Here is a 72,089-nt window from a genome sequence, read left to right on the forward strand (position 1 = left end):
TCATAACTTAACTGAAGAGATCAAACACCACTTGTTGTGTGATTAAAGAAGAAGGGTGGTGCCTGGCTGGCTCAGTCAGTTAAGTGTTTGAATCTTGGTTTCAGCTCAGGTCATGATATCAACGTCCTGGGATCGAGTCCTGTGTCAGGCTCTATGCTCAGCATAGAGTCTGCTTGTCCCTCTCCCTCTGCTCCACCCACTGCTTGCACTCTCTCTCTCAAATAAATAAATAAAATCTTTCAGAAGAAGAGGAGGAGGAAGAGGATGAAGGAGGAGAGGGGAGGGGGAAGAAGAAATAGGTAGACATTCTTGCTAGTGAATGAGGCTCTGCAGTCTGGGAATCTTTTCTTTCCCAAAAGGTTCTTTCTAGCCATTCATTCACTTATTCATTCATTTATTCTATAAAGATACATCGAGCACCTACCATTAGGTTAAACCATGCAAAATTGATGATATTAGGTCATTTTCACCTACAAAAATGCTAAGTTCATATGGTTCAATCTAATTCTATGTCCAGGGACTATGAAACCTACCTTTGGACTTCTGCTTATAAATGGGAGTTGAGAGCTTTTGATACCTAAAGTTTCTTTTAACCCTGATTTCTCTTAGATCGTATTATCCCTTGTAACTTCAGGAGATTGGCCTTAATTTCCTAGAGCAGATGGTTCCTACTGTCAAGACTTAGAACAGCACTGAACAAATAAGAGAGTAGGATATACCTGAGGATCCCACTGTCAGTTTTTTGGTAGTTACTGTCCTTGATTCTTCTGAGTTTCAAAAACTCTTCAAAGAACAGACACCCAGGACTTTCTTTGTCCAACTTCAGAGAGAATAACAATACTAGCAAAATCTGAGCAAGCTGCTGCATGCCACCCTACTTCCCACACGACCACAGAGTAGAGAGCCTGGAAATGGCACATATAAGTAATAACTTGGAAATTATCCAGAAGAGATTTAAACAAATATAGTATTCACTGAGGTGATAGGAGTCTATCTCTTAGAAGGAAGGTGGCTTTACCTCTCTGAACAAAGACTTTAGTGAATCTGAGAATAACAGAGAGATCCTGCCCAATTCACCAAGAAAAGCTACTAACCACAGCACTACATCCTCTTTCACTTCCATAGTTTAAGGCATGGTTGGAAAGACGTGAGATGTTGCTCCCCAACACTCTTCTTAATCCATTAATGTGGAATAATTCTGGTTCCTGGATGTTCCAGTATTACAGTTTCAAAGAATGGTGGAGGGCTGGTATCAAAACCAAGGGCAGACTCCATTGTATCTAGGCCCCTGCTATAGAATCTCTTCTGTGAGCATAATAATGGTGTTTGGGTGTCTGCATCACGCCGAGCCTGTTGCTTTAGTTGGTAGAACTTGTATTGTGTCCAGCTATATACTCCACAGTTGAGAAGACCCTGGGATGATGCTGTTAGAGCCTGAGGAGATGAAGTGATGGAACCCATCCTTCAGGTTTTCAGAGATCCAGGGAATTGTCCCCATTCCCCTTATTTATAAAGAACTGTTATATTTGTTTTATCTCAAACAGCAAAATCTGGTGTCAGTTTTTCATATTTTTCTAGCTCTTTTTTTTACTATGCTCAATTAGCCAAAATATAGTACATCATTAGTTTTTGATATAGTGTTCAACAATTCATTAGTTGCATATAACAACCAGTTCTCAACATGACACATGCCATCCTTAATACCCATCACCCGGTTACCCCATCCCCCCACCCCCTTCCTTTGTTCTGTAACCCTCAGTTTGTTTCACGGTCCCGACTCTCATGGTTTGTCAACCTCTCTGATTTCATCCCATTCTAGCTCTTCCTGAACTCACTCTTTGCACCGTACCTTGTTATGGATGACTGAGGGTCGGTCATACTTCTTGGCACATACATAACGAAAATGAATGGATTTCAATCCCCTTTCTTATTTCCCCCATTTCCCAGGTCAGGCTTGAGGAATATGCCCTATCAGTATAATCAGATAACCCCCAAAAAAGCTTCATAAGTCTAATAAAAGAGGAAAAGAGAGAACTGTTCTATTTCTGTATTCCTCTCTCCTCGTTTACCTGGAATAGCTAATTTACCCCATTCAATTCGCTTTGGGTGGGAGAGAATTATGTCACTATCAGTGTTTCATAAAAACATTATCTGGTAGATTTTGGTTTTTTGTTACCCATCCTTAAAAACACACCAATAAAATGAAGTTAACCAGAGATACATGTGCTCTGGAACGCATGGCAGCACTTTCACAGAAGTATCTACTTCATCTGTGAGGAAAACTTCACACTTTTCATAACTGAATATAAATAATACATTTTCTTTTTTTGCAACACAGAAATAAATATGCTAAGGGAAAAAACTGTGCTTACTGAGTAATGTCAGTGTAAGAGAACAGGATAAGAGAGTGTAAAAATGGATACTGAAGGTGTTACCTGGAGAACACAGAGGGCCATGTGAATCTTCATGTCCTGTGGCTTGGTCAACTTTATGATCACCAGAATGACAGCTGTGAAAACACGAAGTATAAATTTTCTTGCCAGCCCTACCTGTCTGAGCATAAAATTCCCCAGTATAGGGACACCTGGGTGGCTCAGTCGGTTAAGCATCTGCCTTCAGCTCAGGCCATGATCCCAGGGTCCTGGGACTGAGTCCTGCATGGGGCTCCCTTTGCTTGCCACTCCCACTGCTTATGCTCTCTCTCTCTAATAAAATCTTTACAAAAATCCCCCAGTATACATGCCTACGCACCATGAGAAATAAGGGTACAGGCATAATGAAGACTAGGAATGAGATTAACCAGTAACATGAACCACTGGGCCTCCAGTCTCCAACTTCCATTCCTCGCTGACTAAACTTTGCAGGTTACAGTTTAGCAATGTTGGTTAAGATACACTATGGGGGGATGCCTGGGTGGCTCAGTTGGTTAAGCAGCTGCCTTCGGCTCAGGTCATGATCCTAGCGTCCTGGGATCAAGTCCCACATCGGGCTCCTTGCTTGGCAGGGAGCCTGCTTCTCCCTCTGCCTCTGCCTGCCACTCTGTCTGCCTGTGCTCGCTCTCGCTTCTCTCTCTATGACAAATAAATAAATAAAATCTTTAAAAAAAAAAAAAAAGATACACTATGGGGAGATAAGTTACACTTCTTGGTGCTTCAGAATTCACCAAGATCTTTCATAAGCACTATCCAATCTGATCTTCACTATATTTTGTGTACTAGGAGGGACAGGTAGTATCTCTGAACTCTATCAGAATGTTTCCTCTCTTAGGTTGCATCTCATGTCTAATTACCTTAATTTCTAAAACACAGGAAGAAAAAGAAGAAAGTGGGACCAACATAGATTTTACAGTTGGACGGGAATTTTACAAGTTGCAGTCATTCTTCTTGGTGAGACCACTTTGCTTCATCAGAACCCAATAGGTGTCCTCATTATTACCCAGCTCTTCCTTTTAAGATACCCACCTGGGCCCCAGCAGCAAAAGAAGGCCACCGGGTAGAAGCGTACTCGCTGCTCCACAATGTGAATCACTGCCCACTGTTCACTCCCCAGGAAGCCAGTTTTTTTCACAAACTTTTTATAAAGGGTCTGGGCTTGGATGAGTAAGACCTAAACAGGGGTACATCAGTGAGTAGTTCGCCTGAGGCTTGGTAAAACTTCCTAGCTCTAGCTTCCTATTGTTGTAGGGGGATCACTTCTCTCAGGATCTGACAGCAGGAAAACTCGTTCTCCTGTCTTTACCATCTAAGACTGGATTTTTCTGAAAGAAAATCATCTTCAGAGTGAACTTTTTTAGCGCAGGGGAAATGGATAGATATTAGCCAAACCTGTGGTTACTGTGTTCAATACATAAACTTTACATCAACTCACAGGCTCCCCGCTCCCCCAGCAACTGAGGCTAATCACGGTATATATAGGAAGTTAAAGCTAAGATCTAACCAGGCCCTCTTTTAAAATGCTTTACTAGAGCCTGTGTTAGAAAGTATTCTGTGCTTAATACCCTTAAAATAAATACATCAGCACCATGGCTGAGCTGAAATTCTCAACTCAAAGCAAAATAAAGTTTTAGGAAGTCTCTTCTTGACCTTAGATGGAAAAGGGGACTGTTTTCCCCTTCCATCTGGGGCTCTCTATATAAGCTAATGAAACAAATATAAATCAGTTCAGAACTCCAATATGCTTTCTGTGGGGAGTAAATTAGGTAATAATCTTGGTAACAAATCTGACAAATCTAAAATTCTCCCTAATCATCCAGACCCACTCTCTAAGTTAATAAGCCAATTATTTAATTAAGTTTAGCCATGTAATTTCATTTCCCCACAGACACAGGAATCAAAAGGAGGCTTTTACTTATTTGGGAATATTAATGTCTAGTAGAATCAGTTCTGAAGATTGCATTATTTAAAAAAGCAATCAAGAATTCCCAGGGTAGCAGCACCTGGGTGGCTCAGGTCATGGTCCCAGGGTCCTGCTCTACAGGAAGCCTGCTTCTCCCCTTCCCACTCCCCACCAACTCCCCACCCCCACTCCCCCTGCCTGATCTCCTCTCTCGATGTCTCTTTCTTTCTGTCAAATAAATAAATAAATTCTTAAAAAAAAAAAAAAAGAATCCCCAGGGTACCAGGCTATGGGATACCTGCCTCTCTTGTCAATTAGTTCTAAGTGAAGATCATCAAAATCACCTTAATATAAACTATTCATTTCGCCCTCTTTACAAAGTTGCTGATTTGAGCTAAGCTATCTCCACAATTTAGGAAATTCTCCATAATTTTATTTTGTTCACAAGTGCCAGCTGCACTAGCAAAAATTCCCTCATTATTTGGAAAATAATCAAATTAAATCACAGCACATTTCCAATGTTCTAGAGCATTATACTTGACATATACTATACAGTATACTTGACATATACTAATTTTCTGGTCTGGTCTTCCATGAGGATCCACAGGAACATATATTAATTAGTCCTAGAGTAAGCACAATTCTCACATAATGACTAGAGACTCTTTCCCCCCCAATCATTTAATCTTGGGAAGTCCAAATACTGAGGTAGTAATTAAACTGTCAATTATCTCTTAGCTACTTTCTTAGTTCTAAGACTTTAGGAAATGCCTCTTCATCCCATTTTTCCCAGTCCCTGGGAATAACGTCCCATCCCTCCCAATCCCCTCTCTTTCCATAAGAGCAGATGGCACCATACCACAATGGTGAGGAGGCTGAGGAGAAAGCTGGTCAGGAAAATGGTGATCCCATAAAAATAAAGTGTGCTACAGACGGATGTGTTGGCAGAAGGCAGTTCAGCCATGGCTGATGGTGGTGAGAACATCAGAATACACCTAGGAGGAGAATCAATGGACAGGACCACTATTACAGATATGACACTAGAGAGATACACATTTGGTAAAACAAAATTTATTAAGTATGCAATTTTACTTACCATTCTGCTAACCCTGGCCCATAATACCTTATTCCTTCTTTATAGATACATTATCTTCCAGTCACTTCACATTATATTCCTCGTTATGCATTTTTTGCCTTGATTATACCTTGTTCTATAGACTCTACCAAGGTTCCATACAACCTTGTTCCAAATACAAGCAACTTGGCCAGAATGTATGTAGAAAGTCTTTTCCATCTCTATATATAGAAAAGAAAAGGTACAGTCTACCACAGAAATGATAGATTTGGTCCTTGCTTACCTGTGGCTCTGGCTGAAGTTGTGGAAACATTCACTAACATTGCCCAGACAGAATACGGGTATCATTAACAGAAGAGGTATCAGGCTGGGAGGGAAAAAAAAAAACATCACCCTAATAGTCCGGCATTTTTATGGCCTTTCCCCATCACAAAATACTCTGTTCTTCTCCCAACTCCATCACCCCTCCACTTTCCACAAATACATATATATTATATATAATACATTATATATATAATACATTATATATAACATATAAATATATTATATAATAGAATATATATTCATATATATATGAAATTATATATATATAATTTCAAGAAAAATGCCTCAAAAGCCTTATGTATAGGGGTGCCTGGGTAGCTCAGTGGGTTAAAGCCTCTGCATTTGGGTCAGGTCATGATCTCAGGGTCCTGGGATCGAGCCCCACATCGGGCTCTCTGTTCATCAGGGAACCTGCTTCCCCCTCTCTCTTGCCTACCTCTCTGCCTACTTGTGATCTCTCTGTCAAAAAAAAAAAAAACAAACCTTATGTATACTTTTTGTCCAATTGATGGGTAAGTGGAGTGGAGAATGCATTTCATACCTAAATTAATGAGCCCTACAATAGTGTCAGAGAGTCTTTGGGTGTGGATCAAAGTGAAAGGAAAAAACCTAACAGGGAGTTGTGTGCTAACTTTCCATGGCCACCAGGAATAACTTAATTTTCATCACCCCATTTCTAGGAGCTTTTTCAAAGCATACACTTAAATAACCAATTATTAATCCAGCTAAATACAGCCAGCTCCCTATAAGAGGGAAAGATCCAGAAATAAAAGTTATAAACTCTAATGTCAACTCTGACATGACTACTACATTAGGTGAGATCCAGACTCTTCTGAGGGTAAATAGTTCCAAGACTCTCACCCAGTGTTATAAAGGTGGATGAGATCTTGAAAGCTATCTGTTATAAAACTCTTTATGATATAAAACGGAATTAGAAGTCCAAAGACTTAAAGCGAAATATTTGTTGAAGATCACACAGAGTTAATGGCAGAATTAAGGTTAAAATCCGAATCTAAAATTGCTTGCCTATTCTACCTGGGAATATGGTTCCAATGATCATATGTTTGTTGCTTCCAACTCAGTAAGGCTCTGTGAGGACCTAGGAGTGATAGACTCTATGGAAATGAAGGGCACTGTCCTATTTGTTCTCACCTAGACCACAGAATAATGAGTTTACACCTTGCTAGAAAGGAAAGCATACCTTACCTTGACAAAATGATGGCTATTTGACCAACGTGACAAGTATAATCTATAACCTGTGAAAAAAATAAATATGAGTAAAGTCTTAGAATACTGTCAATCATAATAAAATAAATATCAGGTCATTACTTATCACTTGTACGAACAAAAATTCCCAAGAGCCTGCTTCTGTGAAGCAATATTTGCTACAAAACTCAATTAAATAGATAGTTCCTTAGCACTGGAGACCAGAGAATTTTATCTCTATTACTATAATCTAAAAAGTACAACAGCAACAATAGCCACAAGGAAAGCCTGTGGGAAGTAGCTTAATATAAGACTTGGATACCACAACAAATTCATTAAAAAAGAAAGGTAAATATGAAATCATACAGTACTCCTCCATCTTCTAATAACAATTCAATCCTATTCTCTTTTAGATCCAGGGAGGTGTGGACTTTTCAGACCTTAAGGGTGGAGCAGAAGTCTATGTATAAAATGACCAGCAGAAAGCTTAATAGGCCAGGATTAGCATAAAGGAGGGAGGTCAAATAAGCCCTTTGGATATAACATCTATTAGACTCTAGAAGAAAGAAGATTCCAAACACCCCCAGTTGTGTTAGACAATGAAAAATAATTTATAGAAGAATGTTATCTACCCACTGGAAGTTTATGATAAAAGAATTTGAATAGAACACCTTAAAGTGAGAATAGACTAGAAAACAGCTTTTTTCTGTTCTGAGGTAAGAGATCCTATTATACTCTAGAATGGCATTGTTAGGGGCACCTGGGTGGCTCGTGGGTTAAGGCCTCTGCCTTCAGCTCATGGTCATGATCTCGGGGTTCTGGGATTGAGCCCCGCATCGGGCTCTCTGCTCAGCAGGGAGTCTACTTCCCCCTTCCTTCTCTGGCTACCTGTGATCTCTGTCAAATAAATAAATAAATAAATCTTTAGAATGGCATTGTTAAAAATCAATAAGCATTAAGTGAGCAGTTAATCAATAATCAGAGATAGGTAATTGATTTGCCCTAAAAACTATGGATCAGAAAGAGTAAATGATTTCAAGTAAAACAGTCACTGTTGACTTTAAGTAAAATGAGAAAAGTAAAATCAATCTTGGGTGACCTCTCCTACCTGTGTCCCTTCTTCCCTTTTTATTCTATCCTCTACCCATCAGGCTAAACTGTTTTTAATTCTTGTTCTTACCTTACTGTCAATGAATATCTGATTAAAAAAAAAAAACTTACTGATAATAGTACCATTTATTCATTCAACAAATTTTTATTGAGTTTCATCATGCATATGATAGTATACCACTTTCATTAAGTCTAGAACTGATCTGTAGGCTCTAGAGAAAGGTATGTGGGTAAGTTCTCCAGATTAATTTACTCCATGATGCTCTTAAACAAAAAATCCCCTTCAAAAAAACCAAAACAGGGGTGTCTGGTTGGCTCAGTTGGTGAAGCATGCAACTCTTGACCTCGGGGTTGTAGGTTCAAGCCCCATGTTGGCCACACAGATCACTTAAAGATAAACTCTTTTTATTTTATTTTATTTTTTTTAAAAGATGAGATTTTTTCTTTTTTTAAAGATTTTATTTATTTATCTGACAGAGAGAGATCACAAGTAGGCAGAGAGGCAGGCGGAGAGAGAGGAGGAAGCAGGCTCCCTGCTGAGCAGAGAGCGCGATGCGGGGGCTCGATCCCAGGACCCTGAGATCATGACCTGAGCCGAAGGCAGAGGCTTAACCCACTGAGCCACCCAGGCGCCCCGATAAACTCTTTTTAAAAACCACAATAGAATGGATACTATAGAAATAAGAAAACTGGAATATTTAGTAAGATTTATACAATAAGATAAAATATATAATGACAGCCAAAGAAATGAAAATTGCTAACATCATAAAAATGTTTTTTTTTTTAAAAACGACTTTATTTATTTATTTGAGAGAGAGTGAGAGAGCATGAGCAGGAAGAAGGGGAAGAGAGAGTAGGGAGCCTGAGGTGGGGCTCAATCCCAGGACCCCAGGATCAAGACCTGAGCCGAAGGCAGACACAACCAACCGAGCCACCAAGCCGCCCCACAAATGTTTTCTACCAAGATCACTTAGTGATATACCAAAAGAATCAGGAATAAGAAACTGATTGTACTATACAATGGAATACTATTTAGCACTAAAAAAAGAATGAATGACTTACATATGCCATAATGGATAAACTTCAAAAGCTTATAAATGAAATCAATCAGACACAAGAGAATATATATTGGATAATTCCATCTATATGAAATGTCCAGAAAAGGAAAATCTACAGAATCAGAAATTAGATTAGCAGTTCCCTAGTACAGGGGGTGGGTAGGAAATTAACAATAAATGGGCATGAAGAATTCGATTAGGGTGAAGAAAATATTTTGGAACTGATTTATGATATTATTTTACAAGATAGTAAGTCTTCTTTAGAAACCACTGGATTGTAACTTAAAATAAATGAATTATGTGATAAGTAAAATATGTATGCACACACAAAAAATCCACATGCACTTGGTGTTCTCCTCTCTTTTATAAATGTCATACTAGACAGTGCCCCAAACTCTCTTTGAACCAAAGAAGGGAAGACAACTATTCCCTGGATCCACCTTGTTTTCTGATTACCACACATGAGCCCCTCTGCCCTTCTACAAACCAGCATCTCTGTTATCCACACATATTGAAGAAATATAGCAGAGCAAAACAGACATTCTCCCTTTCCAACGCCTGGAGCCCAAATCCCATGTGAGCATACTGAGCACCTTCCCTGACTCTACCCAAGATCTTATTCTTTACACTAGCAACAATGATGGATTGGCATGGGGCTAAGAAGGATGGAACCAGGCAGTAATGACAGTACTGCAAATAATGTTTCCTATAATCAAAACCTTTTTATTTTTTTGATGGCAAGAGAGAAGAGGAAATCTTTTCAACAGAATGGAAACTCTGTGAGAACATGACTTCTCTTTTATTAAGCTCCATGAATTCACCAACTCAGTCCTGAGTGCTTGCACTGTTTATCAAGGATATATGGATTTGTTTCAGCATACTGTTTTTTTTTCCATTGAGGCATTTTATTTGTACATATGTATTAAACCCCTAGAAAAAGAATTCCAGGGGCACCTGAGTGGCTCAGTGGGTTAAGCCTCTGCCTTTGACTCAGGTCATGATCTCAGGGTCCTGGGATTGAGCCCCGCATCAGGCTCTCTGCTCAGCAGGGTGTCTGCTTCCCTTCTCTCTCTCTGCCTGCCTCTCTGCCTACTTGTGATCTCTCTCTCTGTCAAATAAATAAATAAAATATTCTAAAAAAAAAAAAGAAAGAAAAAGAATTCCAGGATTTTCCCTCCTGTGTGTTTTCATCTTGCTTATTCATGGTCCATGATATCAGCTGAGGTTGTCAGTACAATGAAGGCAAACTGGTGGGGAGGAAGCAGGTTATTCTGCCATTTTTCTATATCTTTCAGTTGTACATTAAATCGGGACCAATCATTCCACACTTGTTTAACCTGCCCCTGAGGTTCACAAAAATTTTCCCCACTCTGTGATCATCAATGATTTCAAATTCGCCAATGTAATCATGCTTCATCATCACAGTGAGAAACCAGATGATGACTTTGGAGCACAGCCTAATAAGAACCTGGATTTTGTCTCTCTTTTCCGCATTTTTAATGCTCTGGAGAGCATGTGCCAGGACATTCATGCACATCATTATGGTGGCACTAAACAAAGAGGAAAGAAGGCGGGAGGGGTGAGCCCACGGAATTATGGGTAGCATACCTTTTTTTAAAAAGATTTTATTTATTTATTTATTTGGCAGAGAGAGAGAGATATCACAAGTAGGCAGAGCAGCAGGCAGAGAGAGGGGGAGGAAGCAGGCTCTGCACAGAGCATAGAGCCCCTCTATCCCAGGAACCTGAGATCACGACTGGAGCTGAAGGCAGAGGCTCAACCCACTGAGCCACCCAGGCACCCCAGGTAGCATACTGTTCTTAACTATCAACTCTGAATAAAACTTACCAGTGGAAATGTGCTTTGTCCATTCTGGTTGTGTCTCATCCTCAACTCTTTGTACAGATACCAGATGTAATTGACGGTGTAAAGAAATGAGGAAATGTAGAATATCTAGGTGAGAATAAAAAAAAAACCTCATAACTGTTACAGTCTGACTTCTTTCAATTTATTACATTATTTTCTACTATAAGAATCCTACCTAATGGTCTATTAGTAATGTACCATCTAATATCCATAACGTGCAAAACTGGGCCATGTCTGGGAATTCTACCCAGGCCTACCTATTTTATGTCTTGGATTCCTTATTTTATCCTTTTGACTATTTAGAGAAATCACAGCATTAGCCACCTTTTCTCACCCAGCTGTTCTACATTTATGAAGATATCCTAGAGTATTTTTCTATTTTATTTTTTAATTGGAAAGACTGTAAAGATTTCCATTTCTAATAATTTGAATTATTTGAACCAGTTTCCCATTTTAAAAAACTAAACATAGGGGGCGCCTGGGTGGCTCAGTGGGTTGGGGCCTCTGCCTTCGGCTCAGGTCATGATCCCAGGGCCGTGGGATTGAGCCCCGCATCGGGCTCTCTGCTCAGCGGGGAGCCTGCTTTCACCTCTCTCTCTGTGCCTGCCTCTCTGCCTACTTGTGATAAATAAATAAAATCTTAAAAAAAAAAAACTAAACACAGTAGATGAAATATTTTTTAGATCCTTAAAAGGATCAAAGAACTGACAAGATAGCAAGGAATAAGCAGGACAAAATCCCAGAGAAAAAAATTTCTGCTTCCATCTTTGATGAAATAATAGAAACAGAATTTGCCCTTCAGCCTTAAAAACTAAAAATTGGGGAAAATATATGGAACATCCTGTTTTCAAATATTAGGGTAACCATCAGTCCAGAACAGTAATCCCTGAAAGAAGAAGAACAAGCAAATGACCCAACTCACTGGCAGGAAAAAGTGAGTGCCGTGAAGGAGAAACCACCAGACGGGCTGTCTTGGTGAGTGAGGAGGCAGAGTTCAGCGTTTGGAGAGGCCAAAGCAGCTATAATATATGAAGTAGATTATCAAAGAAGAGGTAGCTACATAGGTGTAATGCTCTGGAGATTTGCAGTGGTACCCTCAAGTCCTTGATAAGTACTGATCTATGCATGTGAGACAAAAAAACCATGAAGACCAGGAACAGAACAACCACAGAGGTATAGGTGAAACAATCTCCAAAGCAATAGTTTGTGTTTCCATCACTCAGAGTTGAAAGATGTCCTAATACATAGGCAGGAAATGAAGGAATTACAGCATAATAAGGTAGAATCATAAGAAGAGTATTGCCTCACTAATGGGACAAAATTAGCTGTACACGGAAGACTGCCTGAATCAAAGTTTAAAAGTATGTCTTAGAAAAATAAGCAAGTCTTTTTTTTTTTTTTTTAAAGATTTTATTTATTTATTTGACAGACAGAGATCACAAGTAGGCAGAGAGGCAGGCAGAGAGAGAGGGGGAAGCAGGCTCCCTGCGGAGCAGAGAAGCCCGATGCGGGGCTCAATCTCAGGACCCTGGGATCATGACCTGAGCTGAAGGCAGAGGCTTTAACCCACTGAGCCACCCAGGTGCCCCAGAAAAATAAGCAAGTCTTGAAAGCATCATATAGATTCAGAGTTCACTACATCCAAGACAAAAAAAAAAATACATACATATATATATGTATGTGTATACACACACACACACACATATATAGCAGATTTCACAATGTATATATACATTGTAAAATCTGCAATGTCTGGCATCTAACAGAAACTCAATCAGTAAAATTGGTAACCATTTAAACTAAGATCAAGAAAGAACTAGAGTTAGGGTACCTGGGTGCCTTAGTTAAGCATCTGCCTTTGGCTCTGGTCATGATCTCAAGATCCTGGGATTGAGCCCAGTGTCCAGCTCCCTGCTCAGCGGGGAGTCTGCTTCTACCTCTCCCTCTGCTCCTCAGCCCACTCATGCTCTTTCTACCTCTCCCTCTCAAACAAATAATATAAAAGAAAAGAAAGAGAAGAGAAGAGAAAAGAGAAAAGAACCACAGTAAAATTAGGGGTTGCCTGGGTGGCTCAGTCTTAAGCGAGTTCCTTCAGCTTAGGTCATGATCCTGAAGTCCTGGGATCAAGCCCCAAATCCACATTGGGATCCCCACGCAGAAGGAAGCCTGCTTCTCCCTCTCCCATTCCCCCCTGCTTGTGTTCCCTCTCTGTCTCTCTCTGTCAAATAAATAAATAAATAAAATCTTTTTTAAAAAAAAGAAATCATGAAAGTACTGCATAGTGCTTTCAGGGAAAAAAAGGAGGCTATACTACACAGCCTATTTTGTTTTTGTTTTTAACTTTATTTATTTATTTGAGAGAGTGAACAAGAGATAGCACACAGCAGAGGGAGGGGCAGATGGAGAGGAAGAAGCAAACTTCCCTGCTGAGGAGGGTACCCAACAACATAGGGCTCAATCCTAGGACTCTGGGATCATGACCTGAGCCAAAGACAGACACTTAACCAACTGAGCCACCCAGGTGCCGCTATGCAGATTGTTTTTATGAACAAAGAATTAAGCTGATTATAAAACCTCTATAGAAATACTATCAAAAACAAAGAAAGAAAACTACAGAGCAATATATACTTCATGAATAGATACAAAACACTACCAACTGAATACATCAATAAATAAAAAGAAATACATAACTAACAGTATAATTAATCTGAAGAATGAAGGACAGATTGACATTCAAAGTCAATTAATGAATCCATAATAAGCTACGACTTCAAACCTACTAGGATGGATATATTAAAAAGACAATAATAACAAGTATCGGCAAGGATACAGTCATTGGAACTCTCATACACTACTGATCAGAATATAAGACAGTGTAATTGCTTTGGAAAACTGGCAGTACCTCAAAAGGTTCAAAACAGAGTTATACCATATGACCCAGAAGATGCACTCTTAGGTATATACCCCAGAGAAATGAAAACATGTCCACCCAAAAACTTGCACACAAACATTCAGATCAGCATTATTTATAACAGCCAAAAAGTGGAAACAACTCAAATGCCCATCACTTGTTGAAGGAATAAATAAAGAGCTATAACCATTTAAAGAATATTATCCCCCAATAAAAAGGAATGAAATCCTGATACATGCCACAACATGATGAACCTTGAAAACACTGTTCTAAGTGAAAGAAGCCAGTCACAAAGGACCATATATTGTATTATTCCATTTATATGAAATGCATGATCCCATTTAAATGAAACGTCCAGAATAGGCAAAATTATAAAGACAACAAGTACAGTAGTGGTTACTGAGGGTTGGGAGGAGAAGACTGGATAGTGATGAATAGGAAGTTTGGGGTTTGAGGTAATGAAAATATTCTATACATCAAAACTAATGTCGTGCTATATGCTGGCTAATTGAACATAATAAAAATTTTTTAATATTCTAAAATTGATTGTGATGATGGTTGCCATTGGCTTGTACACTTTAAATGTGTGAATTAGGGGGTCCTGGGGAGCTCATCGGTTAAGCCTTTGCCTTCAGCTCAGGTCATGATCTCAGGGTCCTGGGATCAAGCCCTGTGTCAGGCTCTCCGCTCAGTGGGGAGCCTGCTTCCCCCTCTCTCCCTGCCTGCCTCTCTGCCAACTTGTGATCTCTCTGTGTGTCAAATAAATAAATAAATAATAAAATAAAATCTTAAAAAATAAATAAATAAATGTGTGAATTATATATCAATAAAGCTGTTGTTAAAAGTAAATGCTAAACCACCCCTAGAACCCACCACTTGGTCCTGGTGAATAATCCTTTTAATGTACTTTTGGATCCTATTGGCTAGTATCTTGGAAAGAATTCTTGCATCCACGTTCATCATGAAAACTGGTTTGTAATTCTCCTTTTTGGTGGGGTCTTTGGGTTTTGGGGTCAGGATAATGCTGGCCTCATAGAACAAGTTTGGAAGTTTACCTTTCATTTATTTTTTTGAAACAGTTTCAGAGGAATAGGTATTAATTCTTCTTTAAATGGTTGGTAGGGGAGCTCCTGTGTGGCTCAGTCAGTTAAGTGTCCACCTTTGGCTCAGGTCATGATGCCAGAGTCCTGGAATCGAGTCCCATGTCATTGGGCTCCCTGCTCAGCAGGGGAGTCTGCTTCTTCCTCTCCTTCTGCTCTTCCCCCTGCTCGTGCTCTCTCTTGTTCACTCACTCTCTCTTAAATAAATAAATAAAATCTTTAAAAAAAATGCTTGGTAGAATTCCACTGGGAGTCCATCCAAAGTGGACTCTTGTTTGTTGGGAGATTTTTGTATTAGTGCTTCAATTTCTTTGCTGGTTATGAGTCTGTTCAGGTTCTATTTCTGTTCTATTTCTTCCTGTTTCAGATTTGGTAGTTTATATGTTTCTAGGAATGCATCCATTTCTTCCAGATTGCCTAATGTGTTGCCATATAATTGCTCATAATATTCTTTTGTAGTTGTTTGTATTTCTTCGGTGCTGGTTGTGATTTCTCAACCATCATTTTGTTGTGGTTTCTCAACCATCATTTTGTTGTGGTTTCTCCTCATCATTTTGTTTATTTGGGCCCTTTCTCTTTTCTTTTTGCTAAGTCTTACTAGGGGTTTATCGATCTTATTAATTTTTTTTGAAGAACCGGCTCCTAGTTTCCTTGTGATATGTTCTACTGGTTTTTCCATTCCCATATTTCCATTTCCAATTTCTCTATCATTGATTTCTGCTCTAATTTTCATTATTGCTCTTCTCCTGCTGGATGCAGCCTTTATTTGCTGTTCTTTTTCTAGCTCCTTTAGATGCAAGATTAGGTTATGTATTTGAGACTTTTCTTAATTCTTGAGAAAGGTCTGTACTGCTGTAGACTTCCCTCTTAGGACCGTCTTTGGTGCATCCCAAAGGTTCTGAACTGTTGTGTTTTCATTTTCATTTATTTCCATGTATTTTTTTTAACTCTTCTTTAATTTCCTAGTTGGCCCATTCATTCTTTAGCAGGATGCTTATTAACCTCCATGTAATTGTGATCCTTTCAAAGTTTTTGTGAATGAATTCAAGTTTTAAAGCATTGTGGTCTGAGAATATCATGGTATAATCTCAATCTTTCTGTATGTTGAGACGTGATCTGTGACCCAGCATGTGACCTATTCTGGAGAATATTCCATGTGCACCCAAGAAGAATGTCTATTCTGTTCTCTAGGATGAAATGCTCTGAATGTATCTATTAAATCCATCTGGTCCAGTGTGTCAGTCAAAGCCCTTGTTTCAATGTGATACACCATATCAATAAAAGAAAGGAACAAGAACCATATTATCCTTTCAGTAGATGCAGAAAAAGCATTTAACAAAATATAGCATCCTTTTTTGATTAAAAACTCTCTGCTATATAGGGCTAGAAAAAACATACCCCAATATCATCATCATCATAAAAACTATATGAAAAACCCACAGCAAATATCATCCTTGATAAGGAAAAACTGAGAGCTTTTCTCTTAAGGTCGGGAACAGAACAGGGATGTCCACTCTCACCACTGTTGTTCAACACAGTACTGGGAGTCTTGGCCTCAACAATCAGACAACAAAAAGAAACAAAATCCATCTAAATAGGCAAAGAAGAAGTCAAACTTTTACTCTTCATAGATGACATGATACTCTATAAAGAAAACCTAAAAGAGGGCGCCTGGGTGGCTCAGTGGTTTGAGCCTCTGCCTTCGGCTCAGGTCATGATCTTGGGATCCTGGGATGGAGCCCCACATCGGGCTCTCTGCTCAGCGGGGAGCCTGCTTTCCACTCTGTCTCTGCCTGCCTCTCTGCCTACTTGTGATCTCTGTCTGTCAAATAAATAAATAAAATCTTTAAAAAAAAAAAAAAGAAAAAAGAAAACCTAAAAGACTCTACCCAAAAACGGCTGGAACTGATACAGGAATTCAGCAAAGTCACAGAATATAAAATCTATGCACAGAAAAGTCAGTTGCATTTGTATACACTAACAATGAAACAGAAGAAAGAGAAATCAAAGAATAGATACCATTTACAATTGCACCAAAAACCACAAGATACCTAGAAATAAACCTAATCAAAGAGGTAAAGGATCTATACTCTGAAAATATAGAACGCTTATGAAAGAAACTAAAGAAGACAAAGAAATGGAAAAACATTCCATGCTCATGGATTGGAAAAACAAATATTGTTAAAAAGTCTATGCTGCCCAAAACAATCTACACATTCAATGCAATTCCTATCAAAATGCCGTCAACATTTTTCACAGAGCTGGAACAAATAATCCTAAAATTTTTATGGAACCAGAAACGACCATTAATAGCCAGAAGAATCTTGAAAAAGAAAACCAGAGCTGGAGGCATTGCAATTCCAGACTTCAAACTATATTACAAAGCTGTAATCATCAAGACAATATGGTACAGGCACAAAAACAGACACACAGATCAATGGAACAGAATAGAGAATCCAGAAATGGACCCTCAACTGTATGGTCAACTAATCTTTGACAAAGCAGTAAAGAATAGCCAATGGAAAAAAGACAGTCTCTTCAACAAATGATGGTGAAAAAACTGGACAGCCACATGCAGAAGAATGAAACCAGACCACTTTCTTAAACCATACACAAAAATAGGGGCGCCTGGGTGGCTCAGTGGGTTAAGCCTCTGCCTTCAGCTCAGGTCCTGATCTTGGGTTCCTGGGACCGAGCCCCACATTGGGCTCTCTGCTCAACAGGGAGCCTGCTTCCTCCCTCTCTCTGCCTGCCTCTCTGCCTACTTGTGATCTCTCTCTCTGTCAAATAAATAAAATCTTAAAAAAAACACACACACACACAAAAACAGACTCAAAATGGAAGAAAGACCTAAATATGAGACAGGAATCCATCAAAATCCTAGAGGAGAACACAGGCAGCAACCTCTTTGTCCTCAGCCACAGCAACTTCTTGCTAGACACAGCTCCAAAGGCAAGAGGAACAAAAGCAAAATGAACTACTGGGACTTCATCAAAATAAAAAGTTTTGCACAGCAAAGGAAACAGTCAACAAAACTGAAAGGCAACCTACAGAATGGGAGAAGATATTTGCAAATGTCTTATCACATAAAGGGCTAGTAACCAAAGTATATAAAGAACTTTCAAACTTAACATCCAACAAAACAAAAAAATCCTGTCAAGAAATGGGCAAAAAAGGGCACCTGGGTGTCTCAGTGGGTTAAAGCCTCTGCCTTCAGCTCAGGTCATGATTTCGGAGTCCTGGGATCGAGCCTCACATTGGGCTCTCTGCTTAGCAGGGAACCTGCTTCCTCCTCTCCCTCTCTCTGCCTGCCTCTCTAAATACTTGTGATCTCTGTCTGTCAAATAAATAAATAAAATCTTAAAAAAAAAAACCTTAAAAAAATGGGCAGAAAACATGAATAGATATTTCTCCAAAGAAGACACAGAAATGGCTAACAGACAAATGAAAAAAATGTTCAATGTCACTCAGCATCAGGAAAATACAAATCAAAACCACAATGAGATACCACCTCACACCAGTCAGAATGGCTAAAATTAACAACTCGGGAAACAAGAGATGTTTGCAAGGATGTGGAGGAAGGGGAACCCTCTAACACTGTTGGTGGGAATACAAACTGGTACAGCCACTCTGGAGAAAAGTATGGAGGTTCCTCAAAAAGTTAAACACAGAGCTACCCTATGACCCAGCAATTGCACTCCCGGGTATTTATCCAATGGATATGCAGTCATCTGAAGAGACACATGACCCCCAGTGCTCAGAGCAGCAATGCTCACAATACCCAAACTATGGAAGAGCCCAGATGTCCATCAACAGATGAAAGAATAAAAATGTATATGTGTATACATATACAATGGAATATTACTAATCCATCAAAAAGAATTAAATCTTACCATCTGCAATGATGTGGATGGAAATGGAGGGAATTATGATAAGCAAAATAAGTCAATCAAAGAAAAACAATTATCATATGACTTCACTCGTATGTGGAAATTAAGAAACAAAACAGAAGACCATAGGGGAATGGAGGGAATAAGATGAAATCAGAGAGAGTGACAAACCATAATAGACTCTTAACTAGAAGAAACAAACTAAGGGTTACTGGAGGGGAGGTGGGTAGAGGGTTGGGGTAACTGGGTGAAGGCACTAAGGAAGGCACTTAATGGAATGAGCACTGGGTGTTATATGCAACTGATGAATCACTAAATTCTACCTCTGAAACAGTAATACACTATATGTTAATTGAATTTAAATAAAATTAAACAAATGAATGTAATAGGATTCTATACATTACAATTGGTCATGACATCCCAATAACTAAATAGTTGTTGGATTAGTTTTATCCCTACATAGCTTGCTCAATATTTTTTATGTTGATTGCTGACACCATTATATACTCATGATTTTTAAACTCCCATGTTTTTCTAAGAGTTTCATTGTTTCAGCTCTGAAATTTTAAGCCTCTAATCCACTTTGAGTTAATATTTGTGAATTGTGTAATGTAAATTCAGCCTTTTGCATGTAGATATCCAGTTGACCAAACACAATTTATTGAAAAGGCTATACTTTCCCCGCTGAACTATTTTAGCCACTATGTCAAAAGTTGATTGTTCAAAATGTTAGGGTTTATTTCTGGGCTCTCAGCTCTATTCCATTGACATATATGTCAATCTTTATGCTAGTACCACACTGTCTTGATTAATGAAACTTTGTAGTAAGTTTCAAAATCAGGAAGTGTGAGTAGTCTGACTCTGTTCTTTTTCAAGATCGTTTTGGCCACTCTGGGTCCTTTGTATTTCCACATAAATTTTGGATCAACTCATCAATTTCTGCAAAAAAAAGGCAGTTGGAACTTTCATAGGAATTGTGATAAAACTGTAGGTCACTTGGGGATCATCTTGTTGTCATCTTAAAAATATTGTCTTATACAACTATCATATGATCTCCCTGATATGAGGAAGTGGAGATGCAATGTGAGGGGTTTGGGGGGTAGGAAAAGAAAAAATGAAATAAGATGGGATTGGGAGGGAGACAAACCATCAGAGACTCTTAATCTCACAAAACAAACTGAGGGTTGCTGGGGGGAGGGGGGTCAGGAGAGGGTGAGGGGTTATGGACATTGGGGAGGGTATGTGCTATGGTGAGGGCTGTGAAGTGTGTAAACCTGGCGATTCACAGACCTGTACCCCTGGGGCTAAAAATACATTATATGTTTATAAAAAAAAAAAAACCACTTAGAAAACAAAACAAAACAAAAAAAATATTGTCTTATATGGGCACCTAGCTGGCTGGGTTGGTTAGGTAAATTAACTCTTGATTTGGCTCAGGTCATGATCACAGGATCCTGGGATCGAGCCCCAGGTCAGGCTCCCTGTTCAGTGGGGAGTCTACTTGTCTCCCTCTCCCTCTACCCCTACTCAGCTTGTGCTCTCTCTCTCTCTCTCTCAAATAAATCTACAAAAAAAAATTGTCTTGTGAGGCATGCATGGCTGGCTCAGAGAGTAGAACATGCAACCCTTGATCTAGGGGGTGTGAGTTCAAGCCCCACATTGGACTTAGAACTTACCTTGATAAAAAAAGAAAAAAATACTGTTTTTGATTCATCAACATAGAATTCCTTTCCATTTACTTAGACTTTATTTGTCAACAATATTTTATAGTTTCTAGCATACTATTTTTTTTAAAGATTTTATTTATTTATTTGACAGAGATCACAAGTAGGCAGAGAGAGAGAAGGAAGCAGGTTCCCTGTGGAGCAGAGAGCGCGATGCGGGGCTCAATCCCAGGATGCTGGGATCATGACCTGAGCCAAAGGCAGAGGCTTTAACTCACTGAGCCACCCAGGCACCCCCAGGATCATTACTTTTAAAGCATGGATACTTCTCCACTATTTGCATGTACCATTATTTATTTAATCATTCTTTAACTGATAGTTATTTGAGTTCTAACCTCCTATTATTACAAAAAATGATGTATGAGTAACATTTTTGCCCAGTCATGCAAATATTTCCAAAGAATAAATTTCTGGGGGCGCCTGGGTGGCTCAGTGGGTTAATGCCTCTGCCTTCGGCTCAGGTCATGATCCCGGGGTCCTGGGATCGAGCCCCGCATCGGGCTCTCTGCTCAGTGGGGAGCCTGCTTCCCTTCCTCTCTCTCTGCCTGCCTCTCTGCCTACTTGTGATCTCTCTCTGTCAAATAAATAAATAAAAATCTTTAAAAAAAAAAAAGAATAAATTTCTGGAAGTAAAACCACCATATGAAAATTATTTTTTGAGAGATATCACAAAATTGCGTATAAAATATTTTTACCAATTGATATTACCAGCAAATATTCCTGTTTTCTTCATATTCTCATCAGTTTGTATTATGTCTTCTAAAATCTTACAATCTTATTTTTTTTAAGATTTTATTTATTTGATAGAGAGAGACACAATGAAAGAGGGAACACAAGCAGGGGGAGTGGGAGAGGAAGAAGCAGGCTTCTTGCCAAGCAGGGAGCCCGATGTGGGGCTCAATCCCAGGACCCTGGGATCATGACCTGAGCAGAAGGCAGACACTTGACATCTGAGCCACCCAGGTGCCATGCCATCTTATTATTATTTTAATTCATACTTTAATTATTAGAAGGATTGAGCATCTTTTCATTTATTGGACTTTTTATTTCTTCTGGAAACTTCCCATTTACATATTCTGTGGGTCAAATTAATCTCTTGCAAAGCCCACCCAGCTCAACCAAACAATCAAACATACATGGTTATTATAAGCCACTGACCTCTATATAGTCACTGACCTCTCAAAAATGACAGCTTAAGTAGGAGGGAACACAATCACACTGTCATTATCAAGGTATAACAGCCACCTTGGCTTATGTCCCAGATAGGCAGTCCATGAATTTAGCTTCAGTCCATGAAATGCTACAGTCCATGAATTTAGCTTCTAAGATCTCTGTAAGGAACATGCCTAATTTTAAGATTCATTGTATCCAGAGAAGCTAAAGGTATCATTCCAAACAGGTATTAATGCTTTATTTACAACCTTCCTAGTTTGGGTATATTTCATTTATCAGGGGTCATTTTTACTGTAAAAAATGTTGGGGGCGCCTGGTGGCTCAGTCGTTAAGCGTCTGCCTTCGGCTCAGGTCTATCCCAGCCTCCTGGGATGGAGCCGCACATCAGGCTCTCTGCTCGGCGGGAAACCTTCTTCTCCCTCTCCCACTCCCCGTGCTTGTATTCCCTCTCTCATTGTCTCTCTCTGTGTCAAATACATGAAATCTTAAAAAAAGAAAAAAAGAAATGTTGCCTGCTAAAAAAAGAAAAAAAGAAATGTTCCAACCTAGCTGATTTCCAGAAGAATAGTAGGCATAGCTTGTTCTATTGTGCCTTACTTTACTGCTCTTTACAGATACTGCATTTTTTACAAATAGGTTTGTGGAAACCCTATATCAACCAAGTCTACTGGCACCATTTTCCCAACAGCATTTGTGTACTTCATGTCTCTCTGTTACATTCCAGTAATTCTCAAACTATTTCAAACTTTTTCATTATACTATATTTGTTATGGTGATCTTTGATCTTTAATGTTACTATTGTAATGGTTTGGGACCCCCAAAACCATACCCATACAAGACAATGAACTTAATCGATAAATACTGTGTGTGTCCTGACTCCTGTAGCAACTGGCCATTCCTCCATCTCTCCTTTTCCTCAGTCCTCCCTATTCTCTGAAACATAACAATATTGAAATTAAGCATCGTAATAATCTGCAATGGCTTCTATAATTGTTTAACCAAAAGGAAGAGTAGCATGTTTCTCAGATTATTACTTTTTAAAGATTTTATTTATTTATTTGACACAGAGAGAGAGATCACAAGTAGACAGAGAGGCAGGCAGAGACAGAGGGGGAAGCAGGCTCCCTGCTAAGCAGAGAGCCCAATGCAGGGCTCAATCCCAGGACCCTGAGATCATGACCTGAACCGAAGGCAGAAGCTTAACCCACTGAGCCACCCAGGCACCCCCTCAGATTATTTTTTTTTTAAGATTTTACTTATTTTAGAGAGAGACAGTGAGAGAGAGCGCAAGTGGGGAGGAGAGAAAGAAGCAGGCTCCCCACTGAGTTCAGCGCCAGAATCCCGGGACCATGACCTCTGCGGAAGGCAGATGCTGAACAAATTGAGCCACCGAGGCACCCCTGTTTCTTACTTTATTTTTTATTTTTAAAGATTTTATTTATTTATTTATTTGACAGAGAGAGAGAGAGAGAGAGAGAGAGAGAGAGAGAGACAACACAAGCAGGGGAGTGGGAGAGGGAAAAGCAGGCTCCCTGATGAGAAGGAAGCCTGATGTAGGGCTTGATCCCAGGACCCTGGGATGGTGACCTGAGCAGAAGGGAGACGCTTAATGACTGAGCAACCCAGGCACCAGTTTTTCACTTTAAACTAAAAGCTAGAAATGGTTAAGCTTAGTGAGGAAGGCATGTCAAAAGCCAAGACAGGCCAAAAGCTTGGCCTCTTATATCAGTTAGCAAAGTTGTGAGTGCAAAAAAAAAGTTCTTAAAGGAAATTAGAAAAGCTATTCCAATGAACACAAAAATGATAAGTGAAACAACCTTACTGCTGATAGAGCTTCAGTGATCTAAATAGAAGATTAAACTAACCACAATAATGCCTTAAGCCAAAACCTAATCTAGAGCAAGGCCCTAACTCTTCAATTCTATGAAGACTGAGAGAAGTGAGGATGCTATAGCAGGACACTCTGAAGCTAGCAGAAGTTGGTTCATGAGATTTAAGAAAAGAAGCCATCCCCATAACATAAAAGTACAAGGTAAAGCAGTAAGTGTTGATGCAGAAGCTGTGGCAAGTTACTGATAAGATCTAGCTATGATAATTAATCGTGGCTACACGAAACAACAGATTTTCAATATAGATGAAGCAGCCTTTTATTGAAAGAAGATGCTGTCTAGCACTTTCCTAGTTAGAGAGGAGAGTCAAGTCAATGCTTGGCTTTAAAGCTTCAAAAGACAGGCTAACTTTCAGGGGCATCTGGGTGGCTTAGTTGGTTAAGCATCTGCCTCTTGCTCGGGTCATGATCCCAGGGTCCTGGGACTGAGGCCCATGTCAGGCTCTCTGCTCACTGGGCAACTTGCTCCTACCTCTTCCTCTGCCCCTCTCCCTTCACATACCTTCCCACCCACCACGTCCCAGCTCATGCTCTCTCACTCACGCCCTCTCAAATAAATAAATAAAATCTTCGATTAAAAAGCGGGGGGGGGGGGCTGCCTGGGAGGCTCACTCAGTTAAGCCTCTGCCTTCGGCTCAGGTCATGATCTCAGGGTCCTGGTACTGAGTGAGCCCTGCACTGGGCTCTCTGCTCGGTGGGGAGCCTGTTTCCCCCCTCTCTGTCTGCCTCTCTGCCTACTTATGATCTCTCTCTCTGTCAAATAAATAAAAAAAATATTAACAAAAGTAAAATAAAATAAAAGGACTGGCTAACTTTCTTGTTAGGGGCTAATGCAACTGTTGACTTTAAGTTGAAGCCAAATGCTCATTTACTTTCAGAAAAAAATCTAGGACCCTTAAGAATCATGCTAAGTCTACTCTGCCTGTGCTCTAGAAATGAAAAAAAAAAAAAAAAAAAGAGAAAGAAAGAAAAAAAAAAAGAAGCCTGCCTGAATGACAGCACATCTGTTTACAACATGGTTTACTCAATAATTTTAACCCACTGTTGAGAACTGCTGCTCAGAAAAAAAGATTCCTTTCAAAATATTACTGCTCATTGACAATGTACTGGGTCACCCAAGAGCTCTGATAGAAATACACAATGAGACCAATATTGTTTTCCTGCCTGCTAACACAATATCCATTCTGCATCCCATGGGATCAAGGAGTAATTTAGACTTTCAAATTTTATTATTTAATACATTTCATAAGGCTGTAACTGTCACAGATAGTAATGTCTCTGACTGATCTAGGTAAAGTAAATTGAAAATCTCTGGAAAACATTCATCATTCTAGTAACATTAAGAACATTTGTGATTCTTTGGAAGAGGTCAAAATATTGGGGTTTGGGGAGGGATAGGGTGGCCGTGAGATGGACGCTGGGGAGGGTATGTGCTGTGGTGAGTGCTGTAAATTGTGTAAGACTGAGGATTCACAGACCTGTACCCCTGAGGCAAATAATACGTTATATGTTAATAAAATAATATTTTTAAAAATCAACATTAACAGGAGTTTGCAAGAAGCTGATTCTAACCCACATGTATGACTTTGAGGTATTTAAAACTTCGGTGGAGGAAGTACTTCAGATGTGGTGGAAATCGTGAGAGAACTAGAAGTGGAGCCTGAAGATGTGACTAAATTTCTGCAATCTCATGATCAGACTTTAAAGGATGTGTGCTCCGAAGTATAGGATAATGACTGCCACACTGTAAACAAGAAGTTTTCATCAAATAACTCTGTGTTCCTTTACCCAAGGCCATAGGCAGATGCAAGTTTAGATTTTAGGAAAAAATCTTAAAGAAAGATCCCTAAAACCTTCCCACCATTACTATGACAAACATATGAGAGAAGTGATGATCTATAGTAGGGAGTGGTGTCCTTTAAATTACATAGCTATTCAACACTGGCAGTTTTAAGAAGCAATAGGTATCCATTATATACAATGGAATATGATTCACCCACAAAAAAGAATGAAATCTTCCATTTGCAACAACATGGATGGATCTAGAGAATATTATGCTAAGTGATATAGAGAAAGAAAAATACCATATGATTTCACTCATATGTGGAATTTAAGAAACAAAACAAAAGAGCAAAGAGAGAGAAAGAGAGAGACACCAAGAAACAGACTTTTAATTAGAGAATTGATGGTTACCAGAGGGGAGGGAGTTGGGGGCTTGGGTAAAATAAATGATGGGGATTAAGGACTACACCTGTCATGATGAGCACCAGGTGATGTATGGAAGTGTTGAATCACTATATAGTATACCTGAAACTAATATAACACTGTATGTTAACTAACTGGAATTAAAATTAAAACTTTAAAAAAAGGTAATTTCATTTAAGCCCAGTAGAGGGAACCAGGATGTCATCATATCTGACTGATTCCTCTCCCCGCCCCCCCCGCCGCCCACCCCACTAGATATGTAAACATTCTAAATTTGACACTTCTCACAGGTTTCAGATTTAAAAATCTGTAAAATCCTGAGAGCATCGTTGTTAACAACCTTGATGATTATGACTAATATTAACATTCTTCAATATCAAAAAGGGGTGACTAATGATAAATTTATCATCCTTTGGGGCACCTGGGCTGCTGAGATGGTTAAGCATTTGCCTTTGGCTCAGAGCATGATCTCCAGATCCTGGGATCAAGCCCCATGTCAGGCTCCCAGATTGGTGGGGAGTCTGCTTCTCTCCCTCTCCCTCTGCTTCTTCCACTGCTTGTGCTCTTTCTCTCTCTCTCTCGCTCTCAAATAAATAAATAAAATCTTTTAAAAAATAAAATAAATTTATCATCCTAACTACTTGTAGTCTTTTGAGACACTCACAACTCATCAAATCCATTATCTTTATTCTCCTAAAATCCCAGTGAGGCAAACAGTTACAGAATGACTACCATGTATAAAGAAGGACTTATAATAGAGAAGATGAGTAAGAACCATATATTCAACCTTATATTTGTAAGATGCCTTATAACTTAAAAGTACTTTTACATATGTACTGACATATGATCTTATTTTTGTGATAAAAGAACAAAACGAGTACTTTAACATGACTTAAGGTCTGTTAAGCAGCAGAAGCAAGCTCACTTCTATTATTAAATTAGTAAAAAACCAATGTAAGAACTTATTTGCCTCAAATATCCTCTACACCAATCTAAAACAGATCCAAAAGATAACTCCAGAATCTCAATTTTCAACCAGACCTTTTTTTGTTTTTTTTTAATTGAATCCTGAAACTAAACAAGATCTTAATAGCTTATTTAGTTCACTCATGTACAAAATGAAGATACCTAAATTTAAAATGTGGTTTTCTACTTTTAATTGTCTTGAAAAGACAGCAGCTCAAACTTACCATAGAAAATAGAAATATAGTACAATCTAGTATAAAAATACTCTCAGATGGGATTTTTGAGCAAATCCATACTTGTCTCTGTAGACAAGAACACATTCTCTGAGCAACAGAAAATAAGGTAAGAGAATTCCACTCTAAAGTAGACTCTAGATGTCCCAAAACACTTAACAGTTTGGGTAAAGATACTTCTGTTACATGGACCTAGTATACAAGGGGTTTTTGCTATTGTTGTTAGAAGTATTTACCCTTAACAAAGGCGAGTGGTCATGACACAAATCTGTTCTGTCACAGATCAGAAATGGTGCCATGGCATTAATCAGATGTTGGTTAGTACACCATGGCTAAAAGAGATAGCTAGCTAAAGTGGGCTAGCATCAGAAATCTACCCATAGAAAAGGGCTTAGGGCCTTTAAGCATGAAATTAAATCCAGAGAAGTCAGCTATCAATTAGCAAAAGTTTATTTGAGGTCCTATTATATTTAAACCAGACCCTAAAAATCACAATAATAGTGTCACACAAACCACCAGCCACTGTAAAATTTAGGCCTTGGAGTTAGGCAGGCTAAGCCCAAAAGGTCAGAGAGGCAGTGAGAATGTATTAACAAGCAAATATCATGAAGTAAAATCTAGATAAGAGGATATTTTTAATAGACTGCTTTTTACCAGACAAATTCAGAAGGTAACAGATCAGTAAATATGGGGAGGAAACAAAAGGCTTGCAGGTGAATTCTGTCCCTAAGAAGATCAGCAGATATCCTATTTTACCTCCAAAAATAACAAGAACAGCAATAATTCACACTAGGAGCAAGTACTTTGCATTTTTACCAAATTTAATCTTCATGACAACCCTAAGAATCCCATCATTATTCATATCTTACAAGGGAAACTAAGACTTAGAAAAATATCTTGCTTAAAAATCATACAGCTAATAGGTACCAGAGCTGGGATTTAAACCCAGATCTGTTTGACTCCAAACTCTATGCTTTAACTCCAAGCCACGATTTTCATGTTGTCTGCAATCCAAACTGGTATCTCTAAAGTATGTGACCAGCATATTCTTCTAGGAAATGAAACATGGTTCATTCACTAAGAAAAGGTGACTGCTGACACTTCAACCCATGTCAAAATAAACACTAGAATAGCCAAAAGTAAATAGAGAAGCAGACTGGGATAGTGTCTGGCACTGTCATTTTCCCTTATCTTATTTCTCTATCACAGTTATCTCTGATCAACAAAAATACTAGCACAGCAATAATCCTAGACCCTTTTAGAAAAAGCAAGGAATTTGGTCCTGATCCCAAGATTAATCAGGGGGACAATCATATACAAATTAATCTTCTTGGTATAGATCTCATCATCTAACAGAATTAAAAATTCTCAGCATCTTAGACTATGGATCAGATTCCATCTTTCAGACCCAAATGCTATACGCCAGACAAAACCTTCAGATTCCAATGTTATGGTGGCATGGTAACATCTATTTACTGGTTGGCTGAGTTTACTAAAAAGAGAGCACTTGGAAAATCTCACATCTTAATTTATTAATCAAAGAATGAAATTATTTCTGATGGCCTAGTTCTCAAACTCACTTTGCTTCTCAGATAAGTTCCAGAACAAATGACTAGCTCTTGGTAAATGATTTCTTCCGTTCCAGTTCACTGAAGACACATAAAAGCACCAGAGCTGCAGTGAGCCAGTGTTCATCCCTGACCAGCTCTGGGTCTCCTACAAAACTCTTTTCATTATCTAAATCAGGCAAGAACTCAGTAACTCCAACACATAATAAAGTAATAACATAAGAGGTGAATAAGCCTGATTCTAATTTGCATCCCAAACCCACCCCAATAGAGGAGGAAAAGCTCAAAACAAAACAAAAATCCACATGTCCTGAAGCTTTAACATCTGAAACCTGGAAAGAGATATGAAGGCCTATATAGTGCAGTAATTTCCAAATGCTAGTTCAAAAATTAGTGGTGATCCCTGACTAAAGAGGCATTGGTCTAAGAAATATTGAGAAAAAGATAGGAATGTAATTAAATTTTTCATATAGCTAAATCTACTAATTTCAAGAGTCCATGTTCTTGGGGCACCTGGGTGGCTCAGTGGGTTAAAGCCTCTGCCTTCGGCTCAGGTCATGATCCCAGGATTCTGGGATCGAGCCCCGCATCCCATCCAGCTCTCTGCTCAGCGGGGAGCCTGCTTCCCCCTTTCTCTCTGCCTACTTGTGATCTCTCTCTCTGTCAAATAAATAAATAAAATCTTTTAAAAAATAAAATAGAAATAAAGAGTCCATGTTCTAGTCCGAGACTATATTTCGCCTAGTTTTTTAGTATGAATTGTTATTCCTTTTATGAAATTAGGTAGTATTTGTTTAAAAGTATTCCTAATTTAGCAAAATAGCAATAGTATGAAAACTCACATTTTTCTCTTTAGTTTTACTCATTTGTGAAACCCTGAAGTCCAGGAATCTGTGAACCACTTATCTGGTGTATCACCTGGAAATCCATTTCACATGGATGAAAATTACACATACATTTGACAGGGAAACACCAAACTGACCCTAATGATTTATTCCTGCATAATACTCCTCAAGATTTCTACCCATACTATTTTCCTACTACTGCTTAAGCCCATTTTCTTTCATTCTGCTTCAGTGGAATTAATTAATAACTACTAAATATGTTCTAAAAATCTTGGCACTTGTTTTCAAAAAATTTTTTTCTCAAAGGATCTCGCTTGGGGCCCCTGGGTGGCTCAGTGGGTTAAAGCCTCTGCCTTAAGGGCTCAGGTCATGATCCCAGAGTCCTGGGACAGGCTCTCTGCTCAGCCAGGAGCCTGCTTCCCACTCTCTCTCTGCCTACTTGTGATCTCTGTCAAAGAAATAAATAAAAAAATCTTAAAAAAAATTTTTTTTAAATAAATAAATAAAAGGATCTCACTGTTCAAAGAATGAAACTAGAAATTTAAATTAAGGAACCTGAATATCTTGTTTGTTTAGATCAGGTGACAAGTCCTTTCCTTACTATGACTCTTGGAAAATCTAGGACCTCTCATCTGCTTGTGCAAATAAGGAGTGCCCCACCTCCACCCACTCCTAGTGTTTTTCTCAAGAACAAATTACAAAGGAACGAGAGACATTAATCTCAACTGGTTGAACTGTGAAAGTTAGGGGTAGGAAAGGGAGGTGAACTTTTACTTTTCATTTGTAAACCCCAGGTATGCAAAAACATGTGTTTTAATTTTTATCAAGAACATGTATTAATTTTATAAATTATAACAAATCTTTATGTAGAAAAGCTAAAAAATAAAAATTTTCCATTTTTAAGGAAAGATGTATTTTTCAGTCTCCAGGTCTCTAAAGAGTTATTGAACTTGGAACCAGGATTCTCCAGTAACACAGAGAGACATAAAAGAGCCAATTTGGGTTTGCTCTTATGACATAATAAATACATGTAGTTCCTGACACAGCGCTCCTAAAACCCTTGGAATTTTCTGAGTGATGAGAATGATAGGGGTATCTCACACAGAGCTCCTAAATCCCTTGAAATTTCCTGCGTCATAGGAGCACCTTTCGTTCTAATGAGATACTTGGTGGGCTCCTGGATAGCTGGTTACCAGAAAGATCAAACCGTGACTTGAGACTTAGAACTTTCAGCCCTACATCCCCAGAGTGAGGAGAGAGGCTAGAGACTGAATTAATAATTGATCATGCCTACAAGATGAAGCCTCCATAAAAAACTCTAAACTACAAGATTTGGAAAGCTTCTGGGCTGGTAAACACATCCAACTCCACAGGGACAGAAGCTCCTGAATTCAGGACCCTTTTGGACTTAAGTATCCGTTTATCTGGCTATTCATCTGTATCCTTAATTATATCCAACTAGCAATAATGATTGTCGTAAAAATCAAATGACTTCCTCAAAATCATACGGAGTCTCAACAGCAAAACAATGCAGTAATAATTGTCATTTCTGATACCCCTGCTAATGGAAACATCTTCTGATGGATGTACAAAATAAACAGAGACAGAGGATAGATGTCCACATACACAGTTCATAGTTATGGCAGCTTGATGTTGAGCATATTCCTGGGGAAAGAGCTCGGTGGTCGCTGGCTGAGGAACGCACTGCCTCTATAATGGCTTGCTGCAAAACAAACACTGGATGCTATTTTTGTTTTTGCCTTTTTCCACAAAAGCCAAAATCCTCCTTGGATTTCTTTTGGTTTGTAAGGACAGGTATTCATGGAGGTCTTTCTTTCTTTTTTTTTTTTTTAATTTTATTTATTTATTTGAGAGAGAGAGAGAGAGACAGTGAGAGAGGGAACACAAGCAGGGGGAGTGAGAGGGAGAAGCAGACTTTCCAGCAGAGCAAGGAGCCTGATGTGGGGGCTTGATCCCAGCATCCTGGGATCATGAACTGAGCCCAAGGCAGACACTTAACAACTGAGCCACCCAGGTGCCCCTCATGTAGGTCTTTCTTAAAAGCAAAGAGGTATAACACAAACTATTGACAAGTCAGGGATACCTATGTCTCATTCTCTCCTAAAGTTGAATAAATGGACCAACTGACTATTCAAATGAATTGTGTGTTTCAATATAAAGAAAAGGCCCAAGTTAAATAGCATTTTTTTTCCTCCAAGCCGACAGAGTTGATCAGGAGGGAAGACAACAGGGAATATTAAAACATTAATCTGAAACAGTCTAGACATTTTTCTACTCTAAAGAATAACTTAAATATTTATTGAGAATTATTTAAATAATATATTCCCCTAAAAGCTTCAAGTTAACCCTGAATATCCAAACAATTAAGTTTTTTAGTGGCACCTGGGTGGCTCAGTGGGTTAAGCCTCTGCCTTCAGCTCAGGTCATGATTTCAGGGTCCTGGGATCGAGCCCCGCATCAGGCTCTCTGCTCAGCAGGGAGTCTGCTTCCCCCTCTGCCTCTCTGCCTACTTGTGATTTCTCTCTCTGTCAAATAAATAAATAAAATCTTAAAAAATAACAACAACAACAACAAAAAAAAACGCTGAAGTTCTTTGAGCATATTCTTAGACCCAAGCTTTACTTATGAATTTCTATGGCTAAGATGGAATAACAAGAACTCAATTCACCTTTCTGGCAAACAAACAAAAAAGACAGTCAAAACATTTCAAACGAGTTTCAAGACACAAGACATCAAATAACAAAATCAGTGATCTCTGAAACATGGAAACATGAGATGAGCCACAGAACTACCTCAGCTTTCTCTCTTTTTTTTTTTTTTAAGATCTATTTATTTATTTGAGAGAGAGAGAGAGAGCATGCCCATGAGGGAGGGCAGGACAAAGGGGTAAAGAGAGAATCTCAAGCAGACTCCCAACACTGAGCACAGAGCCAGATGTGGGGCTTGATCTCACAGCCCTGAGATCATGACCTGAGCCAAATTAAGAGTTGGCCACTTAACCAACAGAGCCACCCAGGCATCCCTACCTCAGCTTACTTTTTTAAAATTTTATTTTATTTATTTATTTGAGAGAGAAAGTGAGAGAGAGAGAGAGAGAGCACAAGAGGGGGTAGGGACAGAGGGAGAAGCAGACTCACCACTGAGGAGGGAGCCCAATGCAGGACTTGATCCCAAGACTCCGGGATCATGACCTGAGCCAAAGGTCACTCAATCAACTGAGCCACCCAGGCATCCTCAGCTTATTTTATAATATATATATACACACACACACACACACACACACACACACACACATAAATTTTTATATAACATATATAAAACATATATAAACATATATAAGAACATATATATAAATAATAATATATGTACACACATATAAATTTTTATATATAAACATAAAAATTTATATATATAAACATATAAAAATTTATATATGTGTGTGTATATATTATGTATGTTTATTTATTTATTTTGGTCAGAGAGAGAGAGAGAGGACAAACAGGGAGAGCAGCAGGCAGAGGGAGAAGACGACTCCGGGCTGAGCAGGGAGCCTGATGCGGGACTCAATCCCAGCATCCTGAGATCATGACCTGAGCCAAAGGCAGACATTTAACCAACTGAGCCACCCAGGCATACCTCAGCTTACTTTCTAAAGAGTTCCCATGCTATAGTACAGGAAGACAAAACTAAGGGAGGGCTTGGCAAACTCTGAGTTGAGGAATTAGAAATGAGAATCCAGGAAGACTAAGGCTGCTAGAGTTCATAGAACAGAGTGCTGGAGAGGAAAGAGATGCTCAGAGCACCCTGGATATTCGCAGGTCTTCCTTGAGTATTCAGCGAAGTACTGATTGATGCATGTGTGTCAGGGAACTATCCAAAGCTGAAAGAACTATCTAAAAGTATTACAGAATAGTATCTAGAGTTCACATAGGCCCAAAAGTAGTTCCTACCACCAAGATATCAAAAAACTGGTAATTCAACAGGACATAAGGTAGAGTACTCAGGAAGGTCTTGGCTCAGTTGTGAGAAATAATTAGCCTGAGACAGAGCATCACTCCAGAACTAACTAAAAAAATCATAAAAGGAAGATCTGAGAGATTCAAACTATTTCTAAGTAAATTATCTGCATCTAAGGATAAAATACAAGAATGGTTGTAGGTATACAGAAATATCTAGTACACCCCAAATATAAAATTCACAGTGCCTGACATCCAATAAAAGATGCAAAGAGGGAGTAAAACATGATCCATACAGAGAAGAATAATCAATCAACTGAAACTACCCAAAACTGAAACAAATATTAGAATTAACAGTAAAAGACAATAAAATAGTTATTATATTCTATCTCATATTTTTAATAAGTAGAAACATGGAAGGTATTTTTAAAGACCTTATTTGAGCTGTTAAAGATAAAAACTACAATGGAGGAAGTAAAAATATATACAGATTAGACACTACAGAAGAAATGACTAATGAATCTGAAAGTATAACAAAGGAAAATACTCAAAATGAAAAACAAAGCCAAAAAACAAAAACAAAGAATCCAAAAACTGAAAAAGCATGAGTGAACTATGGGAAAGCTTCAAGTACCATTATATATAGGTAATAGGATGCCTGAAAGGAGTGCAAGTAGTGGGGAAAAGGGAAACAGACAACATATTTGAAAGAAATAATGAACAAAAGCTTTCCAAATTTGATGAAGACTATAAACTCATAGATACAAAAGCTCAATTAATCCTAAGGAAAAGAAATACAAAGAAAATGACACCAAGGCCCATCATAATAAAATTATTCATTTTTAAAAAGATTTTATTTATTTATTTGTCAGAGAGAGAGCTCACATGCACAAGCAGGGGGAGCAGCAGATAGAGGGAGAAGCAGGCTCCTTGCTGAGCAAAGAGTCTGATGTGGGACTGGATTCTAGGACTCTGGGATCATGACCTGAGCTGAAGGCAGATGCTTAACCAGCTGAGCCATCCAGGTGTCCCAAATTATTCATTTTTAAGACAAAATCTTAAAAGCAGCCAGAGGAAAAAAGATGCAGAGAGGAACAAAGATATAGTATCAGATTTCTTAAAGGAAACAGTTCAAGCAAAAAGACAGTGAAGAGATATGTTAAAGTACCAAAATTTTCTCAATCCACAAATCTATACCCAGCAAATATACTCTCAAAAACAAAGGCAAAATAGACATTTTCAAACACACAAAAGCAGACCCACAACATAAGAAATGTTAAAGAGTATGCCTCAGGCAGAAGAAAAATGGTATCACACAAAAATCTGAATTTACCCAAAAGAATGAAAAACATTGGGACTAATAAGTATAAAAGATTTTTTTATTATTTAAATCTCTGTAATGATAATTAACTGAGAAAATATAAAAATATATTGTGAGCTTTACAGTATACATATAAGAAATACATGGCAATAAGCATAAAGGCCAGGAGAGGAGAAATGAAAGTATTACATTGTAAGATTGTCACCCTACATGTGAAGAGATATGATTATTACTTCAACTATGATAAGTTAAAATGTATACTATGAACCCTGTAACATAACCACTAAAGTAACACAACAAAGGGTTTTAGCTAATAAGCCAACAAGGGAGATAAAAGGTAATAATAAAAATAGTATATTAGGGGCACCTGGGTGGTTCAGTAGGTTAAGCCTCTGCCTTCAGCTCAGGTCATGATCTCAGGGTCCTGGGATCGAGCCCCATGTCAGGCTCCCTGCTTGGCGGGAAGCCTGCTTCCCCTGCTCTCTCTGACTGCCTCTCTGCCTACTTGTGATCTCTCTCTCTCTCTCTCTCTGTCAAATAAATAAATAAAATCTTTAAATATATATATATCCAAAAAGGGAGAAAAAGGAAGAAAAGGGAAAAAAAGAGCAAAACAGAAAACAAAGGGCAAAATGATAGATTCAAATAAAACAGTACAATCAAATTAAGTGTAAGTGGCCTAAAAACCACAATTAAAAGGCAGAGATTGTTGGACTGGATAAAATACTAAGACCTAAATACATGCTGGTTACAAGAAATGCATTTTAAATAAAAATATACAAATAATTTAAATTTACAAGAGATAAGAAGATATACCATGCTAACAATAAATGAAAGTGAAATAACAAAACAGTAACAAAAGGTGAAATGGCTATTTAAATATCAGAAACAAAGTAAATTACAGAGCAAAGAAAATTACCAAGGATAAAGGTCATTTCATCATGGCAACTAGTTCATCTAAACAAAAGAATATAAAAATCTTAAATTTGTATACTCCTTGGGAGAGAACTTAAGAATACATGAAGCAAGAACTAATAGAACTAAAATGAAAAATAGATAAACCCACAATTATTATCAGTTATTATCAATTATCAATTATTATCACTATCTTTCACTAATGAATACAATAGGTAGACAGAAAAACAGCAAGAATCTAATAGACTTGAAGGTCACTATCAATCAACCTGACATAATCAACAAGTATAGAACATTCCATCCAGTGACAGTAGAGTACATCCTAAAATCCACACATAACCTTAAGGGACCCTGAGATTGTTTTGGCTAAAACAATCTTTTTCTTCTTTTCTAAAAATTTAAATTAAATTAATTAACATCTAATGTATTGTTTCAAGGGCACAGGTCTGTGATTCATCAGTCTTATACGATACCTGGTGTCATTACAACACATACCCCATCCCTCCACCTCACTCCCCTCCAGCAACCCTGAATTTATTCCCTAAGATTAAGAGTTTTTTATGGTTTGTCTTCCTCTCTGGTTTCATCTTGTTTCATTCTTCCCTCTCTTCCCCTATGAACCTCTGTCTTTTTTCTTTTTTTTTTTTTTAAGATTTTATTTATTTATTTGACAGAGAGAAATCACAAGTAGGCAGAGAGGCAGGCAGAGAGAGAGAGGAGGAAGCAGGCTCCCTGCTGAGCAGAAAGCCCGATGTGGGGCTCGAACCCAGGACCTGGGATCATGACCTGAGCCGAAGGCAGCGGCTTAACCCACTGAGCCACCCAGGCGCCCCCTCTGTTTTGTTTCTTAAATTCCATATATCAGTGAGATCATATAATTGTCTTTCTCTGATTGACTTATTTCACTTAGTATAATACCCTCTAGTTCCATCCACTTTGTTGCAAATGGCAAGATTTTTTTTTTGATGCCTAAAATAATCTTTAAAAAGATTTAAAAATAATCTTTAAAAAGAACAAAGTTGGAGGACTCCCACTTCCCAGTTTCAAAACTTAGTACAAAATAACAGTAATTGAAACAGTGTGATACTGCCTTAAAGACAGACAAATAGAAATAACAGATAGAATAGAGAGCCTGGAATAAAATGTCACATGTAAGTCATATGATTTTAAACAAGAGTGGCAAGACCATTTAGTGAGGAAAGGACAGTCTTTTTAGCAAATGGTATTTAAAATACTGAATATCGGGCACCTGGGTGACTCAGTGGGTTAAGCCTCTGCCTTCAGCTCAAGTCATAATCCCAGGGTCCTGGGATCAAGCCCCTTATCAGGCTCCCTGCTCGGTGGGGAGCCTGCTTCTCCCTCTCTCACTCCCCCTGCTTGTGCTCCTTCTCTTGCTGTGTCTCTTTCTTTCTGTCAAATAAATAAATAAATATTAAAAAAAAAATAAAATACTGAATATCCACATGCACATGAATGAAGCTGGACCCTTACACTATATACAAAAATTAGTTTAAAATAGATCAAAGACTTAAACCTAAGAGGTAAAACTATAAAACTCCTAGCAGAAGACATAGGGGAAAAGCTTCATGACCCTGGGCTTGGCAATGATTTCCTGAATACAAAATCAAAAGCACGGGCAACAAAAGAAACAATATATTGGACTACATCAAAATTAAACATTTCTGGGGCGCCTGGGTGGCTCAGTGGGTTAAAGCCTCTGCCTTCGGCTCAGGTCATGATCTCAGGGTCCTGGGATCGAGCCCTGCATCGGGCTCTCTGCTCTATGGGGAGCCTGCTTCCCTCTCTCTCTGCCTGCCTCTCTGCCTACTTGTGATCTCTCTCTGTCAAATAAATAAATAAAATCTTAAAAAAAAAAATTAAACATTTCTGTGCATTAAAAGACATAATCTACAGAGTGAAAGGGCAACCTATGAAAGAATGGGAGAAAATATTTGTAAATCATATATTTGAAAAGGAATTAATATTCATAATACATAAAGAAGCCCTATGAATCAACAACAAATTAAAAAATGGACAAAGAACTTGAATAAACATTTCTTCACAATAGATATAAAAGTGGTCAATAAGCACACAAGATATTTAACATCACTAATATCATTGACTTTTTTTAAAGATTTTATTTATTTATTTGAGAGACAGAGAGAGCATAAGCAGGGCAGAGGGAGAGGGAGAAGCAGACTCCCTGCTGAGCAAGGAGCAAGGAGCAAGATGTGGGTGGGGCTCTATCCCAGGACCCTGGGATCATAACCTGAGCCGAAGGCAGATGCTTAACTGTCTGAGCCACCCAGGTGTCCCTAAACTGTACATTTAAAAATGTCGGGATGTAAATTTTGTTACATGTTTTTAACCCAATTTTTAAAAAAATTTAATGATTAAAATGGTCTTATGATATGCACTTTACCACAATTTAAAAAAAGCTAGGGGTGCCTGGGTGGCTGGGTTGGTTAAGCATGGGCTCTTGGTTTCAGCTCAGGTCATGATCTCAGGGTCATGAGATGGAGCCCTGCATCAGGCTCAAGCTGAGCATGGAGACTGCTTAAGATTCTCTCTCTCCAGGCACCTGGGTGGCTCAGCTGGTTAAGTAACTGCCTTCAGTTCATGTCATGATCTTTGGGACCTAGGATTGAGCCCCACATCCAGCTCCCTGCTCAGCAGAGAGTCTGCTTCTCCCTCTCCCTCTGCCCTCTCCCTCTGTTTGTGCTCTCTCTCAAATAAAGAAATAAAATCTATAAAAAAAAAAAAAAAGATTCTCTCTCCCTCTGCCCCTCCCCCACTCACATGCGCTTTCTCTCTCACTAAATAAATAAGAATAACTAAATAAGCTAGTGTGTTTTAGCCCTCTTCAGCCCATCCCTCCCATTGATTACAAACAAAAACTCTCAGAAAATATAAAAATTAACTGCTTGAAGACTGAAAAGTAAAAATCAAACAAAGGAATCAAATACAGAGAAGCAAACTGCACAAAAGTAAGTTTCCCAAACCTTTCTCTCTTGCTCTCTTATAGCTTTTCCTCAAGTGTACATCCCAATCATAATGCCTCTCAATGAAGGCCCCTGAAACCCTAACAGAAACTTATATTCTAGGCCACATAAACCAAAGAATGTCCCATTTCAGGCAGGAAAGTGTAGGTGGAAACCCAAAAGTGACAGAGCAAGAAAAGCAGATGTCCTAATTCTGTGTATGATGCCATATAAGCCTCAACCTAACCACTGCACTATGCACGCACATGACAGCCCAAAACAAGCATAGCTAAGGCTTAGAGAACTAGGCATAGAGAACTTAAACCTAAAAATGATGAAATGAAATTCACATTCTAGGGCGCCTGGATGGCTCTGTTGGTTAAGTGACTGCCTTCAGCTCAGGTCATGATCCTGGAGTCCCAAGACCAAGTTCCACATCAGGCTCCCTACTCAATAGGGAGTCTGCTTCCCTCTCTGACCCTCCCCCACTCCTGCTCTCTCTCTCAAATAAATTTTAAAAATTGTTAAAAAAAAAAAAAAGGAATTCACATTCTAAACCTAATCAGGTTGATTGTCTGCTAAACAAAAACATTAGCATTCTCCAGAGAATTACAAAAGAACCCCAAGTCTATGATATGTCACAGTCACAATGTCCAAGATGAAACCCTAAATTACTTGACACACAAAGAACAAAAATTTGTCACCCATTATCATGGGAGAAGACAATCAACAAACACCAACTTAGAGATGGCCAAATATTGGAAATATCCAACCAAAAAAAAATTTTTTTAAGATTTTTTTATTTATTTGACAGAGAGAGACAGAGAGAGACTGGAATCATGACCTGAGTTGAAGGCAGACACTTAATGACTGAGCCATCCAGGTGCCACCAACCAAAAATTTTTTAAAGCAACTATTATAATTCATATGCTCCATGAGGTAAAAGAAAACAAACTTGAAATTATTTTGGGGGGTGATGAAATAGAAATGTTTGTTATCTTAGCTGTGGTAATGATTTTTTTTTAAGATTTTTTTTTAAAGATTTTTATTTATTTATTTGACAGAGAGAGATCACAAGTAGACAGAGAGGCAGGCAGAGAGAGAGAGAGGGAAGCAGGATCCCTGCTGAGCAGAGAGCCCAATGTGGGACTTGATCCCAGGACCCTGAGATCATGACCTGAGCCGAAGGCAGCGGCTTAACCCACTGAGCCACCCAGGCGCCTTTTTTTAAGATTTTATTTATTTATTTAACAGAGAGAAAGAGAGAGCTCACAAGTAGGCAGAGAAGCAGGTGGGGGGGGGCGGGAAGCAGGCTCTCCACTGAGCAGAGAGCCCAAAGTGGGGCTCGATCTCAGGACACTGAGATCATGACCTGAGCTGAAGGCAGAGGCTTAACCCACTGAGCCACCCAGGTGCCCCATGTGGTAATGATTTGAAAGGGGTATATATATACTAAAAAAGATAAAATTGTACACTTTAAATATTGTTGTGTAGGGGCACCTGAATGGTTCAGTTAAGCATCTGACTTTGGCTTGGGTCATGATCTTGGGCTCCTGGGACTGAGCCCCACATCGGGCTCCCTGCTCAGTGGGGGCTCTGCTTCTCTGCTTCTCCCTCTTCCTCTGCCCTCCCCACCCCCGCTCATGTTTTCTCCCTCTCTCAAATAAATAAAATCTTTTAAATAAATCTCATTTATTATATGTATAGCTCAATAAAGTTATTAAAAAAAACAAAGTAACATTAATCATACCTATGCCAAGCACAAGGTAAATAATATTAACGATCACTTTACAGACTAGGAGACTAAAGTTCAGAAATTATTAAGTATTTGCCTAAGGTTACAAAGTTAACTGGGTCCAGAATTCTATACAGATTTTTTTTTACTTCCAAAACTATATTATTTCCTTAGCTGAAAATATAATACAGTGTTACTCAATTTATGAGATATTAGGACTGAATAAAGTATGTTTTTATGATACTAAAATTCATGAGATAGTTAATATATATTAGTACATGGATTTCATACCACCAATTACATGTATTATTTTCATACTAAATTGAAAGAAATATTCCCTCTAGTAACAAATGTCAAAGGAAACACATAGCAGTGAGTACCAATTGCATTTTAACCTCTACTTTTTCACACAGCAAGTCTGAGAAATATAAGAAACATATACAGATGGTACTGTGTGGGTTAATCCACTGATAAAATCTGTGAAAAATCTATAATCCATACATGATAATCTATAGTATTTCCCAATTGAAGCCAATGTTTATTCTTTTTTTTTCCATTTTATTTTATTTTATTTTATTTCTTTTCAGGGTCAATGCTTATTCTTTTAATAAAAAAATGTATTATTCTCAAAAGCTGTTGTTAAAGAATGTTTTATTACATGGAAGTACACTCATGATATGTTGAAAAATAAAAGCAAATTATACGAAGTATTAATGTGTTATTTGTTTTAAAATGCATATATGTACAGAGAAAAAGATTGGAAAGATATATAATATATATAAAATAATATGTGAGTGATTATAGGTGATTTTAATTATCTTTTTGCTTCTCTGAATTTTCCACACTTTCTATAATAAACAAGCAGTGTTTTTTTTAGTATATGTGCTGCTGAAGTGAGCACAACAAGCCATGTTTTTTAATATGGAAAAATATTAAGAGCTATTGTTTCAAAGGATAACAATAAACAAAGGGATCCCACTTACCAAGGTGGATTATCTTTACTTTCTATTTAGGTCTGAATATACCTGTCTTACAAAATACAGTCACAGTCTAGTACCACTCACCTGTCCAACTGCTTGCAAGTTATAGCAGACAATGTCCTTATTAGCTACTGAAGTTCCATAAAGAAGTGCCTCAATGAGCCAGCATATCCCCAGGAGAAGGTCAGAGAAGCTCAGATAAAAGAGTGGCCTTATCTGTCAAAGCAACAAGAGCCTCATTTTATAAATGATGTAGCTAGGAGAATAATAATCAATTATTTTTAAGTTATATCTTTCTAGGAGAAACCTGAGCATCATTTTTCTGGGGTCTCTGTCATTGGTGAACTGTGGGGAATGTAAAGGAATACTCCACGTAGGAAGGAATCTGTAATTTCAACTATCCCAACTATCCTGGAATAAGACTACTCATGGATAGATTAGCATTGACCTTCTTCCTTATAGACATATTCATTCCTCAGATTTAGGGACAAAGGAAAGAATGGAGAGATAAGAAATTTTGTGATGGGAAACACACCACAAATAGAAAATTAAAAGTACTCGAGCTGCACGGCCAACATCTTCTAACAATAGGAAATGAGAGCATCAGCTGAGTGTTTAGGGATATGGTTAACACTCAAAGAAAATAAAAATGGGTTTTTAAAATCTTAATACAGTTTAACTTGCATTTTTCTCATTCTTTTCTTTATTGAAAAAATTGTAAGATATTTAAAGTGTGCAATGTGATGATTTGATAGGTACATTGTGAAAGGATTTCCCCAAGTTAACACCTCCATCACCACACACATTTACTTTTTTTTGGTAAGAACATTTAAGTTCTACTCTTTTAGCAAATTTCAATTATACAACAGTGTTATCAACTATAGTCACCACATTATACATTACATCCTCAGACTTTATTTATCTTATTTCATCAATGAAAACTCAGAGTAGGGGGTGCCTGGGTGGCTCAATGGGTTAAAGCCTCTACCTTTGGCTCAAGTCATGATCTCAGGGTCCTGGAATCAAGCCCCAAATAGGGCTCTGTTCAGCAGGGAGCCTGCTTCCCCCTCTCTCTGCCTGCCTCTCTGCCTACTTGTGATCTCTCTCTCTCTCTCTGTCAAATAAATAAATAAAATCTTAAAAAAAAAAAAAAAGAAAGAAAACTCAGAGTAGGAAAAAATATTGGTATGAATTGTATATGCTGTTTTTCGACTTCTCACCCCATCAGTGAAGTCTTTCCTTCTTTGTCACTTTCTAGTATTCTTCCCCTTTTGCCCTCCCAACTCCCACTTTTCTAAAAATAGTATTGGTTAGCATACAGAGAAAATTATAAAATGTTCATTGAGAGACATCAAAGAAGATCTAGAGTGAAGATATACACTATGTTCATGGATTGTAAGACCTAAGATTACAAAAATGTAAGTTCTCCCTAAATTGCTATATAGATTAAATGCAATCTCAATTGTATTTCAACATAGTTTCTTTGGAAATTGACAAGCTGGCTTTATATCTGATGTAGAAATACAAAATATCAAGACAACCAAGACATTCTTGATAAAAAAGGAGAAAGAAGATTTGTCCTACACGTAGCAAAACTTAATATAAAGCTAGAGTGTAGATATTGTGGTACTAGCATAGGGATAAGCAATAGACAAACAGAATACAGAGCTCACACAAACCTAAGCATATATAAAAATTTTTGATACATGATAGAAGGGCTTTTTAAAAAAAATACTTATTTATTCAACAGAGAGAGAGAGACCACAAGCAAGGGGAGCAGCAGAGGGAAAAGGAGAAGCAGATCCCCCGCTAAGCAGGGAGCCCTACTGCAGGGCTCGATCCCAGGACCCCGAGATCATGACTCAAGGCAAAGGCAGACATTTAACCATCTGAGCCACTAGGTGTCCCTAGAAATGGCTTTTTTAGAAAAATTTTATTATTATTGGCAAAATTATTATTATTACTGTAGTAATCTCTACACCCATTGTGGAACTCAAACTTACAACCCTGAGATCAAGATTTGCAGGCTCTGCTGACTGAGCCAGCCAGGCATCCCACAAAGTGGCTTTCTGGATCAAGAAAGAAAGGATAGTCTTTTCAAAACATGATGTTGCGGGGCGCCTGGGTGGCTCAGTCATTAAGCGTCTGCCTTTGGCTCAGGTCCTGATCCCAGGGTCCTAGGATCAAGCTCCACTTCTGGCTCCCTGCTCAGCAGGAAGGAAGCCTGCTTCTCCCTCTCCCCTCCCCGGCTTGTGTTCCCTCTCTCTGTCTCTCTCAGTTAAATAAATAAATAAAATCTTTAAAAAAAGAAAAACAGGGCGCCTGGGTGGCTCAGTGGGTTGAAGCCTCTGCCTTCGGCTCAGGTCATGGTCCCAGGGTCCTGGGATCGAGCCCCACATCGGGCTCTCTGCTCAGCAGGGAACCTGCCTCCTCCTCTCTCTCTCTGCCTGCATCTCTGCCTACTTGTGATCTCTGTCAAAATAAATAAATAAAATCTTTAAAGAAAGAAAGAAAGAAAGATAAACAAAAACAAAAACACAACAACCATGATGTTGCAACAACTGGGGTCTATATGGATAAAAATAAAAGTGGACCCCTACGTTCTATCTCACACACTCAAAAATGAGTTCCAACTGGCTTAAATAACTAAATATGGAAAGCAAAACCCATAAAAAAATTTTTTTAGATAACAGAGGAGAATGTCTTCAACTTTTGGCCAGTGAAACTTTTCCTAAACAAAAGAAAAAGACTCTAAAAGGAAGTAATTGAAAAATTCAACCAGTGAAAAAAGAAAAATGTGTCAAAAGACACCACCAAGAAAGTGAAAAGACATGCCACAAAATGGGAGAAGATTATTTGCAGCACATAAAACTAACAAAGGACCGGTATCAAAACAAAATTAAAAACAAAAACTCTTACAAAGCAATTAAAAAAAAAAACCTAGTAGAAAAAAATAGGCAAAAGATGTGAACAGGTAGTTAAGAGGAAATCCAAATGACTATAAACGTATGAAAATATGCCTAACATCATTAGTAATCAAGGAAATGAAAAATTAAGTCCACAAAAAATTATACATTCATGGCAAAAAATTTTTAAATCTGACAATATCCAGGATTAATGGAAAAATAAAGCAATGAAACCTTTCCTACCTTACTGGCACAACCATTTAGAAAAAGTTTAGCATTATCTAGGAATATGCCTCTCCTACAGCAATTCTATCATTAGGTAAATGTTTGCATATGTGCACCAGAAGACATGGACAAGATTAAAGGTTATATATAGATATAACATATATATTATATCTACACACCATACAAATATAACATAGATACATGAATTATAATGTGTTCAAAGTAGAGAATGCTAAACATCAGTGAAAATTAAATGAACCAGAGCTTTACACAAGAATAAATCTTACAAATAACACTGACAAAAAACAGCAAATCACAGAACTATACAAAAATATATACGTATTAGTCCATTTCCAATAAAGTTCAAAAGTGAGCTGAATTAAATTGTTTAAATACACATACCTTGACAAAACTGTACATAAAAGCAAAGAAATTATGATCACAGAAGTCAGGATAGTGTTTACATCTAGAGGTGAGGAAGAGAACTGTGACCTAGTAAGGAGCATAGTAGGTTGACCAGTAAGGAGCATTTTGGTACAGGCAATTTCTATTTCTTATTCTTACTGGTTATAATCATTCTTTAAAAAGTGCATACACGTTTTATGCTTTGTAATCCACATCTGATATATATCACAAGAAAAAGTAAATTAAAAAATTTTTAAAGTTATTATCACATACTACCTAATATAAAAATGAATCTTGCCTGTACAAAAGGGAATTTTTCTCATACCCCTCTTCCAAATGAGAGGAAAGCTAAGATGCTATACCTTGCAAGCAGGGGTAAATGGTCAAGCTGCTTTGGCTAACAAAAACAAAAATGAGTGAAATAACATTTTTTTTTACATTTTAAACTATATTTAATAAATATCAGATATTATTATTATTTTTACCATATATAGCCTTTGCTCTGGGTAAGCCTACTAAAATTCCAGCCAGATGGCACATTCACGGATTCTACTGGCCCATGACCTCCCACAAGTTTATAACTGTTAATGGGTGAAAAATTAAAAGTGAACACCAAATAAACTCTGGAGGAGAAAGGCAGCCAGGAGGCTTTTGTGAGCAAGAATGCAATTTTATTTAAGGTCATTGATTCAATAAATAGCCTTATAGAGAGCACTATTTGCAACTAAAACATACCTAAAGTCTTTGGCAGGGAAATGGAGGATAAAAAGAGATTTATATACTTTCACTCACGCTTAGAAAACAGTGAGTTCTAGTAACAGGAGATAAAGTCAATCAAGTAAACAACAAAAATTAACTGAGCACCTATTGTTGAAGCGAAGAAAAATTTCACCCTGCTTATGTTTACAAAATACTATGTTGAAGGTAATACAAAGGTATGGTATAGTCCATGGTTTAAATAAAGTACAATCAGTGCAGTAATCTATAATACACATAAAAGCAAAAGACATAGTCCTAAATATGAAAGCTTTTGCTTTTAAAAAAACATGGCTAGTGGCACCTGGGTGGCTCAGTCATTAAGCGTCTGCCTTCAGCTCAGGTCCTGATTCCATGGTCCTAGGATTGAGCCCCACATTGGGCTCCCTGCTCAGTGGGAAGTCTGCTTCTCCTTCCCCCATTCCCGTTCCCCCTGCTTGTATTCCTTCTCTAGCGATCTCTCTTTGTGTCAAATAAATAAATAAAAATCTGTAAAAAAAATGCCCAATTCGTACCTCATTTAAATCAAGAGCAGGATAAGGGGTAGAACATGCACTGTGGGAAAGGGTTTCCCTGGGGAGGTTCTGAGTCCAAGTGGGTTCTGGTGAGTTGAAAGACCTAAAATAGTATTCATATGAATACTCTTCTAAAATCCTGCTTCCCAATATTTCTATTCAAATGAAATCAGGTTACAAAGAATATCAAAAGTGATCTTGGGGCGCCTGGGTGGCTCAGTGGGTTAAAGCCTCTGCCTTCGGCTCAGGTCATGATCCCAGGGTCCTGGGATCGAGCCCCACATCAGGCTCTCTGCTTGGTGGGGAGCCTGCTTCCCCCTCTCTCTGTCTGCCTCTCTGCCTACTTGTGATCTCTCTCTCTCTCTGTGTCAAATAAATAAATAAAATCCTTTAAAAAAAAAAAAGTGATCTTTATGGGGAAATGAAGTCACATAAGTGTGTAATAAAGTATATCTGCCCTGAGTATTATTTAACACTGGCTAGTCTGGCCACCTTCTCTCTTCAGTTAGCCTTTCTGAGTCACTGTTTCATCAGTTAATCACCTCAAAGATTCCCTATGGATTTCTCCAATTTACTACATTTATTTTAATTTAATAAACTATTTTGGTCTTTTTCAGATTATGACTTCCATGTGTTTTTTGTGATTAAAAATATTCTTTAAAGGTGCCTGGGTGGCTCAGTGGGTTAAGCCTCTGCCTTCGGCTCAGGTCATGATCTCAGGGTCCTGGGATCGAGCCCCATGTCAGGCTCCCTGCTCGGCGGGAAGCCTGCTTCCCCTGCTCTCTCTGCCTGCCTCTCTGCCTACTTGTGATCTCTGTCAAATAAATAAATAAAATCTTTAAAAAAATTCTTTAATGGACAAAAAAGGAAAACTGGAGGATGGCTGATATTCTTAATCTGGAAAAATTGGAATTTTTCCTACACCAAGAAAACAGAATGTGTGGGAACCAGTGAACTAGTGGTTGTTAAGGTCCTTTAAGCTCTGGTTATGTGAAAGGTATGGGAACTGAAGCCAGAGAAACTAAAGGTCACATCCTAGGCCAAAGTAGATCCTACATCGTTATAAAGCTCTAACCCACTGTCATGCCAGAGGTCACCTTAGAGCAGTGACCTGAGTGGTCACTGAGCCAGGAGCAATTTTGTCTCCCCCAGGAGATATCTGGCAATAAATGTAAACATATTTTGGTTTTTACAACCTCAGATGTATGGGGAGGTGGTTTGCTTCTAACATCTAGTGGGTAAAGTCTGCAAAGCATCTGAAGGTGCAGACAGCCCCCTACAACAAATAATCGTCCAGTCCAACAGATAAATAATGCAGAGACTGAGAATCTCTGCTTAGCTGTCCTACTATGTAACTTATACTTCATTAACTTAATCACCTATGGATTCAAATTTCAGCAAAGGAGACAAACATTAGGGAAATCTGAATCACAGAAAGATATGTGGCCTAAGATTACTTTGGCAGGCAATGACAACACAGTACCAGGACTTCTACTTTCTAGTTACTTACATAGTCAGAGTCTATGCCTGAAATTCAAAATCCTATTTTCTTTTTCTTTTTTTTTTTTAAAGATTTTATTTATTTATTTGACAGACAGATCAGAAGTAGGTGGAGAGGCAGGCAGAGAGAGAGAGGAGGTTGTAGGCTCCCCACTGAGCAGAGAGCCCGATGCGGGGCTCAATCCCAGGACCCTGGGATCATGACCTGAGCCAAAGCTTTAACCCACTGAGCCACCCAGGCGCCCCCAAAATCCTATTTTCATTACATACCATATTTCAGCGGCTTAAAAAGCATATATGGAGAATGGCTTTGGAACAAGACAATCCTGTACTCAAATTCTAGCTCTAACAAATTACTGGCTATATATAAGATCTTAGGAAAGTCCCTCGACCTTACCAGGATTCCATTTCTTCACTATAATATCAGATTAGTAATATCTACCTCACAGAGTTGTTTATTTATTTATTTATTTATTTATTTATTTTTTATTTTATTTTTCATAAACATATAATATATTTTTATCCCCAGGGGTACAGGTCTGTGAATCGCCAGGTTTACACACTTCACAGCACTCACCATAGCACATACCCTCCCCAATGTCCATAATCCCACCCCCCCAACCCCCCTCCCCCCATTAACCCTCAGTTTGTTTTGTGAGATTAAGAGTCACTTATGGTTTGTCTCCCTCCCAATCCCATCTTGTTTCCTTTACTCTTCTCCTACCCCCTTAACCCCCCATGTTGCATCTCCTCTCCCTCATATCAGGGAGATCATATGATAGTTGTCTTTCTCCGATTGACTTATTTCGCTAAGCATGATACCCTCTAGTTCCATCCATGTCGTCGCAAAAGGCAAGATTTCATTTCTTTTGATGGCTGCATAGTATTCCATTGTGTATATATACCTCATCTTCTTTATCCATTCGTCTGTTGATGGACATCTAGGTTCTTTGCATAGTTTGGCTATTGTAGACATTGCTGCTATAAACATTCGGGTGCACGTGCCCCTTCGGATCACTACGTTTGTATCTTTAGGGTAAATACCCAGCAGTGCAATTGCTGGGTCATAGGGTAGTTCTATTTTCAACATTTTGAGGAACCTCCATGCTGTTTTCCAGAGTGGTTGCACCAGCTTGCATTCCCACCAACAGTGTAGGAGGGTTCCCCTTTACCTCACAGAGTTGTTTTAAGGATTAAATGAAAAATGTATTTAAAACACTGAGCAGGGCGCCTGGGTGGCTCAGTGGGTTAAAGCCTCTGCCTTCAGCTCAGGTCATGATCCCAGTGTCCTGGGATCGAGTCCCGCATCGGGCTCTCTGCTCAGCAGGGAGCCTGCTTCTCCTCTCTCTCTCTCTCTCTGTCTCCCCCACCCCTCTCTCTCTGCCTGCCTCTCTGCCTACTTGTGATCTCTGTCTGTCAAATAAATAAATAAAATCTTAAAAAAAAAAACACTAAGCACATCTGTCTAGAATAAAATAAATACTAAACACTGTGTTTAATTTGAAAGGGGACTGTAGTTAAGAGACTTTTGAAAATCTCTGTTCTGCTACTTACTATAAAATTTCAACAAGTTACTTCATGACTTTGAGCCTTAATTTCCTCATCTGTGAAATGGAGCTAATACCATCGTTCCCATGGGAAAGTGATGAAAGCCAATAGATAAAGTCTGTAAAGCACCCAGCATACTTGGAGCTCAGAAAGTGTTCAACATACGGAATTACTCTGATTAGGAAAGTGGGCCCAATAAAAACCCAATCACATTTTCCACATACAAAAGCCCTCCTATATATGTGAACTATATTTTGTCTAATTTTGTGCCATTTGGCCTAGTGAGAGAAAGTGTTGTTACATTTTTATTTCATAGCTAGGAAATACTCTCTCTTCCTAGTCCTCTCTCAATCAGGAAGGTTTTTTTGTTTGTTTATACCTTAAATATATATAATTTTTGTTTGTCAATTACACCTCAAAAAAAGGAAAATATTTTTACTTGATCTTTTTGGTATGAATAATTTTACCTAGGATATATTTTTGTTCTGTTTTTACCATTAAATTGTAATTGCCTAGAAGGCCTGAACAGCAAACCTAATATTTTCTGGAAACAAAGTCTGAGCTATTTCTTAGCCCCACTAGCAATATTGCTAAGATATCAATATCAGAAAACTCACCTCTTGGCAGGATCATACTGTGCTTAGAGTGACTAGAGGCTTCAAACAACTCTATTTCCTAACTTTAATAATTAATGCATAGCAAAAAAATTGTACTTTTAGTAGCCAATCTCTCACTATTCAAAGTTATAGTTAAAATAATTACCTAGAAGAAAAGGGAAACCTATTGACTGTGTCTAAAATATCTCAATGTAACATAATGACAAATTTACAAGTAATTCATAGACTTATTCCATTATTTATAGGTGATACTTCTCTTATTTATTTCAAAGGCTAAGTCACTAAAAAAGTTCAAATCCAACACAAAAAAGAGTTTGCTCACCTCTGGAGATTTCTGTATATTCTGGAATACGGCATAGGCAATAAATGAACTTGAACCGATAACACTGACAGAGATAAAAGATAATAATTAGAAGAAGACTACTAGGGCTCCCTCATTTTTGCTAATGATTTTTTTACAGCTTTACTGATATATAACAGATAAAAAAGAAACCACACATTTTTCTAAAATATGGAAAGCTTCATGAATTTGTGTGTCACGCTTGCATAGGGGACATGCTAATCTCTGTATCATTCCTACTGATTTTGCAAATCAGTCCTGCTGACCAAGTCCTTTGATTTTCAGATGTTATTACTCAATCTGTTTTTTTGTTATTGTTGATGTTACATTTTATTAATCAGAAAATATCAACATGGTAAAGAACAGCATTTCTTCCTAAAGAGTAAAAGCAAATACCCAGGGGAAAATATGCAGGAAACTTTAGAATTCTACAGTTTTGCTTTTACTGGTTAAAACAGTCATAGTACATGAGATTAAATAAATTTACCTCAGAGTAGCCATAACAAATTGTATCCACTGTATTGCAGAAAAAACCTAAACAAAACATAAAAGAGAATAAAATCAAAACTTTAACATTTAATATTCAACCTTACTCCAATTTCACTGTTTATTAACTGTCTGTGCAGAGCACAAACTCTTCAGTGCCTAATCAAAATACCCTACAAGTCTGAGACGGAGCAGAAAGGCCTCTGGAAAGGCAGGGTGGTTCCTTGTTTCCTCTCTTATTGCTCCATCTCTAGGAAACAATATGATAAAAAGAGCAGAGAGGTGGACAGAAAACAAAAAGAGGTAGAGAGGTGGACAGAAAAGAGAGTTGGACGAGAATATTTAAAAAGAAAAGAATAAAATGGAGAAGAGGAAGGAAAAGTTAAATTTTGAGAGAACAGACATGCGTGAAAAGAACAGGTACAAGGAAAAGTAAACAAATACTAAATAGAGTTGACTGATAACTAGAGAGAGAAAAAATAGAATAGTAAGGAGTAAAGAAATAGGAAGAAGTAGTAAAGAGATACTGTGAGTGAAAAGTACAGAACAAGGAGGAAGAAAGGGGGAGCAAAAAGAAAAGGACAACTTATAATCTCACCAAGTCCCAATTGTCCTCCAGAATGCTAGCCTCCAGCAGGAAGGCCATGGGGACTTCTGCCCCAGCTATGCTTACGCAGCCCGATCCTTCTCAGGTTCTGAATCCTGAAGCACAGAACAGGTGGCTCCACCCCCAGCTCTGCTGGGCTCCTCCCTACCCAATCCTGCTCTGTATCTTGAGGACAAGGAAAGAGGTGGTGACAAGTGGAGGAGAAAGCCAAGCAGAAAGAACAAAAATAGAAAGAGCAGGTGACAAGGAAACAAAGTATTAGGAATTGTAAGAGGAAGAGACAGGAATAATAAAAAATAGAGAGAATGGTGAAAAGATAAACGGAGCTGCAAGAGAGAAATGGAACAGAAAAAAAGGAGAGAAAAGTAAGGAAGAAAAAGGAGGTCTGCTTACACTTGCCCCATTTAGGGATAAAAGCCTGTGATGGCAAAGAGAGACTGCATATTAAAGCAATCAGTAAATTTTTAGTAATACCAAGAAAAGCTGTGAAGAGAATGGGCTGTTAATATCTCACATTTAATAGTAACATCTGAAATATTCTGTACCAAAAATTCCCACCAGAAATATATTAAATTACATGATTCATTTAATATACTTATGTTTATATATCAACTCTGTGTAAAGCATTGTGCTACAGAAGATACAAAGACAAATAAGAGACAGACCCAGATTTCCAGGAGCTTGTAATACAGCAGGAAAAATGACCTGAATGCCAGAATCTCAAATTATTTGCACACAAAAAAATATACACTGCCTGTCATTTGAACAATATTCGGAAGAACTGGTAAAATTTGGACAAGGATTATAGTAAGGAGAAAGCAGAAGGAGAATATTTCATCTTAGCTTTCATCTAAACATAGTTTCATACACTCTACAAAATATTTACTGATAACATAATTTGGATCATTTGGATCATAGGTTCAGTGATTTAAATATGTGATTCACTTATTCATAGGAGGTTAATATAGGATTCATTTGTTCACCATAGTGTGGAGTAGAAGAAGGGACATCATTAAACAGAGGTAGGTTTTGCTAGGAAACTATTAAATTGGAGGCAGGTTCTAACCACTTTGCTTAAAGTACTAAATAAACAAATAAAAAACACAGGTCGATTTCTGGTTCAGAAATCCCTACTATAAGGTCTCAGGGAGTGTTCTGAGGCCTCTAATCATATATCTATCTAATAAGGGCGAGAGGACTAATGACAGTCTCACCAAGTGATAAGAGAATGCCTTTGGACAAAGGACTCTTGTCTCAGTCAAGAACAAATCTCAAATTGTTCAAGAAACAACCATGCCAAATCAGTCTGCTGCTCTTGATATAAGAACTTTTCACTCTTGGTACTCTTCTAAAATGTCTTCTGCCACTGACCAAATTCCCATTTGGGGATTTACCTTTCCATTTTACTCTCTGTATTAGTACCCTGCTTTTTGTATCTTTAGCACTATTCCCCCTTGAAATATCTTTTTTTTTTAAAGATTTTATTTATTTATTTGACAGAGATCACAAGTAGGCAGAGAGGCAGGCAGAGAGAGAGAGAGGAGGAAGCAGGCTCCCCGCCAAGCAGAGAGCCCGATGCGGGACTCGATCCCAGGACCCTGGGATCATGACCTGAGCCGAAGGCAGAGGCTTTAACCCACTGAGCCACCCAGGCGCCCCTGAAATATCTTTTGAAACATAATCTTCCCATCTTTCTTTTCTGCAAGGGCTAACCCAAGCCCAAATGAAGTGGGTGATACTTACTTCTAGTTTTCTCTTCTCTTTTTACTTAGCTCCTTAGTAAGCTCAAATACATCATAGCTCACTTAATGTAATGGGCTACTATATTTCATGTATCAATTAAATTAATAGATATTCTTTAAACTTCTACCATGAGCAAGTTACAACTGTGGATACAAAGTCAAAAAAGACATCTTTCTAGTAAAATATTTTTATTTAAGCAAAAATTATACTTAACTCAAATAAGATTCCTAGTAATAACATCTACCAATTATCAAGTGCTATCTATGTATAAGACTCTATGCTAAGCATTCTAATTGTCAACAAAAATTTTGAGGTAAAAAGTAATATTCCCATTTTTAAAAAAAAATTTAGTAGACTCTACACCCAGTGTGGGTCTTGAACTCACAACCCTAAGATCGAGAGTCCCATGTTCTACCAACTGAGCTAACCAGGCACCCCAGTAATGTTCACATTTTTTTCAGATGAAGAAACTGAGATTTAAAGAAGTCACTTCTAATGGTTATGGAGTCATCAACAGTAATACCAATATTCAAATCCAGTCATTCTGACTTCATAGTTTGCACTCTTAACACACACAATATTCTAATGGAGAACTAGTTAATAGGAAGAGAGGGAAAGATAATTTTAAAAATTAATCTAACATCTGGGACACCTGGGTAGCTCAGGCATTCAAGCATCTGCCTTCAGCTGAGGTCATGATCCTAAGGTCCTGGGTTGGAGTCCTGCATCGGGCTCCTTGCTCAGCAGGTAGCCTGCCTCCTTCTGTCCTTCCACCCCTCCCCTCACCCCATGCTCTCTCTTGCTCTCCCAAATAGATAAATAAAATATTTACCAAAAACAAAACAAAACAAAAAGAATGTAACATCAAGGCAGCTCTTTTATTAGGCAATTGCTTCTTAGATATGACAATAAATGCATAAGCAACAAAAGAAAAATACAGATAAATCAGTGGTCTTCAAAATTAAAAACTTTTCTGCTTCAAAGGATACCATCAAGAAAGTGAAGACAAGCCACAGAATAGAAAGAATATTTATAAATCATGTATCTGATAAGGGACTTATATAGAGAATATATAAGAACTCCTACAGGGGCACCTGGTAGCTCAGTCAGTTAAGCCTCTGATTCTTGACTTTGGCTCAGGTCATGATCTCAGGATGATAAGATCAAACTGCAGGACAGGCTCCATGCTCAGCAAGGAGTCTGCCTGAGATTCTCTCTCCCTCTCCCTTTGCCCCTCCCCCTACTCACGTGCACCCTCTCTAAACAAACAAATAAATAAATAACAAAATCTTTTTTTTAAAAACCCTCCTACAATTCAATAATAAAAATACAATACAGGGGCGCCTCGGTGGCTCAGCCACTGGGCGTCTGCCTTTGGCTCAGGTCATGATCCCAGGGATCTGGGATCGAGCCTGGCATCAGGCTCCCCACTCAGTGGGAACCCTGCCTCTCCCTCTCCCACTCACCCTGCTTGTGTTCTCTCTCTCATTATTTCTCTCTGTCAAATAAATAAATAAAATCTTTAAAAAAAATTTCAACCCAATTTAAAAACTGGCAAAGGCTTTGTTTTTTTTTTAAGATTTTATTTATTTGACAGACAGAGAGCACAAGTAGGCAGAGCAGCAGGCAGAGCGAGAGGGAGAAGCAGCCTCCCCGCTGAGCAGGGAGCCCGATGCGGGGCTCTATCCCAGGACCCTGAGACCATGACCCAAGCCGAAGGCAGCTGTTCAACCCACTGAGCCACCCAGGCACCCCTGGCAAAGGTTTTAAACGGAAGTTTCTCCCCCCAAATAAATAAATGACTAATAAACAGGAAAAGATGACTAACATCATTAGCCAGCAGGGAAATACAAATTAAAGTCACAATGAGATAACTTTTCATATCTACCAGGATAGCTATAATAAAAAACAATAGACAATAGTAACTGTTGCGGAAACTGTGGAGGAATAGAAACACATAACCTGCTGTTGAGAATGTAAAATACTGCAGCCACTTTGACAGTTGCTCAAAAGATTAAACATACCTTATATGACTCAGCTGCTAGGTATAAACTTAGTTCTACTTCTAGGTATATACCCAAGAGAAACTAAACATATGTCCACACAAAAACTTGAACACAAATGCTTATCATGTTGTTATTCATAAGAGAAAAAAGGTAGAAACACAAGTGTCCACCAACTGGTGAATGGATAAATAAAATGTAGTATATCCACAAAATGAAGTATTATTCAACAATTACAAGGAAAGAAGTACTGGTGCATCCCACACCATCAAGAACCTTGGAAACATTACGCTAAATGAAAGAAGCCAATCACAAAAGACCACATATTGCATGAGTCCATTTGCATAAATGTTCAAAATAAGCAAATTTATACACACATAAGGAAAATTAGTAGTTGCCTAGGGCTGGGAAGTTAATTTGGGAGAGAATGGGGAGTGACTACTGATGGGCACATGATTTCTTTTTAGTGTGACAAAAATATTCTAAAATTAGACAGTGATGATGGTTGCACACTTTATGAATATACTAAAACTCATTGAATTGTACACTTTAAGAGGATAAACTGTAAATAGGCAAATTTTATAAGGAAATGACCCTTTGCTGAAATTCATGGTATAATGATTAATGGGTAACATGTTTTTGTCTTTCCTACTGAAAAGAATAATATTTAGAATAAAAAGTGTAAAACAAACATTTTAAGAGGGAACTGAAGATAAAGTTTGTAAGAGAGCACCTGACTGCTCTAAATGAATCCACCACTCCTGGTCTGAACAAAGTATACTCTAGGACTTTGATAAAACTTGCAGGTTAACCCAATAAAACACTGAATGAAATCTGAGAGTTTGTGTAAAAATGGGAAATTTGTTAGAAGTTGTAGAGTATCATAGAAATTTCTACAAATTGTAGAAAATTGGTGATAACTAAATTTTTATTTCTAAGGAAAAAAGATGGTGGAATCTGCAAACCATAGATCAAAGATCTTAGTACTGATCCCAAATAAGATTCTAAAATGAACCATCCAAAAAGTGTGCTTCTAAACAATTTTTTAAAAAGTAATCACTAAGTTGGAATGGATTTATAAAAAAATCATGCCAAACTACACCATTCTTTCTTTGGATAGAATTACCATAGTATATATGCTATTTTGACAAAGCATTTGGTGAGAAATTTCATGATATAAAAATAAGGAGAGGCACCTGAATTTGAGTGTCCAAATCTTGATTTTGGCTTGGGTTGTAATCTCAGGCTCATAGGTGCATCAGGCTCCGCACTCGGCAGGAGGTCTGCTTGGGATTCTCTCTCTCCCTCTGCTCCTCCCCCTGCTCATTCTCTCTCTCTCTCTCAAATAAATAAATAAGATCTTAAAAAATAATAATGAGGGGGTGCCTGGGTTGCTCAGTTGGTTAAGCATCTGCCTTCGGCTCAGGTCATGATCTTAGGGTCCTGGGATCTAGGCCTGCATTGGATTCCCTGCTCAGCGGGAAGTCTGCTTCTCCCTCTCCCCCTCCCTCCACTCCACTCCCACTCCCCTCCCACTCCAGCTCTCTCTCTCAAATAAATAAATAAAATCTTAAAAAAAAAAAAGGAAATACAGGCCAAGTGGAAGCACAATTAACAGCATTTCTTGCACAAGTAAGCCTAAGGGAGTGTTAACTAAATGATCAATATCAACTTAGAAATGACTTCTAGTGGGGTTAATCAGCATTCTGACTTGGCACAGTTCCATAAAACACTTTCATTAATGACTTCAGAGAAAATATAGTGGGCACATTTATCAATGTGTGTGTGTGTTAAGTTGCATAACAACTTTCCACAAATTTAGTGACTTAGAACACACATCATCTCATAGCTTCTGTGGATCAGGAGTATAAGAAGAGCTTAGTTGGGTCCTCTGCTTCAAGGCCTCTCACAAGGCTTAATCAAGATTATCAACCAGGGCTGAGTCTCATCTGAAGGCTAAAATGGGGAAGGATTCTGCTTGCAAGTTCACAAAGTTGTTGGTCTAACACAGTTCTTCCAGGGTTGTTGATCTAAAGACCTAATTGTTGATCAAACACTTCACTCAGTTCTTCACCGCATGGATTTCTGCAAGATATCTTCCGATCAAGATGGAAGTCAGAACCTTATGCAACAAAATCGCTTTAGTGATATTCTATCACCACTTCTGTATTCTATTGACCACATATCTTGCCAACAGCCAAGGAGAAAGGATCACATGAGAGGGTAAATACCAAAAGGCAGGGATTATTGGAGACTATCTTAGGGTCTGCCACTGTGTTTTCATCCAATGGATCAAGTACTTTTCCAATTCAGGTCATTTATAATAGCTTTCCTCTTTCTGCAATGTTCTTCCCCCAGATAATCACATGACTAGCTCCTTCTCATCCTTCAAGTATCAGCTTAAACGTCATTACCTCTGAGATGTAACATTTATCAAATTCCAAAATACCATGTTTGTTTTTGCTGTCTGCTTTCCCCTAGTAGACTGGAACATCCTTGAGGACAGACAACTTACCTGTCTGATTCACTCCAATATCTTCAGTACCTAAAAAAGTGCCTAGAATGGGTACTCAGTATTTATTGAATGAATGTACTCAAGTTGTGGGAAGTAGATGACAGATTTAAGATCTAATAAGACCTAAATACTTTAGAATAATGAGTTTCATTTAATAAGATAAAAGTTAATGGAAATAAAAGTATACTGTCCTTGCATCTAAAACACCAAATGGACAAAGATTAGGATGAAAAGTAGCAACATTTTACTTTAAAAATCTAGAGCAGTGCTAGCCAATAAAAATATAAGTTACAGATGTAATCTAAAAGTTTCCAGTGGGGGTGTCTGGGTGGTTCAGTGAGCTAAGCATCTGCCTTGTGGTCAGGTCATGATCCCAGAGTCCTGGGATGAATTTCCATATCAGGCTCCCTGCTCAACAGGGAATCTGCTTCTCCCTCTGCCCTTCACCCTGCCTATGCTCTCTCGCTAACTCTCTCTCTCAAATAAATAAAATCTTAAAAAAGAAACAAACAAAAGTTTCTAGTGACCACACTAAAAAGGCAAAAACAGATGAAATTTTAATAAATTTTACTTAACCTAAATATCCAAATTTTGTCCTTCCAACATGCAATCAATATAGAAAATCATTGATATATTTCACATTTGTAATTTTGAACTTCGAAATTTAGTGTTTTATAACATGTCAATTCAGAACAGCCACATTTCAAGAGCTCAGTAGCTATATGTGATATTATAAATATCATTTTTATTTAGACTCTTTAATTTATAACTAATTTTGGAGGCTCTTGCATTTGGATTTTATCCTACAAAAATGTCGCTATAAATTTCTATAATCAAGCAAATTTCCAAGAAAAGAAATGGTACGACATAATAACCATAATAGTCTTAAGCGAATTATGTACTATATGGCAGATACTGTTGTAAATGCTTTATAACTAGTGTTAACTAATTTAAATTAGTGTGAATTAATTTAATCCACTCACAATCCTATGAGAAAAGTATTATTATTATCCCTATTTTATGTGATTGTAATTACACGCTGGCAGTGCGCAGGAAAGACTGAAGGGGGAAGAGATTGGCAAGAGTTGGGTTACTTTTATTTACTTACTTATATTCCACTTTGACCTAGATAGTATTTCAGGTGGCTTACAAGAGTACGAAAATAAGACAAATTAACATGAATTCAAAGAGGGACAAAAGTGTGGAGGCCAAGAAAAACAAGGCTGTACCCACCTCGAGTCTAGCCCTGACATAAGTACAGCCATCTTGACAAAGCAAAAGCTGGCACCTTGCACCCCCTCTCCACCCGCTCCCCTCCCCTGGGTAGTATGTGTGACATTCCTCAGCCACCCCTGGCTGCCCTAAAAGAAAAACAAATAGTTAACTTGCAGAGATCACAATCCTGCAAGACAGGAGTCTCCCTTGGTTTACAAATGTCCTAGAGATTTAACAATAGCCCAGTTTCCAGAGGCAAATAACTCAGTTCCCCAAGCCCTAATGTAGCCCTCCCCACCATAAAACTGAAGGAGGCTGAGGCAGAAGGAAATGTAAATAAAGTTAAATTTCTTCTAAACCCAAATCTCACTAACAAGGACACTTGATAGGAGAAGTGTGAAACTTTATCTCTAAACCTCCAAGATAGTGTCAGCAATCATTCCCAAGCATATGACCCACAGATATATATCTAAAGGGTCTCATGAGAAGATTTTTTTTTTAAGATTTTATTTATTTATTTGACAGAGAGAGATCACAAGTAAGCAGAGAGGCAGGCAGAGAGGAGGAAGCAGGCTCCCCGCTGAGCAGAGAGCCCGATGTGGGGCTCCATCCCAGGACCCTGAGATCATGACCTGAGCAGAAGGCAAAGGCTCAACCCACTGAGCCACCAGGCGCCCCTCATGAGAAGATTTTTATTTCTAGTAACAAATAACCTTTCTCCCAACAATAGCTAGCCCCTCAAGGTCCTGGAGACCTTGCTTCCAAAATTTCTTAGAGACTTACATCATCCCCTTTGTCCTCACCCACCGACAAGTCCACCCCTACTCTGCCTTTAAAAAATCTGACTATAATCTGGTTCGGGGTCCAAGTCCCTTCTCGGCTGTGTCGGGTATACTTGGGCCCAAGCTTAAGCATGTCACCTCAGGGTCCAAGTCCCTACTCCGCTGTGTCAGGTGTACTTGGGACTAAGCTTAAGCTTGTCAAATAAACCCTCGTGTGATGGCATCAGTGTCGGCTCCTTGGTGGAGACGACGCGAAAACTCGGGCATAACAAAAAGAAGAAAAACATCTCTGTTTAAACGATTTGATCCACGGATGTTAAAATCTCTAAGATTTTTTAATGTTAATTCATTGAAAAAACAGTATTAAAATAACAGAAATCCATGTTTCCTACAATCTCATCAGCTAGTCGGAACATCCTTTTTGTTTTTGTTACTTTAAGTCCTTGTCCCTATACATATTCAGTTTCTATCCATTTGTAGTAACTCTATAGCTAGTATTTTATATTCTACATTTTTCTCAACATTATTCCATAATAATTTTATTCTCTTTTGTTAGTCTTATTTTCTTTCTCTTCATTCCTCTGGACTGTAACCAATGCTAAAAGCCTAACGTATTTCTCTACATCTTTCTCTGTTCTTGTTAAAATATATCCAAATAGGGACAAAGGACACAGTCCCTCTTTGGGTTGCTGGAAGGAAGCACAAAGGAACAGGTAAAAAAGAAAACTGAAACCACCCCTCAGGGGACAGCAACTTCCCTAACAAGACCTCCCACCACTCAGACCGCCCAGATCTTTTGAGCTAAACACCGGAAGGACCTTGGAGTGACCACTGGAGTAACCTGCAATTAACTTTACCTCATTATAATACTAAAATCTCAGCCTAAGGAGGAGCTTCCACCTCATTTACGTAACATACAAAGTATTTATAGGATTTTATGCCCGCCTCTACATACAATGACAAGGCTTTCCTATCTAAATATTCATCTTGGGGCGCCTGGCTGGCTTAGTAGGAAGAGCATGCAACTGGTGAGTTTGAGCCTCCTGTTGGGTATAGAGATTACTAAAAATTAAATAAATAAAAACTAACTATTCATCCTAACCCTAAACAAAAAGCACCCATTCACCCTCCCTTGGGGTGAATTCACAGCTTTAGAAGCTATTTCCCATGATCTCTTTATTTGCTGCATATGAAGTTTACTTTGTGCAATAAAAAAACAAAACCACATCCAAATGCATACATATATAATAGGGGTTATTATGTTTATGTTATGTTTTAGTTACAGGGTTTTAAAAATGGGATCACATATTTCTGTACACATTTCTTTTCTCATCTAGTATTTCATGGAAATAGTTCTAACCCATTCTGATAGCTGTATAATATTCTATATAAGATCATTTCTCGGGACGCCTGGGTGGCTCAGTTGGTTGAGCAGCTGCCTTCAGCTCGGGTCATGATCCCAGCGTCCTGGGATCGAGTCCCACATCGGGCTCCTTGCTCAGCAGGGAGCCTGCTTCTCCCGCTGCCTCTGCCTGCCATTCTGTCTGCCTGTGCTTGCTCTCTCTCCCTCTCTCTCTCTCTGACAAATAAATAAATAAAATCTTTAAAAAAAATTAAAAAAAAAAAAAAAAAAAAAGATCATTTCTCTAGGGGCACCTGGCTGGCTCAGTCAGTAGAGTTCAACTCTTGATCTTCAGGTCTTGAGTTCAGATCCCACACTGGGCATTGAGCCTACTTTAAAAAAAAACAAACATCATTTATCCAACACTTACTCTCAGAAACTTGTGAGTTGTCCTTAGGTTTTTTCTTTTCTTCTTTTTTTCATCTACAAACAATGCCGCAATAAATACCCCTAATCTCTGCACTTACAACCTCCTGCTATGCTGATGACTTTGCTATTAAAGAATAAATTCCAGAGTGGAATTCTTTAAGTTATCAAATATTTCAAGTTCTCACCCCAGAGCCTTTGCACTTGCTCTTTTCTTTTCCTAAAATCCTTCCTAACATACACCAATTTGCAATTTTATATTGATTTATAATTATTTAATATCTTTCTCATCACATGAGCCTAAGTTCCTTGAGAGGTGAATCCTATTCATCCTTTAGGTCTTTCTTCAGCTTACATATACTTGTTTCTAGAAGTTTGCCATGAACTCCAATCTCAATTGATCCCTCCATCATATTTTTTCATAGGTCTTCAACTTTTCTTTCTAGAAATTATCACAATTTGTAATTATATATTTATTTGTCTGATTATTTAATGCTGGTTTCCCCAACTAGGTCTGCAAGGAGCACATCTATTTTGTTCACCAGTGTAACCCTTACCCTCAGAAAAGTATATGGTACCTGAAAAATGCACAGTAAATAGCGGTTAATATTGAAACACTGAAATAATTCTTTTCACATAGAAAGCATTCCTTTTTAAGATTTTATTTATTTGAGAGAGAAAGAGAGAGACATTGTGTATGTGCAAGCACGAGCAGGGAGGCCGGGCAGAGGGAGAAGGATGAGAAGGAGACTCCCCGCTGAGTAAGGAATCTGATCTCCATCCCATGACCCAGATACCAAACCTTGAGCTGAAGATACATGCTTAATAGACTGATCCACCAAGGTGCCCCAATATTCAAAGAATTCTTAGAGGAGGATGGGGCTTAAAGAAAATCATACCACTGGTAAATCTTTCCATAACAATTTTTCACAGATGAAAACGGCTTTGTTCTTTAGACAATTTAGGTGTTCATCTATCTCAAAAGAACTAGTGTTAAATCCAACAAAAATTTGCAAGAGAAAAACAATTAGCTCCAAGGGATGGAATATCTCTGAAGAACAGTATGAGGCTTAAGAAAGGAAAGTAGAAAGAGCCAATGGAATTTTGAGAGATAGCCATGGAGTAATTTCTCTATCATTTATTTACTCACTGAACAAGTAAATACTGAGCACCTACCATGTGCCAGACAGGGGGCTATAGTACCTTAACCTAAACAGACAAAAATATAAATCCAGCCCTCCCTGGGAGCAGATAAAAAGAAAAATAACCAAATTATATGTTAGCAAGCTGAAAAGTGCTATGGAGGGAAAAAAGGGGGGAGCTACAAAGCAAGGAAGTATCAGGAAGGAACAATTTTTTTTTTTCAAGTTTCAGATATTTATTAATCAGTGTAAACCCCAACACAATACAGAAACATGATTTCAGCATTTAGAAGGGAACTATTTCCTGGATAAGTGGAAAATTGTGCTGATGGCTTCTGGGACACCTTCATTCTAAGCAGCTTTATAGTGAGACACTTTTTTAAAGATTTTTTATTTACTTGTTTGAGAATGAGAGAGCAAGAACACGAGTGGGGAGAGGAGCAGATAAGTGGTGGGGAAGCCACAGAAGCAGACTCCCTGGTCAGCAGGGAGCCTGACGCAGAGCTTGATCCCAGGACTCCCAGATCATGACCTGAGCTGAAGGCAGACGCTTAAAGACTGAGCCATCTAGGTGCCCAAAACATTTAATTTAGAAATCTAGATCTTCTTTCTTCAGTTTGCTGTAATTTACATTCACTGAGTACAACTTGTATTGATCACTGAGGACCCAGTCTTTTAGAGGGTTCTGAGTTATTCTTCCTATCCCAACTGACATCTGGATTGCACAATGCCAGGGGCAAGACATACAGCGCTGCTCCAGTACCTGTTACCACAATAAATATGAAAAGGGGGACTAAATTTGGATGCTTCTTTGCCTGACTGAGGATCTGGCATAACTTAGTTGTAGCAGAGCCCTCCAGCCAAGGAGAAGTAAAAATCAAATATGCAAGGCCTGGAACTAAGTCGACCCTACCAGAAGGAGCAGTTTTTTAAATGATGGTCAGGGCAGATCTTAGGAAGTTGACAAATGAGCAAAGAACTTCAGGGAAGTGAAGGAGCCAGCCATATGAATATTTTAAAGAAAAGTTTTAGAGGGAGAAAGCCAATACAAAGACCTCGAGGCAAGAACATAACTTGTATATACAAGGAACAGCAAAGAAGTCAATGAGACTGGGGGCACACTGGCTTGATGATGTCAGAAGAAAAAGAATGGAATTTATTTATTAGTTGCCTTAGCAGATCATGTCACCTTTTTCCTCCTCACTCCAGCTCCCACATCAATCGGGTCATGTGCGCACTCCTTTTGATGCAGAGAACAAAGGCAAAAGAAATATAGAAACAGTTAAATTTCCTTACAACTTACAGCTCATTGACAATTCTTGGGACTAGCAGGGTGACCTTCCTCCAGAAACTCAACTGCCTCAATGTTAATGCTTTGCTGGGGCAAAAAGCAACCTTAGCTTGACATTATCCTGGCTTCCAGGATTCTGTAAATCCACTTTAACAGAGGAAATCTCTTTGGAAACTTCCTTTATCTCTACCCCCTAAGATATATGTTAGCAATCATCCTCCAAACATATAGCCCACTGATACACACCTGAAGGGGCTCATGATTAAGGTTTTACTAGACCGTAGTAAATGACCCCTCAAGGTCTTGGAAACCTTGATTCCAAATTCCTTAGAGACTTACACGTATCCCCATTCCCTTCCAACTTGCAAGTATATAATCAGTCACTCCTCACAACCCCAGTGCTGCTGTTTCTGCCCACAGATCCCTTCCCTGCACTGTAATAAAAACACCTTTTTGCACCATAAAATGTCTCAAGCATTCTTTATTGACCAATGGGCTCAACAATCTTGCATCAACTTAACCTGCCCTGCCTCTTCCTTCCTACCTCTGAGTAAAGCATTGAGACAATTATTGTACTGCACTGAATTGTTTCCATTCATAGCAAAAGTACCAGTACCCTCTCCAACAAATGCCCTTCCTTCACTATTTTCAAAACCTACTTCAAAAATATAACTAGAAAGTAATTCCTGATTGATTACGCTAATTAGGTGTACCCAAAGCATTTACAAGTTCATAAGTGATCATTTAAAAACAGTTTAAACATCTTACAAAGGGGGCACCTGGGTGGCTCAGTGGGTTAAGCCTCTGCCTTCGGCTCAGGTCATGATCTCAGGGTCCTGGGATCGAGTCCCGCATCGGGCTCTCTGCTCAGCAAGAAGCCTGCTTCCTCCTCTCTCTCTCTCTCTCTCTCTCTCTGCCTGCCTCTCCGTCTACTTGTGATCTCTCTCTGTCAAATAAATAAATAAAATCTTTAAAAAAAAAAAAAAAACACATCTTACAAAGGGTTGTAAAAACTTTTTTTTTTTCCTTTACAGAGATCACAAGTAGGCAGAGAGGCAGGCAGAGAGAGGAGAGGGGGAAGCAGGCTCCCTGCTGAGCAGAGAGTCCAATGTGGGGCTTGATCCCAGGACCCTGAGACTGTGACCTAAGCCAAAGGCAGAGGCTTAACCCAGAGCCACCCAGGTGCCCCTGGGTCTAAAAACTCTTAATAGCTCCTCACTGAGTACATGACAGGACAGAAAATTCTTAGTTTGATTTTTTTCAAGACTTTATATTGCTTGGACTTAAAACTCTCACTAACTAGCGTTGTGAGAACTCTTTCCAGCCAGCTCGGTCTCCCTAAACCATCATGCTTATTCCCACTTCTGCTCCCTTTTCATTTTTCTCCACCTAAAATGTTCTTTCTTCCAAGGGTTAACTCCATTTCCACTTCCTACATGAAGGCTTCTTTATCCACTTTAGCTCATAATTTTCCCCCCACCGTTTATCATTTGTCTATGTAGCTCATTTTATTTCATAGCTTATTAAAGCAAACTCAAATTTTTCCAAACCCCCCAAAACAAACACACACATTGACTCTTTCAAAATTTCTATATAAACTGGTTGCCCATAACTGGATCCTATGATCTTTGATGACTATTTTATACACCCATTTATTAACATATACAGTGGTTAATATGACGCTAAGACCCTCATAATGCCATTTGTTCATAAAATTTTGTGGATTCTACCCTACAAAATTTCTCAGTTCGACCCTTCCCTCTCCTTGTGGGCTACTGCAGGACCTTAACCTCTCTTACCTAGACTACTACAATTGATCCTTAACTAGTCTCCCTGCCCTCTCCCTTCTTCGATCCACTCCCTTCACATTTTCTTCCCCCCCCACGCCCTCCCCTCACTCCTAAGTGAAAGCAAATCCAACTCACTGTCCTGGTTAACACCTGTGGTGGCTCCAAACCCTTCAGCTTGATGATACCCTTTGCAGTGTACCCCGGTTTAATTTTGACAGATTCACCATGTTTTTCCCCTTCTTAGAAATATCCTTTAGGGACGCCTGGGTGGCTCAGTTGGTTAAGCAGCTGCCTTCGGCTCAGGTCATGATCCCGGCGTCCTGGGATCGAGTCCCACATCGGGCTCCTTGCTTGGCGGGGAGCCTGCTTCTCCCTCTGCCTCTGCCTGCCACTCTGTCTGCCTGTGCTCGCTCTCGCTTCTCTCTCTATGACAAATAAATAAATAAAATCTTAAAAAAAAAAAAGAAAAGAAATATCCTTTGGTGTTTGGCTTGTAAATGCCTCCTTCTCCTTCACGATCCAGTTTAAAAGTCATTTCCTGTCTTTAACTTTCCCTGACACCCCTGAGCAGGCCTAACTGAATTTCCACTGATGTTTTCACAACACTGTAATGGTCTTATCACCTCCTCCCGAACACAGGTCCTTTCGTCAGAGCTCTGTCTCCTTCACCTCTATTCCGTATTCCCAGAGGCAAAATCAGGATCTGGTGTAAACCACGCCGTGAACAAATATCTAGGGAATAGAATTATTAGAACTTTTTTGTTCAGTTTTTTGTTTTGTTTTGTTTTAAGACCTTCAGGAGCCTAGGGCGTAGCTGGGCGGATACTCCGCTTTCAGTAAAGCCGGCTCTTACAAAAGCCCGGCGTCTCGCCACTGAGGCACTCACCACAGAGCAGGCACTGGACAGGGTTCTGGACAGGGTTCTGGGTGGCCCTGACGGCCCTGCTGACTAACAGCTGACTCTGTGTGACCTGCTCGGGTCCTGAAGGAGCTGGGGCAGTATGACCGACCTCGCGAGTACGGTAGCACAGACTGACTGACAGACTAACCTAAAGCAGTAGCGGGTCTCAATGGACTGCCAGACGGGCCAAAAGCAGGAAGAAATGCTGGCGAGCCTCGTCATCTTCGAAGAAGTGTAGAAAGAGCGACCTAATTGCTGCAAGACGCCAAGCACGCGCTTCGAGCCTCTCCTCGCGCAGGGGAAGACGGGAAAAAGGCAGGAGGACTGGGAGCCTCGCCGAGTGCGCGTGCGCAGCAGCCTCTTTCCGCCACCCTCCACCCGCGGCCCCGCCCCCACACCCTAGGCCTGCGCGAGCTTCGCCGAGCGCGCGCGCAGGCGCGCGGCAACCCCATTTCCCCGCCCCTCACGTGGCCCCTCCCTCTCATCCTAGGACAGCGCGAGCCTCCCAGGTTGTACACGTGCGCGCAGCCGAGCCGGCCTTACAAGTCACGTGACCCACGACTCGGCGTTTCCTCCACTACAGCCTTCCTAGCTCCTACTGCCAGATTCCGGCGTTATGGCTGCCCGCATTCCCCGCGCCGCTTCTCTCTCCCCACTGTTTCCCCTTCTGTTCCTCCTGCTCCTCTCCGCTCCGCATGGCGGCAGCGGCCTGCACACCAAGGGCGCCCTTCCCCTGGATACAGTCACTTTCTACAAGGTAACGGGGGTGGGGGAATTGCGCAGGTGCTGCCTGAGCGCCCAGGGGAGCTGGCAGAAGGTGGTCTGTAGCGACGATCCCAGGGCTTCCCACCATCCTAAAGGGCCGGTGGACTCTGGCCCGGGACCATCCTGCGACCATGGGGCACACACAAGCCAGGGTCCCCGCGCACGCTTGTCTTTGCAGTATTTGTACTTCCTCTTTGGTAAAAGAGCTGCAGAAATGCAATCCAGGGAACTTGCTGCCCCTTACCCGCACCCAGTGGGGAGAAGGCGGTGCCGGGCAAGATCCAATCCTCGAGTCCCAAGTGGGAGGCCTGGAGGGCGGTGAGAGGCGGACGCGAAGTGCTCCCGGCTGTGGTGGGGCGGGGGTAGTGAGGGAGGTGGTTGGAAAGCCCGCTTCTTAACTGGCGTTTCTGCGCCCCTCCTCCCTTGGAGGGAGCAGGGAGTGCACCCTGCTTTGCAATACGCAAACAATGTCCAGAGATCCTGTGTCTTGCTGAAAAGTGCAAGCGTTAAGAATAAGGGAACTCTGTAGGGAATATCTTGGGCCTGGGAACAAAATGAATAAAATCGGGTCAAGACGTGGAAGGATTCCCCTGGGTAAGTGGACGTTGGAAATGTTGAAGGCTGAATGCAGTCCCAGCTCCCTCCTCTGGCACCTGTCTTCACCCACTGGCAGCTTTCAACTTCGCCTACGAGATGGGCAAACTAAGCACTGAGAGAGAACCCATTCGTTTTATTTTCTTAATTTGTACCCATTGCTGGGAAGTGAAACCAAAAAGTGGAATTCTAAATCTGTCTCAAGCGGTTGAACTCTTTCTATTCTCAAAAGGTTTCCTTGTCCTGGAATTGGCATCTGTGGTTTATTCAAATATTTGAAAGTGTAGGTATGGCTGATTGGTTGTCAGGCACACCCCACAGCACCCTATGCTTTTAGGGTCTTTATTGAAAAAATGACACCCCAGCCCCCAAAAGGGGGAATGGGGTAACATCACAGACCAAGCGTGACGTAGAGGGAAACTTTGCACTGTTGGTGCCTCTCAGTTTTTATTGGTATCACCCTGGACTCGTCTGTCATTACAGTAATCTTGCAGGTCTTACTGTTCAGCCTTTCCTGACCATTCCCCCTTTTGTTCCCTCAGCTCCAGCCATATAGGCCTTCTGTCCTTTGAATACTCCTAGCTCATCTCACTGACATGGGCCCTTTGCACTGGCAGTTCCTTCTGACTAGAACATTCTTTGCCCAATCTTTGAAAGGCTGGTTGCTTCTTATCATTCAGGCTTAGGCTAAATATTACTTACCTTCTCAGAGTCCTTCCTTGACTTCGTTTTCCCCTTGTCTGTTTTATCTCTCCCACACTAGAATATGAAGAACTGCCTTGTCTATTTTGTTCACTGATCATCTGCACGACCTTCTGTTACATAGAAGATACTCAATAATAATTTATTGAATGAATGAACAGATATCTTCTCCAGTCCCTTTCTAGATCCTCTTCCATCACTACTGAACAGAACGAGAGCCACCTGGTGATACATCCAGGGGCCTTGTTCTGTGCTTTTGTCTTTCAGCAAATTCCAGTGTCTTGTTTTGTTTCTTACCCTTCACCATCACTAGAAGTAAGAGACCCTGCCTGCTTTTTTTTACTGCTGTGTTCATGTAGAGTGGTGTCTAGCTCATGATAGGTACCTTTTTATTCAATGAATGAATGAATGATGAAATCATCTTCATCTTGAGAAAGCAAGTTACCTAAATATAGTTGATTCCTTAAGTATAAAGAAAGGAAACAGATTTCTAAAGCGATTAAGAGGTACAGGCTAATTAATGAAAAGGAAAAAATCCACTGTGCAGATGGTGTGCCATTCAAAACCATTCTGCTGATGGCCTGTAATGGCAGAATAAAAGATGGAGGCCTCTCAGTTCTGTTTCAGGGTTAGACCACCATATAATTATTAATTATTCCATAATACAAATGTAGGCTCTTTGAGGATAGGGTTCCTGTGTTGTACTTTTAAAATATTTTCCCCCAGACATATGTAGCATCTGCTGCCATAGCCTACCCTAGTTGTGTTCGTCTATCAAGTATTTTCAGAGCATCTGCTACATGCCAGGCACTCTTGGGTAATAGGGATAGAGCGGACAACAAGTCAGACCAGGTCCTTGTACTCATAGTGTATGTTCTAGTGGAGAGGACAGAAAACAAATACGCAGATAAAAATTTTAGTGAGTGATTATTGCTGTGAAGAAAGCACAGGAGGGTAATGTGATAGAGGAGGGCGAAATAAAGGAGTGCTAGGATGGTATGAGTGGAGGATGCCTCTCCATTGTGGGTGGGGGGACATTCAAACTGAGCTTTGAATGATTGACATCCATGGAAGGAGCTGGGGCAAGTGTATTCCAGCCAACAGAGACAGCAAATGAAAAGGCCCTAAGTGGAAATGAGTTTGTGGAACTGAAATAAGGACAGTCAGGGCAGAGGGATGTGATCTGGTTTATATTTTAAGTCTTACCTGTGGGGCACCTGGGTGGCTCAGTCAGTTAAGCGTCTGCCTTTGGCTCAGGTCACGATCCTGAGGTCCTGGGATCCAGCCCCACATAGGGCTTTCTGCTCAGCGGGGAGCCTGCTTCTCCCTCGCCGCACCCCCCCCCCAGTCGTGTTCTCCCTCTCTCTTTCTCAAATAAATAAAACCTTTATTTTAGAGATAAATTAGATAAAAAGCACAAATGGGGGAGCGGGAGAGGGAAAAGCAGGCTCCCTGCTGAGTAGGTTCCTGATGTGGGGCTCAATCCCAGCTCAGATCATGACCTGAACTGAAGGCAGATGCTTAACTAACTGAGCCACCCAGATGCCCCGATAAATAAAATCTTAAAAAAAAAAAATTCTTACCTGCTTTTAGGCCCCCAGAGCTCAGATTTTGGGGGTCAGTGATCACTTAAAAGATTACCTGTCCTGGGGTGCCTGGGTGGCTCAGTGGGTGGCTCTTTCTTCAGCTCAGGTCATGATCCCAGGGTCCTGGGATCGAGCCCAGTGTTGGGCTCTCTGCTCAGCAGGGAGCCTGCTTCCCCCTCTCTCTCTGCCTGCCTCTCTGCCTCTCTGCCTACCTGTGATCTCTGTCAAATAAATAAGTAAATAAAATCTTTAAAAAAAAAAAAAAATTGCTTGTCCTGATAGCTTCTCCTCCTTTCCTTGTGTCCCTAGACAGTGTTAAATATTTTTTAAAAGCTAAAACCCAATAGACATCAACGCACAGTGAGCAACAAAGACTAACAAAAACTGGAATGATGTCAGCTTGACTTAATTATGATAGTGATTGCCTATGATGAAAAATGGGCAAGAAGTGATCACTTTGATTAGAAAAGCAAAAAGTTGGGGTGCCTGGGTGGCTCAGGGGGTTAAAGCCTCTGCCTTCGGCTAGGGTCATGATCCCAGGGTCCTGGGATCGAGCCCCACATCGGGTTCTCTGCTCAGCAGGGAGCCTGCTTCCCTTCCTCTCTGTCTGCCTGCCTCTCTGCCTACTTGTGATCTCTGTCTGTCAAATAAATAAATAAAATCTTAAAAAAAAAAAAAGCAAAAAGTTATAGGAGAAGAGGGCAGTTGTTAGACTAAAGCTGTGCATTGGGAGAAACCATCAAAACAAAGATCTTGGGGAGTCCTCTAAAACTTAATCATAGAATTACTATACAACCCAGCATTTCCACTCCTAGGTTTATACCCAAAAGAAATGAAAACAGGCGTGCAAACATTTGTAGGCAAATGTTTGTAACAGTGCTATTTACAAATAGCCAAAAGGTGGGATCAGCCCAAATGTCCCATCACATGATGAACAAATAAATAAAATGTGGCATATCCATATAGTGGAATATTATTTGCCTACAAAAAGGAATGAAATACTGAGACATGCTACAGCATGGGTGAATCTTGAACGCGTGATCCTGAGTGAAAGAAGCGAGGTACCAAAGGCTACATATTGTAGGATTCCATCAGAGTAGACATCATAGAGACAAAAAGCAGATAAGTGATTGCCAGGGGCTGGGGAGGGAAGGAAGAATGGGAAGTGACTGCTTAAAATGTGTATGGATATGTGATTCTTTTTCAGGGTATGAAAATGTTCTGGAATCGGTATTAATGATCATTGCACAGTATTATTAATGGACTAAATTTCACTGTATTGTACACTTTAAAATGGTAAATGTTGTGTGATGAGGATTTTACCACAATTGAAATAAAGGTCTTGACTTTGACAGTTTGGGACCTGGAGACCTAGACAAAGGGAGCGGTGGTCAGGGAGGGGACGTTGTCCTAAGTCTGCCTCTCAGCAACTTTCTGTGAACCCTGAAACTGCAGAGTTGAACCTCTTGGCTCCCTAGCCAAAACACCTCCATGGGTGCCAACCTCTTTACAGATGGTTGGTTGGTTGGTTTTTGTCAGATTTCTGGTTCATTGTTTACTGAGAAAGGCCCTCTGGGATGATGGGCATGCCATGGGGCCAATGTAGTGTTTTCTGAGGGTTCCCTTAATCTTACTGGAAGAGAAGGCCTTAATACGTCTGCAGCTTTGTTTATTCTAAGCAGGGTTGTAAATGTCTTTGATTATTGTGAACCAGTACCTAATGGGGTACCCAATACCAATAAAATGTTAAATGATTCAGTGGGTCAATGAATGAATGAATGAGTATTAGTGTGTGAGCACTTACCTCCCTTGCAGGCATGGTTTCCACTCTGTTTCTTAAACAGGGGTCCCTTGTGAAAGGGAATTAGCCCCAAAGGTCCCTGGAATCCTGGACTTGCTCAGCTCTCTATGCCCTCAGGTCATTCCCAAAAGCAAGTTCGTCTTGGTGAAGTTCGACACCCAGTACCCCTACGGTGAGAAACAGGATGAGTTCAAGCGTCT

General features: G+C 39.3%; 2 protein-coding genes and 2 pseudogenes across 2 annotated transcripts in view; 1 reads left to right on the forward strand and 3 right to left on the reverse strand.

The window, feature by feature from the left end:
* Positions 1–241: 241 nt before the first annotated feature.
* LOC111156499 (transmembrane protein 116) lies at positions 242–50,732 on the reverse strand. The gene is made up of 10 exons (XM_022517438.1): positions 50,686–50,732; positions 50,181–50,244; positions 41,471–41,602; positions 10,957–11,061; positions 6,941–6,990; positions 5,694–5,777; positions 5,195–5,330; positions 3,462–3,606; positions 2,436–2,509; positions 242–1,434 (listed from the first exon to the last, which is right to left on the reverse strand). Exons 1-10 carry the CDS (start codon positions 50,697–50,699, stop codon positions 1,183–1,185), a joined length of 1,056 nt encoding a protein of 351 aa, XP_022373146.1. The 5' UTR covers positions 50,700–50,732; the 3' UTR covers positions 242–1,182.
* Positions 10,266–10,648, reverse strand: LOC111156501 (annotated as a pseudogene).
* Positions 50,733–63,048: 12,316 nt separating the features above from the next.
* Positions 63,049–66,663, reverse strand: LOC111156332 (annotated as a pseudogene).
* Positions 66,664–66,863: 200 nt separating this feature from the next.
* The window catches only part of LOC111156498 (endoplasmic reticulum protein 29), a 7,959-nt gene continuing 2,733 nt past the window's right edge, over positions 66,864–72,089 (forward strand). The window contains exons 1-2 of the mRNA XM_022517437.1: positions 66,864–67,198; positions 72,007–72,089. The exon at positions 72,007–72,089 is cut by the window's right edge and continues 56 nt beyond it. Coding sequence (XP_022373145.1) covers positions 67,058–67,198; positions 72,007–72,089 — 224 coding nt within the window. The 5' untranslated portion in view covers positions 66,864–67,057. The remainder of the gene's footprint in view (positions 67,199–72,006) is intronic.

The sequence above is a fragment of the Enhydra lutris genome, unplaced genomic scaffold (assembly GCF_002288905.1).
Source record: "Enhydra lutris kenyoni isolate GAN:26980312 unplaced genomic scaffold, ASM228890v2 scaffoldscaffold46, whole genome shotgun sequence".
NCBI lineage: Eukaryota > Metazoa > Chordata > Mammalia > Carnivora > Mustelidae > Enhydra > Enhydra lutris.

What these genes read in the sequence shown, in the direction of transcription:
- LOC111156499 (XM_022517438.1), bottom strand. An exon ending in GACAAAGCACATTTCCACTG is followed by an intron (nt 6,991 to 10,956) that starts GTAAGTTTTATT and finishes TTTTTTTCACAG; the next exon opens with GTTATAGATTATACTTGTCA. An exon ending in AACTTCAGCCAGAGCCACAG is followed by an intron (nt 5,331 to 5,693) that starts GTAAGCAAGGAC and finishes TTCTCCTCCTAG; the next exon opens with GTGTATTCTGATGTTCTCAC.